At 41.3% G+C, this 60,948-nt stretch overlaps 2 protein-coding genes across 5 annotated transcripts; one reads left to right on the forward strand and one right to left on the reverse strand.

Annotated features, from left to right (window-relative positions):
• Positions 1-6,419: 6,419 nt before the first annotated feature.
• YTHDF1 (YTH N6-methyladenosine RNA binding protein 1) lies at positions 6,420-27,146 on the reverse strand. Its single transcript, XM_001506330.5, has 5 exons — positions 26,677-27,146; positions 26,063-26,087; positions 24,582-24,661; positions 15,122-16,648; positions 6,420-7,895 (listed from the first exon to the last, which is right to left on the reverse strand). Exons 1-5 carry the CDS (start codon positions 26,701-26,703, stop codon positions 7,869-7,871), a joined length of 1,686 nt encoding a protein of 561 aa, XP_001506380.1. The 5' UTR covers positions 26,704-27,146; the 3' UTR covers positions 6,420-7,868.
• Positions 27,147-27,324: 178 nt separating this feature from the next.
• BIRC7 (baculoviral IAP repeat containing 7) lies at positions 27,325-60,310 on the forward strand. 4 transcript variants are annotated; one of them, XM_029071014.2, is made up of 7 exons: positions 27,325-27,465; positions 51,846-52,673; positions 54,199-54,298; positions 55,111-55,192; positions 55,279-55,324; positions 58,981-59,052; positions 59,367-60,310. In XM_029071014.2, exons 2-7 carry the CDS (start codon positions 52,103-52,105, stop codon positions 59,561-59,563), a joined length of 1,068 nt encoding a protein of 355 aa, XP_028926847.1. In that variant the 5' UTR covers positions 27,325-27,465; positions 51,846-52,102; the 3' UTR covers positions 59,564-60,310. The 4 variants fall into 4 exon arrangements, with proteins under 4 accessions (XP_028926847.1, XP_007666923.1, XP_007666922.1 ...); XM_007668733.3 differs by lacking the exon at positions 27,325-27,465 and adding an exon at positions 47,763-47,990; XM_007668732.2 differs by lacking the exon at positions 27,325-27,465 and adding an exon at positions 47,983-48,048.
• Positions 60,311-60,948: the final 638 nt, after the last annotated feature.

Here is a 60,948-nt window from a genome sequence, read left to right on the forward strand (position 1 = left end):
TGGCCCCCAAGGCTAGGACTTTAGCACTGAATTCATAGCAGCCCTTCTCAGGCACAGCCAAGAGTAGGAACAAAACACTTTGTACATTTCAAAAATCCAGATCTTACATTGTTCACAGCAAAAGAAACATTCTTTCTAGAAATCACTTGCTCCTCCATCACATTGACTGATAATTACATTTTTTACTTGCTGCTGTCTCCCCCAACCTAACTGGTGCCATCTTGAAGGGGATTCAAGACAGTGCCCAGAGTCCAATTAGGCTGGTTGTGGGATAAGAAATACAGCAAAAGGCCACTAGCACACCAAGGAATCAATCAACCAATCTGTGGTATGACAGAGCTGTCAAACACAGACTCCCAAGCTAAACAATAGGCATGCATGGACAGTCTCTCTCTCCTTCTCTCTCTCTCTCCCACATACACACACCAGCTAAACCTACAGCTTTTAGTCCTACTGTACGTCAATCATGTCAGAAAGCTCTAGCATCAAAGCCTCTTAACAATGTCTGGCTAACATATAAGGTATCTTTAGTGTCATCAGAGAAAATGAGGATTCTGTGAAGTATTTTTAACCTGTGATAGTCTATCCTGGCAGATTCAGCCACTACTCTCTTTAGCAGGCTTCTGTCCAGGTCTCTCTCGTATCCTCTCCTTCAATCAATCATACTGCCCTTGCACTTCATTCCCATTGTCCTTCGGAAAACGTAGGGGTGGTTAACAATAACTTACAAATAATCTAGTGGGCCACCAAGGGACCTGTCTGTCCCAGCATCACTTTTCAGGCTTGGGTTGGTACTCTCTCAAGCGTTACTAGCCATGTCTTCAGTATCCTAAATCTGTTTCTAGGCAACTTAACTTTACAGCTGGGTGTCTAAGGTGTCCACTCAAAATGCTAGTCTCTTTCTGGTCCCTCCACACTAGGGACTAGCAGTACATTTGAGGGATGGAGCTTGGTGAATGGCCTTGGTTACTGTGGAATCAGCTCTTATTCCTCTTAGGCACGAGCTAATGGTGAGCTAAAGGTGATGCAAGCAGGAAGCAAACGAGTTTGATTGCAAAGCTACCGAGAATAAGAATGTGCACTGGGCAAAGTTAAGCCACCAACTGAACTGCAGACAAGGCAAGAACAGCTTACAATATGTTCCTCTGTGTAATCACCATCATGATTGCTGAACAGTTGACTAAAAGGGAGAGCGGAGATATTTTAGAAGAATATTACACGTGACCTTGACAAAGCTCTTTACCAATCTTTGAGCAAATATTTAATTCTTATCTTAACATATTTACCTTGTTCTTGCTCTGACAGTAGCTTTCAAGAAAAAAAGCATATAACTGAACTCCTTCCAGCTTGCTTTTTGAAATTGATTTTGTAAGACAAGAGCTGATTATACAGCAGTAGAAATAGGTAAAGAAAATATCTGGGGTGACAAATATTTATTTTTCTGTGGGGTTATAGCCAGTGTGTAACTATTAATTCTTCAGTTCTTATTAATTTAACAGGGGTTGCACAGTAATTAGCAATATATTTAGAAAGGGCATAACCAATAGCCTACTGCTATGGTAACTTTCACGTCAGAGGGAGTCTTTCCTCGTGTAAGAAGAAAAAAAATTTAAGACCAAAATAAAATATTACTTCTTAAAAATTAAAAATGTAGAGTAGGAAGAATTCAAACATTTTCCAGCGAGTTCTGAAAGCCACTTACTGAACAAATAATGCAGCCCTACTTCAGGATCAACTTCTAGCATCAAACGAACAGAGGGAAAAAAGCCAGAGAAATAAAGTGGGAATACTGATACTGAAAGAGAATCTGGGGAAGATGTCACTTCTGGGGAAAAACAAATGCACCCACAGTTGGAGCTTTTGAGGAATTTAAAAGAAGAGGCTGGAGATGATAACATGAGGCTAAGTGACTTGGTAAAAAAATGAGTTAATATTCCATTGTTAAAACAGACTGAGGCAAAAATGAATAGTACCAAATGCCATAAAATAGCTACCACATGGACACAAAATGAACAACAGGAGCCAGTTTTGGTGTTCACATCATAGGGACTGTTAGTAACACAACAGCCTTGTTAGCCACACCAACATCCAAAAGTAAATTTCACTATCAATAGTGTAGTGATGGTATCGATTGGGCACCTCATAAGTGTAATGCACTGTGCTAAGTGTTTGGGAAATTTCAACGAAGCACACAGGTAGTTCCTTTACCACAAGAAATGCACTCTAGAGAAATTTTTCACTACAAAAGACAGCAACTGGGCATTTCAAGGCCCATTAATCAACGAAAACAGTTGAGAGTTTACTTAGAAACACAAGGCAAGTGCCTAAGATAAAGGGTTAGAAACTGAAATCTCAGTTTGGTCGTAAAATGGCAAGTTCACCAGTTCACTATTTGCTTGAATGCTCAGAGTTGGAACAGAGTAAGTAGTAGGGTGGGGGTAGAGCTGTCTCAATTGCAGCACAGAATAAGAGAGTGCAGAGAGGTCAGAGACTATATTCTGGCTAGGCAAAGACCCCTGAAATGTGACCCTGAGACAGGACCAGTCCCTCCTAGGGGGATGAACTCAAACACTTGGTAAACCAGAAGCAGGGTTGCCTAGTGAATTAGAGCACGGGCCTGAGAGTCAGAAGGACCTGGGTTCTAGTCCTGGCTCAATGATTTGTCTGCTCTGTGACTTTGGGCAAATCACTTTAACTTCTCTGTGCCTGTTACCTCATCTGTAAAATGTGGATTACGACTGTGAGCTCCAAGTGGGAGAGGGACTTTGTCCAGCTTAGTTAGCTTGTATCTACCCCAGCGCTTAGTACAGCTCCTGGTACAGAGTAAGCACTAACAAATACCATTTTTTAAAAAAAAGGAAAAAAAAATTATCCAGGTGAAGTCTCCAGAATTCCCACATCTTCTGACGGCCCAATGATGCTGGGGAGAAGATGGGGGAGACGAGGCACAAAGCCAGACAATTTGGAGTCAAGGTGGTAATACTTCTGGGAATAAAATAACTAGTGCTTAGATCAAGCAGATGTATTTACTGAATCAAGAAAGAACTGGAAGACTTCACTTTTTCTAACCCCTATTCCCAAATTCCTCAGGGACCAAAACGGAGGCTATTTCAAATTTATATCCTTAGGGTACATTTGGCAAGGAAGAGCCCAATCTATTAGCCCTTTTTTCTAATCAATCAGGTGCTTTCTAATCCATTTATTGAACACACTGTGTGCACTCTATTAGGCATTTGGGAGAGTACAACAGAGTGGATTTACTGCCCAAAGTGCTTGAAGGGCTGAATGAGCATGGGCCTGGGAGTCAGGCGACCTAGGTTCTAATCCCAGCCGTCACTGGTTTGTTGGGTGATGGTCAAGTCGCAAAACTTCTCTGTGCTTCAATGTCCTTATCTGTAAAAATGAGGATGTTCTTCCCACCTCTTAGAATATAAACACTTGTGCAACAGGGACTGCATCCAATTACCTTGTGTCTACCTTGGTGTTTGGCACATATTAAGTGCCTAATAAAGACGATTATTACTAAATTAAAGTTTAACTTTAAATGTGAATTACCCAAACCAGGGAATTAGCTGGGGGAACAAAACAGTTACATTCTGAATGGAGAAAGAACCCACTTCAATTTCTGCAACTTTTCCTTTTCTATAGAAAGAAGGGTGAACTAGATGAAGAGGCTCCAGTAGCAGCTATCAATCAAGCAGACTCTGGCAACAACCAGGAACCAGGCCCAAACACCTAATTTCAAAAAGGAATAAAGACCTGTCTGTAGATTCTCATCCAAAAGAATTTCAGCTCTACTTTTTAGTTTGCAATTAAAATAAAGTACCACAAAATTAGATGCAAGTCATTCTTTTGTTAAGATGAAGACAACTGCTTCTGTGTGCCATTAAGAAAACTGCGTTCTGCAATTTAACAAAAAAGTTTTGCCTTTTGTAGATTCAATCAGTAATATCCAGTATCAAGACCAGAACCCAAATATCCTGCTAAATGGTTATTGCTCTCTCCACTAAACAGGTGCTCCTCCACCAGTATATCCCTTTTTGGAATAAATTCAGTCCTAGTCTGTATGATTTATTTCCAGATACTAACTACTGAAGTCACCTGGCTGATTGACTGGAAGTTAAGAATTCTGCTCAATTAACTACCTCCATGGAATAGAGCTTGCAATTAAACAAACCTTAGTATATACTGCATCTCCACGTATCTATGTGTTTGTATGTATGTGGTATATATGAGGGGCAATATGATGTAAATGTCCATCTGAAACAGTTGAAGGGCACCAGCTAATTTCATTTCACTTCTATGCCGTATTGTAGACTTCTTTCTTTTAATAGCATTTGGATCTATCTTGGACCATTTATTCTGGTTTCTGCTCAGCCCATAGCAACAAGCGATCAGCAGTGCAGATTATGGAAGTAAAGTGCTTATTATGTATGAAGCATTGTGCTGTAGTGTGCTGGACTAGATACAAATCCAAACCCACAAGCTTAATTGCCTAAATCGGTCACGTTTCCTTCTTAAGAGGACTGACAGAATTTTGTTGTAAGACTGTTGGGCATGGCTAGAGGTTGTTTATTTGTTGATGGTGATTGTGTGCTGTGTTTCCTGTTTAGCCAGGGTGTTAACTTGATTTGTCAGCTGCTATCCAGTAGTGTTGGAGACCTGACCCCAGCTTCCTTCATACTGATGCCACTTGGCCAATCCCACTAGACTGTAAACTCTAGAGCAAGAATCAGGCATGCTTAATCTATTGTACTCTCTGAACACGGTAAGCACTAAATACCACTGATTTATTATCAAACCTTTTGGGATCCCATGGAAAGGTTGCAAGATATGGGTTGTAGAAGTCCAAAATCAGGTGACATGTTGAAATCACAGATGAAATGAGCCTAGTGGTATGTGACAGCACAGATCTTAGCCCTGCAACTGCCTGCCTGGTGCTTGCTGCAAAAGTGCTCTGTGCTCAAATATTAGGTTTACTCCATGGAGATAATACAAAAAGAGAAATTTCCATTAGAAAATCTCTTTCAAAAAAAATCATACAGACCAAGAAGAGGGCTAAGATACCTATTTTAGGTTTCTTTAGCCAGTCTAATTTCTAGTGTACTTTTGTACTTTTTCGTACTTTTGTACTTTAAGTACAAAAGTACTTAACCAGTTTCTTTAACCAGTCTAATTTCTAGTGTACTTTTGTACTTTGTGTACTTTTGTGTACTTTAGGGGAAGAATATATATTTACTCGCATTACTTTCAATACTTTAAGACTTCAGGTGACAAATTTAGAATTTACAATTAATCCTGAAAAACTTCTGAGTAAATGGAAAAGAATACTTCAGCATGTTTACTACTCAAATTACAAAATCACTTCATCCTCAGGACAGTAAAGAATTAACAGCACTATGGACAAGATCATATAAATTTCTCTAACAGATACCAACCATCACTAGACCCGTGGCACCAGTTATTCCACTTCTAGGGAACAACTTCTTTTCTCCCTTCTGCAAACAGACTATGACAGCAAATTACAATGTTTATAATGGAACAGGTCTGGGTGGAGAATATCAATCTAGAGCTACAACTTGGATTATGCTTGACAGATCTTATTTTAATAGTCTGAATATACAAAGGCTGCTGATCTTTAAAACACTAAAGAAATAGCAATTTTGTACTTTTAAAGGAAAAAAGTAGGTAAAAAGAAAAAAACTAAGGGCCATCAGTAGACACCCTAGAATTTGGGCCAACGAGCTGCATTCTTTTCAGTTTAATAATGCCTTCCTGCAGGAGAGAGGAACCACTGTAAAACTGGAAGGAGCTAAATGCAGAGTAGGGAACTAACTCATGGGAGGTTGAAAACATGCACACACACACAGTAAAATGTGATCCAGTGGACTGGTTTTCACCACTTCTTATTGAATTTCTCTTGAGCAGCAGCATGATACAGTGGACAGAGCACAGGCCTGGAAGTCAGGTGGTCATGGGTTCTAATCCCGACTCCGCCACTTCTGTTGTGTGATCTTGGGCAAGTCACTTCACTTCTCGGTGCCTCAGTTACCTCATCTGTTAAATGGGGATTGACACTGTGAGCCCCAGGGACAATGCCCAACCCAATTTGCTTAGGGCAGCCCAATGCTTAGTGCAGTGCTTGGCAGATAGTAAGCACTTAAATATCATTGTGATTTATTACCCGAAGAAATGGGAGACCTGAGCTGCAATCCATAAGAGATTCTCGAATTGTCTCAGTCATACCCTTGAGAAGCTTCCCCAGGAAAGATCTGCCAAAACAAGGAGAATGATGAGCAGCTAAGACACTGTCTGAAACACGTATGCACATTTATAATCAGTATGATTTCACTGGTTGCTATTTTCACTTTGATCAAAATACTCCCCCATATAGGGAGGAAAAAAATGAACTGACATCGAACTTGCTAAATAGGTATTGTTTATTAAGGCTTGTATTCTCCTAGAGGAAAAAAGTTAATCTGATGTTGTCCATTACTCCATACAGGCAGTAATAGTTCAGAGACAGTTATACGTTCTAAATACAAGTCTAAATGATACAGTTTAAACTTTAAATCAGAGGTCCTTTTTGAGTAAATAATTTTCAGAAGATATTTGCTTTCTAATATAGTAAAGATCCTCTACAATAAACACGTGCAGATTCAGTGTGCTAGAGCAACAGGCATGAGCACCATTTTCATGCTTAATTGAAACTCCAGTTGGTGGTGAGCTCTTCAACGGTTCCCTCATTCCACAAAAACATGACAGCAAATTCAGTTTCTTAAAAGTTTGTTTGCTTTTTTACTCATCCAACGAAAGAAAAAAATTAGACATACACACTGTCAATTTTAAACATCTGAGGCATAATTCATCATATTGTCCATACTATTAGTTCCTACATTAAAGCTCAGCATTATTGGTATAAAAACTTAAAATGGTAATAGGATTTTAGGGGTAAGGGAAAGGGGGAAAAGATTAAAAATGATCTGCAGTAAAACTAAGAAAACCTGAAGCTGAATCAGGTTTAAAAACACATGGCCTGAAAACCCTGCAGGTTGATAGCATCACATTATTTATTGTTAATCTACTTAATAAAACAGAATTATGATCAAGAGAAAATATCACCCTGCAGGATATGGTAAAACAAATGCACAATGAAGCACTGTTTTAACAGACTGTGAAAAGGAAGTATTACCAGAAGGAAAAAAACACTTTCTTTAAATTGAAAACCTTTAGGTTCAATGATTTGAGACAGAGCAAAATTGAACTTTATATGAGCATTTCAGAATTATAATTGTGTATATAAATCAATAACATAGCAATTGCACAAAGTGATCTGATTTTTCTTTTGATTTCAGAATTTTAACTGTGTGGTGTATTAACATAATTCCTTAAATGACAAAACAATGCATGGCTTCTGTTGTGTGCCATAGAGCAACATGGGAAGTAATAAGATTTATACAGAGAGATATATAAAATTATTGTGAATATACGAATAGGAACATAATTTCCATCAAAATAAAAAAAAAATCTTTGGGAAGCATTAGATTTTTTTAAGGAGACTTACAGTTCTTATTAGGTCAGTTTGACTTATCACTGACGAACAAAACAAAACAGATATTCGTTTATTAATGGATTCTACAGCATAGTACATAGAAAAGATACAAATTAACTCATATCCACCAGGGCAAAAATAATCTACAAAGTACTTAAGGATGCAACAACTTAATTTCCCCTGCACGAGAAGATACATTGGAGCTGAAAGCTTTAGTATGTCCTGATGCCAAAATACAGCACCAGAATATATCTTTAAACGTTTTTTCAGAGTCAAATTTGAGATCAGTTCTAGTATATATAGGAAACTTTATTCTTTATTGTTTGCTTCGATTCTGCCGTTCCTGTAAAAGAAAATATGAGAAAGTTAAATGTAAAGCAAGAAGACTGTACTTTTGATGATTACATCTCCCTGCTCTAATATAAAGAAGAGATATTCAAATTGAAAAACTGGAATGACATACTAAAATCTTTATAAAAACATTAAATGAATAAATGTATGCCCTAAGTCATATGTACTACAAACCAACATAAGTCATTTAAAAGCTTCCTGGAAAGCCCAATACTGCCTGTCAACATGGGTGCATTTTTCGGTTTAACATCTAAATTTGCCTCCTATTTTAGGTTGGATAAATAATTTTTTTCTTCAGAAGAATAATTTTGCCTCCTACTAAGGGCAGTAAGGTCAACTGCTAGCTAGATGAGGGGATTATGTTTTGCCTTAACTTTCTGTTTTTATCTCATTTTGCTTTACAGTTAAAAACATTGATTATTATACACCTAAAGAAGTGCTGACACTGCAATGAAAAATATCACTGATTCTGTCATGTACTCTAATCCCACATTTCTAGGTTTGTTTTTTTAACTCCATTAATAAAAAAAGATGGAATATTTCACTACTCACCTTTTGGGAAAACACTTTATTCAGAAATAAGTGACCAAACCATGACCTTTTTGATGCTTTTTTTATTCAGTATTTTTCTATTCAAGGTTTAGTGCTGACTAAAATTAACTTTTTCTGGCATCACTTGATACACCCACAGGATTAGCACAGAATGAATCAAAAGAGATTCCACTAAATCGTGATCACACTCAAGATATTCCATTATCAAACACATAATAAAAATCATAAACCTGGAGTAACCCTGTTCACAAAATCTAAGGTATATTTTGTTTAGTTAGACATATTTGGTTGCGGGGAGAAAACTTAAAAGAGTCCTAAATACAGAAGCAAACTATTGTAGTTTGGGGTGTGGTACATTATCCCACAATACCACAAAATGGATGTCACCTGCCCTTGGGGCCAGGGATCATGCTTCTTTCTCATCCATGTACTTCTTTCCTAGCTTTTAGTTTAGAACTTTGCAGACAGCAATGCTTAATACTATCACTACTACTTTTCAAAACACATCGACACCACTACAAAGCAAGATTAATGGGGTGGGAATGGGGGCGGGGGAAGGGGGACGGGATGGGTGTATTTATGTCTATCTTCAGTTTTTTTTCATTCCCCTAAACAGGAATTGTATGGTTCATCATATTTGTCATTATTTTCATTTCTTACTCCAATTTCATCACATTCAATAAGGATTGGAGGTGCCCCGGTGGCGCGCCGTGATCGTATAATGGTTACCACTCTGGGTTGTGGTCGTAGCAACCTCGGTTCAAATCTGAGTCATGGCAGGCAGACACTGGAATTGTTTTTTTTAGAGAAGCAGCGTGGCTCAGAGGAAAGAGGCCAGGCTTAGGGGTCATGGGTTCTAATACCGGCTCTGCCACCTGTCATCTGTGTGACTTTGGGCAAGTAACTTCTCGGTGCCTCAGTTACCTCATCTGTAAAATGGGGATTAAGACTGTGAGCCCCACGTGGGACTAACTGATTACCCTGTATCTATGCCAGCGCTTAGAAAGTGCTCGACACATAGTAAGCACTTAACAAATCCCAACATTATCAGTATTCTACTTAACAGCTCTTGTTTAACTAATACAAATAATGAACAGAAATTACTTAACCTTTCCAGTGAAAAACTGCGTGACAAAAATTGGTGGATCAACTTTACTGACTACTCCACAATGAACATTTCCGCATATGCTTAGTACACTCTCTTTTTTCTACCCGGTTTCCCAGAGTCAAAAAGTTGTTATCTTGATATTGCAGCTCTCTTGCTTATGCAAAGATGACTGAGGATGCTCTGGACTGGTTCATGTCAGTAGCACCTATGATCACAGTCAAGAGTAGGAAGCCTACATAAGGAATCATTTTATATTGAGTGGAACACTCATGACTTCATTTCTCTAAACAGTGCTGAAGAAACACAAGTGTCATTCAGTAACTGCAGTTAGTGAACATGTGGGATCTAGGACTCGGTTCTTTATGCCTACCATAATAGTTGCTGCACTAAAGATGATGAGATAAAAGTGCAGTTTCTCACACGGCTGGGTTAGATTTAAATGTTTCACCCCACTTCAGATTTAGAGGAGCAACTTCATGGTCATTTTGATTACCATCTCTCACTTTCTGAAATCTTTCCTTTGCAGTACTAGCTCAAAATTGTTAAAAATACTGATTTCACAAAATGATATAAATTGAAGGTTAAATGCAGCCGATTCTACTTTTATGGTAAAATGGGGAAGAAGGTTCTGAGCCTTATGTAAAACAAGGACTGTGTCCAACCTGATAAGCTTCTATCTACCCCAGCGCTGAGTAAAAGCCTGGCATATAATACCATAAAAAGTCAAGATATTCTTTTCTAAATATAAAATGCCAACTTCAGAGTATTTAAATTCTGTGGGGCAATTGAAACAAATGCTTCATTTCATAAACAGGATTAGACTCCCTATTCTATCTCTCCCAAAATTGTTTTTTTCACTTTAGAATCAACAGCACTGACTCTTCATAATGTAGCCACATGAGCACAACGTTTAAGGAGAATTTTAACTTCTTTTAATTCCAACACAAAAATATCTAACATCAATAATTCTGAATTAAGTTCACATTGGTGACATACTTTGCTGGCTGGAATCCTGAAACATTCAATTATTTGAAAATAAATATATCACGGATTTAAATTTCAAATAATATTTTTACTTGTAGCAAAGGTCCTAAAGGTTCTACCAAAGGACTCCTTTTTTATGGTATTTGCCAAGTACCATATACCTGGTACTGAACTATGTTAATCAGTTTCAGTCAATGTTCCACAGGAGGCTCACTGTCTTTACTCCCATTTAAAAGATGAGGTAACAGACACGGAGAACTTAAGTGACTTGCCCAGGGTCACAGATCACAAATCGGGGAGCCAGAATTAGAATCCAGGTCCTCCTGCCTCTTCAAACTACAAGTTATCCTACAGAAAAGACTGTATCCCTAAAACCACCACTGAGTATCTTGCTCCCTGGACAATAAACCACATTAGCACAAAAGGACTAAATTATATTTCAGATTCATTAGCATACTGTAGATAATGCAGTACATAAACCCCATAACCATGAGACTTGGCAGGAGCCAGACAGTCTTTAGGAAGACTACAGACTAATATATCTAGAGGTATGTAAGTTAGTAGTAGAGCTAAAACAGGACATTTGAGCATTACTTTCTTTGGCTGCTGTATCTATTAGTAAATTCGTTTTGATAACGGCATCATTTTGGAGCAGGCTTTTATCGCATCATTATAAGGAGAGATGGGAATTTTATTGGGGGAAAAAATAATTACTCCCCTTTTTGCACCCTGGTGACCCAGGTCCCCGAGCAGTAAGGGCCCTCAAAAATAGGCCATAGGGTGGGGTTGAAAGGATGTGGGGCCTGGAGTCCCTCAATCCCACAGAAGGTGGGATATCATAAACTTTCCCAAACTTCAAGTCAATCCTGTAGGGCTTGCTCCTAGCTGCAAGGTGCCCCGGGGGAATCCAGACCAGAAGTGTTGCCAGTTTGAAGAATCCTCCAGGAACATGGTTGGCCCACAGTCCAACACAGTTATGGGGACTCCACTCCACAGAGATGTGGTTCTGAGTTAGTTGTGCAGGAACCCAGTAGAGTGCTGAGTGCTCCTGGTTGCCCAGAGAGTCTTTCAACTGAAGCAACCAAATGCCTTTTAAATCAGACTCAATAAGAGCACAAAGGGAAGCTGTGATACTCTTAAGTAACGTCCAGTGGCAGGTTGCAGCATTCCTGGAAAAAGTCATTACAATACTTTGTAACTCCATAACTTATTTCTGGGATGCTACAAGTAGTTAATTTTACTCATAACTTCACAAAAGCCCTTTGACATTAGTAAACATTTCTGGTACAACCAAAAACATTTTCTATGCAGATGAAACACTGGATTGAAAGTTCCTTAGACTTTTAAAAATGCTCATTCCATCCAATAATTACATGGCCATATAAAACAATAACGTCTTTGTTTTCTCCTCTTCTAAGGAGACTCTCACCAGTGACTATACTTGTTACATCAAAGCCTTCTCTGTAAGAGGAATCCAAGTGTGAGAGGTTAAGTGACTTACCCAGAGGCATAAAGTAAGTGGCAAGGCCAGGACTGGGAATCTAGGATTCCTGACTCCTGTTTCACTATAATTTCCAGGAGATTCCACTGCCTTCCTTATACTATCATGCTTATTTAGGAAAAATTAGAGAATAATAATGTTGGTATTTGTTAAGCGCTTACTATGTGCCGAGCACTGTTCTAAGCGCTGGGGTAGACATAGGGGAATCAGGTTGTCCCAGGTGGGGCTCACAGTCTTAATCCCCATTTTACAGATGAGGGAACTGAGGCACAGAGAAGTTAAGTGACTTGCCCACAGTCACACAGCTGACAAGTGGCAGAGCTGGGATTCGAACTCATGAGCCCTGACTCCAAAGCCCGTGCTCTTTCCACTGAGCCACGCTGCTTCTCTAAGAGAATGATTAATCTCTTCTAAAAATCAATGTACAGATCCACATGGTAAAAGTCCGTGCTAACTTTTGAAGGGTCCCTAAAGTGCACTTTGCTTTTGAAGCAAGGGAAAAAAGACACCTTTTCCCATCTTTCTGTCTATAGTAAGTTCATTCTGGCCCTTTGTGTACACCAATATGGAAGATGGAGAGTCTAAGGTTAACAACACTGTTTTGGTTCCTAAAGCAGTTTCTTTTCTCCACAACGCCCCTGCCCCAAGTAGGCAGACTTCAGTTCCCTGTAATGACGTGTGGTACAGCATCAACAGTAGTTTCAATGCATTACACCTACACTGGATGCTGGATGGTCATGCTTAGTCTGTTTGATAATGCAAAAAAAAAAAAAACCCTATTTGCTTCATACTCCTTTGATAATCAGTCAACTAAATTCTTCAGAAATCAAGAAAACCTCAAACAATCCTAAGTACATAATATCTCAACACCATTAAATTTGAGAACATCAGGAAGCTTGTTCCTTATTGCTCAATTCTAGTGCAATAGAAACTTTATTTGAAGCTTAAGAATAAGCAGCAAGAACCATCATCTAAAGAACAATGCATTTTGTATTTTTACAAAAGGCTACTTGCTGCTCTTTCTCCACTTGGGGAATCCAGATTGTATAAACCAAACTGTTTAATGAAGCAAGAGTTTGTTTTTTACAACTGGGCAGAAAATTCATTGTTTGCTCTTGTTTACTCATTAAGACAGAGCAGGCAATCAAGGCTGAATGTGACAGGGCATACCTGCAAATTTTATTTACATTAGAATTTACAAAGAATCAACAGAATGCTCATTTGACATGCAAGAGTAAGATTCCTTCAGTTTCATGAATACCTTCATTTAGGAAAGGAATGTCTAACAGGAAATAATTCCAAAAGACTACTCTTCTGGTCATCCATGAAAAATTAAATTTTAATATCTGAGATATATAAAGCACTGAAAAAGAACCACACCATTAAAAACACAGCATTTTGCTTGCTTATACGGATTAAAAACCAGTGAGGCCTACTGTACCAAACAAAATGACAATGGGAGTGTTGTGGTCGGGAGTGTTGTGCTCACAACAGAAACGAAAGGAAGCAATTGAGACAAAACATATCCTACTTGGAAGTGGAGAAGTGATGGGGAGTCTTACTCTTCTTGCATAAGCCTACCACTGACCTTAAATGGTATAACGGCATGTGTGAATAAAGGAGAAAAGGGCACGGGTGTGGTATTTCAAGTGTAGGGTGCACAAAAGAGGCCAAGGTCTTTTAGAAGAGTAGTGGGGACTGGGAGCCAACAGCTAACAGGACAGAAAAGTCACAATTTTGAGTCTTTTCAGGTCTGACAAAACCCTCAGGTCTTCTAAGAGTTGTCATCTCTGGGGTAAAGAAAGCATATAAACCTAATCATCATTTAATATGGCAAAGTGAAGGAAAGTGCCTTGTAGAGTTCTGCAAAGGTCCAAAATATTTGGCCCTGTCTGGCTTCTGCTAAGTCTCATGGTTCTGGGGTCTGTTCTGATGCTGCCTTTGCAAACATAGGGAAAAAAAAACAGTTGTAAGAAACCTGAAACGTTAGTTCCCCTGCTTTGAAGTTGACAGGTAAGTGACCCAGGAGGAATAGTTCTTTTGTCCTTTCTGTTTCTGGGGTAGGACAGCTCTGGTTGGGAATGGCCAGCCTGGCCTACAGACCTTATCCCAATCAGGGTGGGTTCGTAGGCCACGTGACTGAAGAACTCCCTGTACAGGCCCTTTAATCTTCTCTCCCAACCCACTTCAAAAACCTGAACTTCATAAACGAGGTCTTGGAAAAGTCTTTTGAACATTTAAAAAATAACTTTCAAAAGAATCAAACACCTCATGGCAAAATCCAAGACTCCTAAGTCAGTCAGGGAGTCACCTGTATTTATTGAGGGCCTACTGTGTGCGAAGCACTGTACTAAGCACTAAGTCAGTTGACAGTTCACCATTTTAAAGATTCAAAAGCCAAGGAGTGTAATCAAAAAAGTACACTTATGGAGCTAACAATCTGTTTAATGCTGAAAAGTGGAAATCAAACATCGGTGACCTTTCAGTGCCATTTTTCCCCCTCCTAACTCAGATTCCTCTTCTGTAAACCTGTTCCTAAATTGATACCTTCTTTGGATTTTCCAATCACTTATTGAGTCCCCCAAATTGTTAAGTATTTAAAACCCCTTCTCCAAAATGGTTCATTAAATTGCCATTGTATTTCTACACAGGAAAAGTGTACACTCACTTTAAAAGATAAAAACTGCTTGGAAATAAGCCAGTGTTTATACGGCAAAAGGGCACCAAGAATAATAAGGGGTATAGACGATCATTTTGAATATACATAATTAGCACGGAGGTAATACTATGCTTAATATTTCAAGTCTTGGGATCCTCTCAAATAAAATTCAAAGACCCAAGTGGAATGAGAGAAATTAATGCAAAGGAAAAGAAGAAACTTTTTATGATTTTGCATTTGAACACTAACCCTTATTAAGCAAACATAAGAACCATTAGAATTTGAAATACCTGACATTTTAAACGGACTTTTTTGTTCTCATGGCATTCAAGATCAGACTCGCAGAGAGTCACGTACATGTACGTACACATTTGCTCCTTGCTTTTTATGGACATTTAGGAATTTAAAATTTACCTTGCGAACCACTTCTTCTTCTTCTTGGCGTTTTTCATAATGAGAAAAGTCATCAAAGATGGAGGTTGTGTGCTTGTAAGTGGCAATAATTTTAAGCACTTGTTTTGCTTTTTCTAAGGGCACCTCCTGCGTGTCACGGGAGTTTGTAACTGGCTTGTTGTCATTGTTCTCCAGCCTGATGTGTCGAAGTTGGTTGTTGGGTACGTCCTTGACAAAGATCCACTTGACATCGAATTTCCCCTTCCATTTGTCCTGAGACCAGACACCAGCACTGGTGCCATAGTCCACAGGTGACTTCATTTCTGCTACTCCACAGAAATGTCCACTACCGTTGACACTGAAGAGTAAGTAGACAGGACCTTTACTGTTCATAGAGCGGAAAGCACTGTCCAAGCGTTTGTTGCCGTGTTCTGTGCTACACCAAATGGAATATTTAATGGAACGATGAATATCATCCTCTGAATAGCTTTTTATTATGAACACACGTCCATTTTTAAGGTTCCAATCAAACTCTTTAGGATTATAGCTGTGGGCAGCTTTCAGTTTTTCAAGAACAGGGTGGGATTCTCCCCCAGGGACCGAATTAGGCTGGGAGCTTCCAGTAGAATTATTCTCATTGCCAGTTCCTCCACTCTGGCCGAAGGCTGCATTGCGGTTGCGAGGTGCCACCCAGCGGTTTTGGGGGGGCTGCTGAGAGCTCTGATATTGTGGCTGGGTTAGAGGAGGAGGCTGAGCAGGAATAGGCTGGACAATCTGCTGCTGTTGCTGTGGGACAGACTGAGGAGATGGGATCTGCTGAGGAGCTGGAGCCTTGGTGACAGGCCCCTTATTGTCCCACGTGCCTATGTCCATATTGTGTTTTATAGGTGGTGGAGGCAAAGCCCCTCCAATTAAAGGTCCACTTTTTGTTTTCATTTTGGGTTGCGGTTTTGCAGGTTTACTAGCAATGGCTGCCCAGGATGTCGGCTTTGAAACCGGTAAGTTCACACTTGATCCACCGTTTCCGGAAAGAGCACCAGTCATTGCAGCACTGTTAACCACAGATCCCACCGTCTTGACTGCAGATGTTGTAACATCCCCACCAATCTTAAGTCCCACCATGCCCTGCTCAATGCTATTCATCCCAGGAGCCTTATTTAACGTGTCATTATGAAATCCTGTCTGTCCATCCACAATAGTACCACCCAAGGAACTAGGTGGGTAGCTGTAACTGCTTCCGTAAGCTGAACTTTGTGTCTGTTGTCCTTGGGATCCACTTGTTCCCCAAGCTGAGAAGGCAGGATTTTCGGGGAAAAAATTAAACCGGTGTTGATAGATATTATTTCCCAGGCCACCAGGCTGTCCAAAAACAGCATCGTGCATAAAATGATGATCTCCATTACTAAGCTGTCCATAAGTGGTGAGGTACGGGATAGGAGGATCACCTCCAGTAGACCATGGTGCTTCACTGAGAGAATAAGGAAATCCAATGGATGGTGGATAATAACTGGGAAGGTAGGGATCAGTCATTGAGGGATAGCTATTGTTCTGTTAAGGAAACACAATTTCGGAGTTAGTTCTACAAATGTTAAAAAAAAAAAAAAAAGGAATGAAAATCATTATTACTACCCAAACTGACACATGTGCTAACTCCTGAAGTAATTTCTCTCTGGGCGCCTTAACAATAGCTAAACAGGACAACTAGGGACTGAAACAAACCATTTACTGCTGCATTTCAACATTATCTGACACCTGAATTGATTTTTAAATCCAAAATATTGAGTGAATAAGTATGCCAGCAAACATGCTCTTTATTAAACACCCACCATTAGTCGCTGTTTATGAGCCCTATGTGGGACGGGGATGGTGATCAAAATAACTTCGTATCTATGTCTCCCAGTGCTTAATATATAAAATGAGTTAGGACAGTCATTTGAAGTAATAGACCGTATATTTTCCTATATATTTAAGTAATTAATGATACTGTGTGCCTTTGTGCAACTCACTGCTACTAAGCACTCGGGAGAGAATAAGAGACACCATTCCTGCCCTCCAGGAACTTACTATCTAGTGAAATGCTTTAAATCTAATTTTAAAATAATTTAACAATAACCTGACATTTGTTGCAATCTGATTTAGTAATCAAATGTGAAAGATAAATCTATGAGGAAAGTTTTAAAACCAACATAAGCAAAGCATTTATCTAGATAACTTCTTGTAAGGGCCAATTATTAGATTTACCAATTGATCATAATTATTGAGCACTGTGTGAAGAGCACTGTACTAAGCACTTGGGACAGTACAACATAACAACATAACATACATTTTGCGATTTCTCAAGGCTGCCAGGTCTGTTCTTACAAGTAGCAATATAAGGATATCTTCTGTAAATCCAATAGCTAAATTTCACCTACTGATTCTTTGGGCTTTAGGGTTCCTCAAACTATAATTTAATAGCCTTCAGACAAAAGGTATACAAACACAACCTCTTGGTTATATTGGGATTTCATTGGGAATTCTGAAATTTATCTAGACAGTCCACTTCCCTTTTAAAGTAGAAAGCCATACTGCACCTCAAACATCTGGATAATTCTAGGCTCTTTCAACAGTTAGAAATTGACCAAATTATTTTATAACCTGAACAGGTTCTTTGGGAAATCATCAGTTTAATTAGTTTGATATTTCTTTTGAAAACACTCATCTTCATAAGTTACACATTATTGGTGTAGGATGCTAAGCACATATAGATGTTGAAAAAAGGCAGTCTATCTTTTTGATAAACTTTCACTAAAAGGATTACTAATGAGATGAAAACCCTTACTACAAAAGATCAGCACTGAAACATTAGGTCTTTTTTTCTGGAAAACGAGACATTCTGTGAATACCAAATGCCGAGGCTTCATTAAATGAAGTAAATAAAGTGAGAGGTGGGCAGGATGCAAGACAGAATAGAAAAGGCTGTTTTTAATGGCCTAAATCAGAGTCATCAAATGCTTCTAAGTATACCCCTAAAGGCTACAAAAATGAAAGCAGTTCAATGAAAATATATATATTACATATATATAAAATATAATTTGACTTAACCCTAGCAAAATGATGAGAACAGGGCTCTGAAGTGCAGTCATAGATGATTAGGAAGCATGGCCTTGTGGAGAAAGAACATGGGCGTAGGAGTCTGAGGACCTGGATTCTAATCCCACTCTGTCACTTGTCTGTTGTGTGAGCCTGGGCAAAGCACTTCACTTTTCTGTGCCTCAGTTACCTCATCTATAAAATGGGGATTAAGACTGTGAGCCCCATGTGGGACACGGACTGTGTCCAACTTAATTATCTTGTATCCACCCAGAGCTTAATTCAGTACCTGGCATACAATAAGTGCTTAAATACCATAAAAAAAATAGTGAGTGCTTAGCATACCATAAAAAAGATAGAGGAAATAAAAAAACCCAGAATCTGAATTTCCATATTCCATACTTTAAGAGTCAATGTGTCAGTCAGCCTTCCAATGATATTAAATGCAAAGTTGGAATTAACATGTCACTATTAATATTAAGGGAGCTTTGGTGCTACACTCAACATTAGGAAAGGATCACAAAAAATGAAGTTTTAGAACTGTCAGTGAGTTTTCTGGCTCTGAAACTTTGCTCACTGTAAACACCCTTGGTAGAACATGTGAAGAGATGATAGCAGGATACTCAAACAGCTGTTGGGATATTGAAAGGGAGGAGAACAGAGCACTAATTTAAGGACTCACTAAAACAAAGGCTCAGATAACACTAAATCCTAGATGAAAACTGGGAGTCATTTGGCAAAGATAGACCAACATTGTATACTGCAATGAAGAAAGCGGTGGCTCTTACTGAACAGAAGTTTGCAAGGATCATGAAACAAGGAGGCAAAAGTGAAAACTGCATCAGGCACTGTGAATAACCAACATGTTAGCATGGCAAGGGATAGTTTGTGTGTGCACAATGCAGACGGGACTGGCTCCCACAGTACCCTTTTCAGTCACACACATACCCACAGAAAAATTTCACTATCAGTTTCTTCTTCACTTATGAAAGACGATCACATGGTTTAAAGGGGGGGAACTCCTTGACAGCCTGAGAGGCCACTTCTATGCATCTTTTCCTCACTAGGTCTCTCTCTGTCCCTGTGCTCCTCCTGGGAGTGAGGGGCATGCTGGATGCTGACACGCGGTAGATTTTCCAACAGCAACTAGCAGCCTTGGATCACTAATATTAGATTAAAAAAAAAATCTGTTGGCTGCTCATTTCTGCCATCATCTACAAATCTGGGTTAGGACTTTCTGAATTCTTGGCTTTAAAATCCTCATGGGTCAGGAAGATCAATACTTGGCATGTGAAGATGGCAGTTTCTGACTGACATCATTACTCCTTGTGTTTTATGCCACAATATGCTTCAACAACTTACCTACTAACAAAAAGGTAATACTGAAACTGAATTTTTCCTTCCATCAGCAAAGTCTGTTCCATGTAATTATGGTAGCTTTTAAAGGTTTGCCAATGTGCAGCCTTACTGTGTACTTTAGTACATTTTAGATGAGTTATAATAACAATAATATGGTGGTATTTGTTAAGCGCTTAGTCTGTGCCAAGCACTGTCCTAAGCGTTGGGATAGAGACAAGGTAATCAGGGTGTCCCACGGGGGACTCACAGTCATAATCCCCATTTTACAGTTGAGGTAACTGAGGCACAGAGATAAGTGGCAGGATTGGAATTAGAACTCACAACCTCCGATTCCCAAGCCCGGGCACTTTCCACTAAGCCATGCTGCTTCAATCTCACTACACAAAAGCTGTATTATAAAAATGATTGAGATTAGAAGTTGTTCTTATCCAGAAATACTGCTGCTCTTCCAGCTATCCTATCCAACTATAGGAAAGCAGCATGGCATAATGGCTACAGCACGGGCTTGGGAATCAGATGGTCATGGGTTCTAATCCCGGCTCCACCCGTCTGCTGTGTGATTTGGGCAAGTCACTTTGCTGCTCTGTGCCTCATCCGTAAAATGGGGACTGAAACTGAGCTACACGTGGGACAGACTGTACCGAATGCAATTTGCTTGTACCCACCCCAGCGTTTAGCAGCAGTTAACAAATACCACAATTATTATTAACAACAGTATTTGCTGCGCTTACCGATGAAAGAACCTATGCTGAAAGAGTTTATACCTGTCATGGAGAACTTCCAAACCCACTGATGTAGCACTGGATCTATTTAGCTTGGCTTTATACCACAAGGTTAAAAAAAATTCAGACATAAATCATTTGGGGCAAAATGTGAATCACTTGGGGCAGCTCAATTTTCAGCACTAAAATGTTTTTGAAACTGAGCGTCTCTCAAGGTCATAAGTCCCTTGCACAAATACCTCTAAAAGTGAGGGCAGCAGAGATATGCATGACTTTTCTCAAATTACCCCTTTAATCAAACAATATACAAGTGCCCCAGTGCACAGGGCAATCTGAAAAGCAAAATACATTCAAATTCAAAAATTCAAAAGTTGCAGTACCAGTCCACTTAGAAGCTTCGACTCTAAAATCTATTAACACTAGTCTGTCATATAGACAGGTAGATAGAAAAGCAGTTAAAAAATGTGAGGGGATACTGCCTGCTGCTTAATGGCTGTTGCAGTTTCTACCTAACAAAAGGGGGACTGATATTTATTACTTTTCACCAGAAGCAATTTTCCCTAATAGTAGCTTTTGGGATTATGGAGGTAAGGCTGAAGATACATAACGGTTACTTCCTGACTATATGGATGAGAATTATTGCCTAGTTTTACTGGCAGTCCTTCTTGCTTTGCCCCACCTCACCCCTTCCCTAGGACCTCTCTTGTTTGGACCCTGGAGATTGTCTCAAGGCCCCAGGGAGGGAACAGGGATAGAGAACCAGAAAAACCTAAAATACTCTATCTAAATCAGGGAGATATGGTGATGTCAGCAAGGCTCCTGGGACAAACACAAAAGTTGGGCTAGATGAATGATTCGCTCTAAGACAGTAAAAGCATAAGCACCAGGCCAGCCCTATAATGGAATCATGACTAAAATGGAAATTTCGACTGGAAAATTCAGTAATACCTCTGTGATTTAAATACAACCGCAATTATTCCAGTTCAGGAATTAAGAACACTGATAAGTCGCCAAATCACATTATGGCGTTATGAAATGAGAGCCTGGAAAAGGCCATATTTTTTAAATTACAGGTTCTGAACTTAAAACCTTCAAAAGGAAAAGATAGTAGAGTGTGATAGCTCAACCCTCTAATTCAGGCAAGTTTAACAGGTGGCCCTTGGGCTGTATTTAAGCTACCCAGAAATTTTCATTAAAATTTTCTTAGAATATATATTAAAAAAACCATACCATTTCCTCTGATAAACAGTAATTCTATTTAAGCACCTATGTGCAAAACACTGGGAAAAATAAACAGGGGAGCGAAGAATTGGTCCCAAAAGATGACACACTGACCATCAACAATTTTATCTCACAAAAGGAAGAATGATAATTTAGTGGTTTACATTTTAAGTCACTCAGTTTTAAAAAGAGAACAATTAAATTTTAGCTCAATTCTTTCCCAGTCACTGTACATTCTTGCGACCAAGAAACTGAAGAATTGTTTATAGCAGGCTTCAGCCAGTAAGCTACATAGTTGGTTGACCTATACTACCTGAGCAAACAATTTATTCCAAATCATTTTACCACTGAAGTTTACATTTGGTCATTATAGCATCCTGAAAGCAGAAAAAAATTACTTTTTACAGCATCCGGAAAAACGCTTAATGGGGCTTATCTAATGTTAGTTGGGGCTGAGGTATGTCCACATTAAATTGTGTCTAAAACCTTTATTGTTGCTTGTAAGCTTGTTATATATCTAAAATTTAAGGATACTAGGATACTTTTAAAATAAAGCTAAACACCTAGATGTGTCCTGGGGCGCTCTAGACAATGAGAATGAGAATAATAATAATGATAGTATTTGTTGAAGTGCTTGCTATGTGTAAGCATTGTACTAAGCGTAGAGGCAAAAATAAGATCATCAGGGAAGAGAGAGTCCCTGTCCCACAGAGGGTTTACAATCTAAGTAGAAGGGAAAACAGGAATGAATCTCCTGTTTTTACAGATGAGGGAACGAAGGGACAGAGAATTTAAGTGATCCATTCAAAGTCACTCAGCAGGCAAGTGAAGAGCTGGGATTAGGATCCAGGTCCTCCGATTCCCAGGCCCATGCTCTTTAAGAAGGACCAGTAGCGTAAAATAATAAATTTAAAACTCAAGAACCCAGATTAATTTTTAAATGGAGATCACCTTATTTCTCTGTCTTGTTTCCATTCAGATCTTTCTTGAAGCCAAGAGTTTACAAGATGAGAGGAAACACTCTTGCCTGAAAATATATGCTATAGAGTAAAAGATACCACACAAGGCATCCTTTTCTAGATCGATTTTGTTTAAATCTAGAACTTCTACTCTACTGTCTAGAACATATGAGCATATATCGAGCCTTGGTATTATTTGGATTCCCAAATCATACCTGTTGTTCAGGATTCTCTATGCACCTGGAATAGCAATGTTATTGTTAATTGGTCCTTCTTTACCAAGATGACCTCTTCTCAGCCGACGGGAACAATAAATGGACACTTTACCACTTCCTGGAAGCTAAGAGTTTGGAGGTTTTCTGAACTAGGAATAGAGTTTGAGACAATTTTTTTTATGGGACAAGTCCCAAGCAACTTAAGGAAAATGAAATAAAACCTCGATAATAGCAATAACATCTTAAATAATCAACTTAACAACTTAAGGAACTCTTAGAAAAACAACTACTGGCTTCATAAATAAAACTGGTAACAGAACGCAAAGGTCAAAAAGCCATATCCCAAGTTCCCCCCAGTCAGGGTAAATCATGGATCATCTTAAAACACCACCAATATCTTAAGAAATTGGCCTTCATCAGTTGGGGTTTCTGAAAAGTCTTCTACTCTCATCCATTAACTTCATTTTTAAGCACTGTTGAATGATGGTGAACCACCTTTTACCTGGAGTTCAAAACGACGTGATATTTCCAACTTTTAATTCTTATTTGCTCAATCCACTTCCATAAATAAATTCAACATTTAATACAAAGTTAGCGGTCTCTTTTTACATGGCCTTTCAGAGACAGGAGAAGATTATGGCCACTACAACAATCATAAACATTTGGAAAATAGGTTATTTGAAACCGCTGTTCACCGAATCTCACAACGCTAGGATAGAAAGACCTCTCTGAAGTTCGAAGGTGGTAAGCTTTAAAAACAAAAAACAACAACAACAAAAAAAGAAACACTTCTGTTTTTGTCCTTATGTTGTCAGTGTTTTGTTTCATCTCTTCTTACATATGTCGCCAGCCTTTTATTTTTAGATTGTGAGCACCCTGAGGGACAGGGATCATGTGTAATACCCACCTATGTATTCTTTCCCAGAGTTTAGTTCAATGTGTAGAGTACAATTAACTCTGAGTAGTACTACTACTAATCCCACAATGGGCAATAGCCAGAATTTACTACCACCCAAATTTGTGCAGACAAAAAATAATATCAAGTTTCAAGAAGGGTTTGGGACAATTAATAGATGGTTGTTTGGGATTGTCCTAAGCATTAGGACTGTTTTGAAGGAAGGCATTACTACTCACATCAGAATATTGGACTGGTGGATCCAGTAATGGCATTAGTAACGTTACAAGTTTTTACCACACAACAAACAATTACTTCTTTTAAAGAATCCATCTCACCATTGTGAAAACCTTCGATAATTTATTTACTGCTGTTGTATGTATCAGCTGTTCCTGCCATTCAGTATGCTTACAAGAAAATTGTGGTGAGGCAAACAATTTTTATAAAATGATTAAGAAAAACATCCCATTGCACTTTTCCTGATTCAGTGATTCCTGAATTTAGCACTTGTCAATGAGTATGATCCATGAAACTTCAGCTCTTCTCAACAGCTGGACAGGCAGTGACAAAAGAGGGAATAACTAGGCTAATTATAACTTCAAAAATGGGATCGGGCCAGACTGGAGGCAGCAAAGCAGGGCCTGCAGATTGCAGAGCTTCTGAATCCCCCGCGGCTAACCAATATACTTGAGCACTTGCCTAAGGCTTGGCAACCAACTGAGAAACTCTGGTGAAAGTAAACTGTAAAATAGTATGTTGCTGGAAGGAATAACCGGTGGGAAAGTAGGTGCTCCAGTGTACACTTCAAGTTGAACTTGGCATTCATAATTTTAAATTTTCACAGTTTATGAACATAGATGAGATCACTAAGAGCTATAGAATTCACTTAAAAATTCTCTACAGCACTCAATCTCAAACTTTTTGTTTACTTTGACAAGAAAAACCTGCCTACTTGTTGCCCAGAAAAAGTGTTTAAGTGGCATAAATGAGAAGCACAAGTTCTGCAATTCAAATATAAATTAATTAAAGCATACTAACCTGATTTGACTGTCCAGAAAGGTAAGGTTCAAAATCATTGTCATGGACTGTATCCTTCTGATGCAATGAACCATTTTGCACTAAAACAACAAGTGTTATGTCATCAATCAGTGATATTTACTGAGCGCTTACCATGAGCAGAGCACTGCTCTAAGCGCTTGGGAGAGTACAGTGAAACAGAATTAGCCCATACGTTCCTTGCCCTTAAAGAGCTAAGCGCCAACAAATGCACAGCTAAACTTTTTTTAAGTTTCACCTATATTAATTGCTCTTAGGCTGAGTTTTCAAAATATTTTTAATATTTCATTTCATCAGCATAATACTGATGTCCATCATCCCAATTAGAATGGCAGTTACACAATGTTGCAACATTTTTGACAAAGTTCTAATCATAAAAGGTATCCTAATTTGGGAGGGGAATATATCCACAAACCAGAAAAGGGGGCAGCTGTAACTGAGAAATTCATTTTCTGAAGACCATTTAGCACAACTGAATTTCAAAAATTACAAGACAGCTATGCAAAGAGTTGGAGGAGGGGATGAAGGGCTATATATTCCTACGGGCCTTCTTAAATCTTCAGGCATGATGGACTGAATTTAATTAAATTAGAAAAATATAGCAAAAAGATTAAAAAACAGCCAGTTTAAAATAGGTGTGGAGGCTTGTGAGTGGGTTATTTTCATGGATTATGATGCCATGTTGACATACCACAAGGCACTTTAAAAAAAAAAAAGCAGGCTAACATAATGAGGCAATAAAGTCTCTTTATAGATATTTTTGCTTTAAAACTAGTTTAAGAAACAGGGATGTGGTGATATGCCAGGTGATAATTTTCCTACAGCACTTATCTGCAAGTCTGGTGCAATGAAAGACAAGCAGACCAATCCGTCCAAGAGCACATAACTAGAGAAATCTTGAACCCGGTAATCCTTTTACACCTTATGCCCCCAAAAGATAACAGTGTAGGAAAAAAAAAAAAAACCGGGGAAAGTAGACTGTCGTTTACCCATCTCTGCAAAAAATATTTTCTTCAGCCAAATACCTATATTTCTCCTGTTTACAAGTCACATCTTATGCCCCCAAAAGTTAACGGTGTAGAAAAAAAAACCCGGGGAAAGTAGAGGCTCGTTTACCCATCTCTGCCAAAAATATGTTCTTCAGCCAAATACCTATATTTCTCCTGTTTACCAGTCACACCTTATGCCCAAAAAAGTTAACGGTGTAGGAAAAAAAAACCCGGGGAAAGTAGAGTCTGGTTTACCCATCTCTGCAAAAAATACATTCTTCAGCCAAATACCCATATTTCTCCTGTTTATCAGTCACCCTTGCTAAAATCAAGAGACATTAGTCACACAAAGGCCCTTTATTTCCCCAACTCCCCTCGAGAATGCTGATTATTCATCAAATTTTAACTAATGAGCTCCACCCTCCACCTCTTTACCGTTACTCAGTCAGAGGCTGTTCCCCGAACTTTCCTTACCTTTATTATCTTGTCCTTTTGTTCTCTGTAAAGGCAGGTCCAAGCGACGACAAAAGAAATAAGAAAAAGGGGGGGGGGGAGGGATTCGGTTAAAAGGAGAAATCCACCATTACACCTTCCGAAAACACTACAACGAGGGTTTTGTTTTTTTCCAAAAAAAAAAAAATCGCCCAACACAGTAACACGTGTCTCGCGTTATCCGTGCTGGTTTTTTCGTCCTTTGGGTGCCGCTGGGGATGGGCTTTCCACCATTTCGTTGATTTAATCCCCATCCGCGGGGGGCCGACGGGCCCGGTGGGCAACTCCACGGTCGGCCGGGCGGGTCGGGCTTTGAATGGCTTTTGGCTGGCGATGGCCGGGGGTGGGGGTGTGAGGGAGCAGGGAGGAGGAGGGAGGAAAAGAGAGAAGGAGCAAGACATGGCTCGGAAAGGGGACGGGGGAGGAGGGGGGGGGGATGAAAGGAGGAAGAGGAAGGCAGCGAGGGGGAGGGGAGAAGCGGGGATGGGGCCCGAGGAGCGGTGGGAGGGAAGAACCGAGCCCTCCTCCCAGCCGAGAGATGGACGAGGCCCTCAATCCCCTCCCTTTCGTCCCCCGGCCCGGTCGCCACCACCTACCTGAGGGTCAACGCTTGTGGCAGACATAATTCATGAACAGGGCCCCGGGGGAGAGACGAGGCGGCGGGGAAGGGGGAGGGAAGGGAAGGGAGGGAGAGAGAGGACGGCGCCCGGGAGGGTCGCTCCGGGGCCGGAGGAGGGAGGGAAGGAGCCGGGGACGGGTGAGGGGCCGAGGCTCCGTCTCCCGGTGGGGGCCCTGTCACTTCCCGCTCCTCAGGACCGGCCCCACCACGACGACGAAGGCGGCGGCGGCGCCGACGGCCCGGGACGCCCCTCTCCTCGACGGCGGGCGGGCTACGGCCTCGGAGGAAGACCCCGGTGGAGGAGGGAGGGGAAGGGGCGGCGGGGAGAGGGCGGCCGGGGCGGCGGAGGCCACAGGCTTAAGATGGGGATGAACCGAAGCTCCGACTCCAATGGCGGCGGCGGGGCCGAGGCTGCGGAGACGTCAACGCCGGCGCGGGGCAGGCCGGGAAACCACCCCGTTGGCCGGCCGGGCGAGCACTGGGGAGGCCGAGGCGCCACCACCACTGCGCCTGCGCACTGGGGGCCTCCTCGGGACTTATTTTACGGCGCCGGGGACTTTTCTCACGCGCTCTCTTTCCTTCCCCCCTCCCCCCCTCCATGGTGGGGTGGAGGCGAAGGCGGGGAGGAAAACCAGGAAGTCACATGGTGGACATTACAGCGGCTGCTCCCGCCCGAAGGGTCGGGCCCAGGGGGTCAAGGAGGCGTGCGAGGTGTCAAAGGACGGGCCATGAAGGAGGTGGACAGTGAGAGCGTCTGCAGGCCAGGGTGCGGGTTGCTGGGGGGAGGCCGCTTTCCCCCCCCCTTTTTGCCCTAAAAATACGTTCGTTTAGGGCCGTAGGCACTGGGCCATTACTCCTCAGAGACAGGAGTTGTATGTTTGGTTGGCTGTGAAAGGGTCAGGAGGAGTGATGTATTAGGTTGCCATCAGTGCGGCTTTCTCTTTGTATAGGGTAATGCGGGCCTCCCCCCTTCCTCCAGATGTGGAAGCTGTATCCTGCGTCATCAGAGGCCCTCCCAGCCCAGAGACTTACATAATTGATCATTATGTTACCCTGTGCGTGTGTTTGTGTGTTCATGCACAAACACACATATACAGTAATGTAAATGACACCGTAGGTAAGGCCCTTCTCTTCGAAGCATGGTCAGACCTTGGTTTGGCTGCCCTGTTAATCATCTGCTCCTCCTCTCCTGGATGTTCCTGCTCAGTCTCATTCCCTGGCTCCCACCTTTCTTCTCATGCTCTAACTGTGGCTGATTCCTGAACATCTCCGCCAAAATGTGCAACTGGCACCTCAAACTCGACATAATAATAAGAATGTTGGTATTTGTTAAACGCTTACTATGTGCGGAGCACTGTTCTAAGTGCTGGGGGAGATACAGGGTCATCAGGTTGTCCCACGTGAGGCTCACAGTCTGAATCCCCATTTTACAGGTGAGGTAACTGAGGCATAGGGAAGTTAAGTGACTTGCCCAAAGTCACACAGCCGATAAGTGGCGGAGCTGGGATTAGAACGCATGACCTCCGACTCCCAAACCCGTGCTCTTTCCACTGAGCCACGTTGCTTTCAATCAGTGGTATTTTTAAGCACATACTCTGTGCAGGGTAGTGTATTAAACTCTTGAGAGAGTACAATAGAGTTGGTAGACACATCCCCCGCCCACAAGGATCTTATGGTCTAGAGGGGGTCACAGACATTAAAATAAATATATGTACATAAATGCTGTGAGGGTGGGGTGAATATCAAGTGCTTAAAGGTTAGAAATCCAACCTCAGGAGTGACAGAATCTTCCCTCTTAAACTACTTCTCCTACTAGCTTTCTCCTCTCTGTCAATAACATCAATAACCTGTCAGTAATTTCCCTGACCCCAATGCCCTCCATCTTGATGGCATCCTCACCTCCTCATTGTCTTTTAGCTCTCCTTCAGTCTACAACACCCAGTAAGCGCTCAATAAATACGATTGAATGAATGAATACTGCTAATTCCTGCTTGTTCTTCCATCACAACATTTCCTGGATCATCCCCACCCAAACAAGCTACGACCCTGGGCCAAAAATAGTAAAAATCATCATCATCATGATAATTATGGTACCTGTTAAGCTCTTAGTCTGTGCCGATCACTGTGCTAAGCAGTGGGATAGATACAAAATAAATAAGGTTGGACACAATCCTTGTCCCACATGGAGTTCACAGTCAAAGTAGGAAGGAGTAAGATGTAATCTCTGTTTTACAGATAAGGAAACTGAGGCACAGAAAAGTTAAGGGACCTGCTCAAGGTCGCACAGCAAGCAAATGGTGGAGTAGAACCCAGGTCCTCTGATTCCCAGGCCTGTGGCTCTTTCCAGTAGGCCACACTGCTTTTCCTGTTATACCGATGGCTTTTCATTTCCTTTCCCAGCAAGCAAAAATTCCTCACAATTGGCTTTGAGTCTTTCCATCAACTCTCCCTATTCTACTTATTGACTCTCTTTACATGCTCTTCCCCAACTTTCACTCTTTGTTCCCCACAAGCTCTCCTACTATCTCATTCTTAACTCTCCCACCTCCACCCCTTCACTGACACCATTGTCCCAGCCTGGAACACCATCACTTAGTCAGACTACAGTTCTTCCCATCTTCAGAGCCTCCTAAAATCCCACCTCCTTCAGGAAGCCCTCCCCAAATAATTCACAACACCCTAGTCACAGCAACCTAAAGGATACCCTGAGCATTTTGTTTTATTCCTATTCTCAGAACTTTTATTTGAATTCTCATTTAATAACATTCTGTTCTTTCAATCAATAATTTTAATTGGGTGCCTACTACATGCACTACTTACACTATTAATATTAACTGGCCACCTATTAAGTACTTGGTAGTATATTATATTTGGAAAATTTGATCCCCGTATGGGAGACAGGCACAGAATAATTTAGAGATATTTCATTATGATATTCTTAACTCATTTCCTGTTATGTCCCCCTATTCACACTATTTCTAAATATTTTTTTGTCTGACTGCTCATCTTTCATCCACTTAGACTGGGTGTTCCTCAAGGCCAGGGAGCTTGTATCTTGTTTTTTGTTGTCCCCACCGGAGAGCTTAAGCACAGTGCTTCGTATTCAATAGGTACCCAGTAAATACCACCTATTGATTGGGAGCATTGCTCTGATTGATAGTCCTGCCTCCAGGCAAGACTATACCAAAATCATCACAATCCTGGGCAGCGTCTTTGAAAGGAAGAGGTGGGAGGGCCCTGCTAGCAGTCAGTCGTATTTATTAAGTAATTTTTGTGGTCAGTGCACCATATAGTGCTTGCGAGAGTACAATATTACAGAGGTGGTAGATGTTTTCCTTGCCTACAATGAGTTTACAGTCTAGTAAAATGGTGCTAATTCTCATGAACTGTTAGTTTAAACTCCAGGGAGTCCAGTTCTTTCCTTTCTTCTGAGATTGCAAATGCCTGCAGAGATCATGTCTTTTATTGCTGTTGTATGTTTCCAAGGATTTAAGAAAGTGTTCTGAATGCAATAAATGCTCAGTAAATATCGATGATGATGTTAATCTGTGTTCCCCATTTTAGAATGATGCTTGAAAAGGAGAAATCCTTCTAGCTGTCTGTGAACAATGAGGCACTTGAAACTGGAGAAGATGCCTGGTTCATTGTTTTGGTTTCTCACCCCTATTTATTGAAGCAGCATGACCTGATGGGTAGAGCATGGGCCTGGGAGTCAGAAGGACCTGGGTTCTAATCTCAACTCTGCCACTTGTCTCCTCTGTGACCTTGAGCAAGTCACTTCACTTCTCTGTGCCTCAGTTACCTCATCTGGAAAATGGGGATTAAGCCAGTGTCCCCTCTGAGGGACAGGGACTGTGTCCAACCCAATTTGCTTGTATCCTCTCCACTGCTTGGCACAGTGCCTGGCACATAGTAAGCCTCTAACAGATACCCCAGTAATAATATTGTTAATATTATTATTTTTATTATCATCAAGGACAAAGTATGGAAGTGCAAGAAATTCTTTCCCAAGGTAACTGATACTTTTGGAAGCACTCTCATGGTCATCATGGTATCATCTTCAAAAGGGAAGATATCTCTCCTAATTATCTTACCTTCTGTTGAGCAGCCTGTGCCTTGCCCCATGGTATTCTGTGAAGTAAAATTTGCTAAAATAATCAATCATATGGTCAATTGTATTTATTGAGCACTTGCTAAGTGCAGAGAACTGTACTAAGCACTTGGGAGCGTGCAGAATAACAGAGTTGGTACATTCCCAGACTGACCACAAGGAGCATGCCATTTATAATTATTTTAATATAATAATAATCTGTCATCTGTCTTGGTTCCCACTGTCCTGGAGTGCCCTCCCTCCTCACCTCTGCCAAACTAACTCTCTTCCCCTCTTCAAAGCCCTACTGAGAGCTCACCTCCTCCAAGAGGCCTTCCCAGACTGAGCTTCCCCTTTTCCCTCTGCTCCCTCTGCTGCCTCTCTGCCCCCCCTCACTTCCCCTCAGCTAAGCCCCCTTTCCCCCTTTCCCTCTGCTCCTCTCCCTCTCCCTTCCCCTCAGCACTGTGCTCATTTGTATATATCTTTATTACCCTATTTATTTTGTTAATGAGGTATACATCCCCTTGATTCTATTTATTGCTGTTGTTTTTGTATGACTTCCCCAATTAGACTGTAAGCCCGTCAATTGGCAGGGATTATCTCTATCTGTTGTAGAATTGTACATTCCAAGCGCTTAGTACAGTGCTCTGCACATAGTAAGCGCTCAATAAATACTATTGAATGAATGAATGAATGAATGAATGAATGAATGAAAGTAGAGAGCCTTCCCTTTTATTCATCAGTAAGGTACCATATGTGTGAGAATCAAGGGTCAGTAAAAGTCCAAACAACAGTTGGAAAAGAGCTGAATTTGTGCTAGAGAAGAGGAAAGCATTTAGGAGTTTGTCATAGTCCTCCCAGTCACCATTCCCAGTCCAGCCCAGAAAAGTCCTAGTCATACCACTGCAAGCCGTACTGGCCACGATCCACGGCCTAGCGGGATGCAACAAATTAACAAACACTACCACTGCCTCTTGCAGATGCACCTCCATAAAAAATCGTCCTCTGCTTCTTCCCCACCAAACTGGCTCCGGATCCCCAGATAGCTTTCAAATTATTCAGAGTATACAGCTTTTCAACTGGAAAACTAGGGTTTTGGAAAATCAGGCATGATGAAATCCTGGTGGGTTGAGTTAGGAATTCAAATCCAGAACAGTGAATTTGAGGTGAAGAATGATTTGGTTACTAGCTGTGCAAAGAAGGGAAAGAAGATTGCACTGCCTTTTGGCGGGGATAAGCCAGTATTTCTTGATTTATCCAGGGTGACGCTGGTTAACTTTTCCTAGAGGTTGCAAGGCCAAGGGGAGATTGTGGGCTCACTGGAGGCAGGGAATGTATCTATCAACTCTGTTATATTGTACTTTTCCAAGCCCTTAGTAGAGTGAGCACACAGTAAGTGCTCAATAATTCGTTCGATTGATGGAAAAGGTGTGAGTCTGGAAGTCAGGTGACCTGGGCTCTAGTCCTGAATCCACAACTGATTTGGGTCAGGTCGGTTCACCTCTCTGAGCCTCAATTTCTCTATCTGTGAAATGGGGATAGTAACATCTGCTTCCTCCTCACAAAATCAAAAGAAGTGATTGATGTGAAGGAATTTGGAATAATAAAAGTGCTGTAGTCTTTCAAGCTATTATTACAAGTAGCCTTCCACCTCCCACCTCTAAAGCATGGCTCAGTGGAAAGAGCATGGGCTGGGGAGTCAAAGATCACAGGTTCAAATCCCGGCTCCACTGCTTGTCAGCTGTGTGACTTTGGGCAAGTCTCTTAACTTCTCTGTGCCTCAGTTACCTCATCTGTAAAATGGGCATTAAGACTGTGAGCTCCACGTGGGACAACCTGATCACCTGTATCCTCCCCAGCGCTTAGAACAGTGCCTTGCACATAGTAAATGCTTAACAAATGCCATCATTATTATTATTATTAAAGTCTGACCCTTGCCTCATCACAAAAGGAGGGAAGGGGGGAAATTGCCAGAAATAGGGGAATGCCAGCTCGGGCTTTGCCACCAATGGTGAAGAAACACACTAGGATATTTCACCTGGTGGACAGGCTCATCAGGAATCCGGAAAAATAGCTGGCTAACATGAGTGATGGAGACTGCAACAACTTCTCAGACCACTACATGTTGGTCTGTAGCTCTCCTGACACCACACCAGCATTACGCTGTGGTCCTTTTGCCATAAATGGATCTTCACTCAAGCACTTAGAACAGAACTCTGCACAGAGCAAGTGTTCAGTAAATACCCTGAATTGATTACAGTGAAATCTTCACAATACGCTGCACCCCCGTCCTTCTACTTGCTTGTGCTACTCAATGCACCAGGGGGAACATGGCTGGCTGGGATGGAGAGTGCGAGTGTCACTCTGTTGACAGGAAACCCCATCAACATAATAATGAGAGGCCCTCTAGACTGTAAAAATACCCACCCCCCCCCCCCACCAAGACTCTAAGCTCGTGTGGGCAGGAAATGTGTCTATTTATTATATTGTGCTCTCCCTAGCACTTAGTACAGTGCTCTGTACACAATAAGCACTCAGTAAATACAATTGAATGAATGAATGACCTAGAAGAATGAAAACATTAAAAGCTGTGATGTATGTTTATTTCCTCTTAATACTCTGATAATAGGACCATGGAAATGCAGTCAATTCGACCAGATCACGTGTTTACTTTATGCAGTTTGGAAACACGTTAGTCAAACACGTTCCTGACCACATACTGAATGCAATCCAGGCTCAAAAGGAACGATTGTGCCCTTGCGAATGGCATCCATCAAGTCATGAGTACTCTATTGTGATTTTGCTTTAACGTGAGCTTTATGAAAAATGCCACACCCGTATTTAGGCAAACTGACAAATCACAGATCTTTATTTACACCCAACTATGTAGACAGCATTAACATTCATCAGTTAATTGCTGCTGATTAAAATATCTCATTTTCTTGTTCAGTCGTGTCCAAATAACCACTTTGGAGTAGCTATTTTTCTGACAGTCCTGCCTTCCTACTTTGTTCCTGGGCCCTTGCATCCAAAGGAGAGGGCTTGGTATCTCTGGATGCTGGCACCGTGCCACGAGGGCTTACCGGCAGTTCATAAATGAGCCTTTTGCTTCTTAGGAGGAGACCACAAAAATGAGGGTTTCTCCTTCTGGGCACAAAGGATTAGTCTAAAAGCCTCACTCCCGATTTTAAATCTATCTGCTACTCCTCTTTAGACAAAGATCTGTGTAAATAACCATTAATGGGAACGGCGATGGGCGGGGAAAGTGAGTGGTGGGTGGAAATAGGACTGATCAGAAATACACTCAGTTCTTCCACAGTGTGTGTTTTCACCTTGTGTTTTGGATAGAACACTGTGAGGTAATTAGGGAATATTCTTCCAAGGCAGGTCCCAGTAAAATGTGATGTGACATCGGAAGATATGATTATAAGCATGCTCAAGGAGTCCATCGAAGAGATTAGAACATGAGCTTTCCATTATCAACCCATCAACAAGTGGCATTTGTGTACTTACTGTATGCAGAACACTGTCTAAATGCTTGGGAGAGTACAATATAACAGAGTTGGTAGACATGGTTCCTAACCACCAGGAGCTTACAGTCTAGAGAAGGAGACAGGCATCAATATAGATAAAGCAATTTTGGATAGGTATATAAGTGTCGTGGGGATGAGGATGGGGTGAATATCAAGTGGGGTTCACAAGGAACATAATCTCTGCTTTTAGAAGAACTGAGTGAATGACAAGGTGAACCTCTCTCCGCAGAGGGATCTCTAAATGCTACAACAAATGGCATCATTATTCAGTGGAATCTCTAAATGGCAGAATGCTGTCACTGGGCTCTAACTGCAGTCCAAATTCAGTATGACTATTACTAGACATTGTGTAATTGTAAATTTCTTAGATGCATAATTTAAAATTCTACACGGTCATTTTCTTTTTCTTCTTATAACAATTAACAGGTGGGAAGCTTCATCAGTCTGTAATTTCACTCTCAGATAATGGCTGAAGATGGTTAAAGGAGGAGGGGTTGTTGAGTTTGATATGGTTCAAATGTTAAAAATGTTTCTGGGTTAGTGGAATATTAGTTATCTTAGTTAAGATGAAAATGGTGCTTATGCCAGTATTTTTGCCCTGACCGTCACTCTCTAATATGACGCCTATGGGATTTTATATTGGGGCTTAAAAAATAAATAAATAACCATACTTCTCTGCCCACCAAAGGGGACTCTGAACCTCCATTATCTTAAAATGGGGCATCCATTACAATAAAGGCTATTTCTCTTAGGCTACATAATTAATTGAGAAGCAGCATTGCCTAGTGGATAGAGCATGGACCTAAACGTCAGAGGGATCTGGGTTCGAATTCCAGCTCTGCCACTTGCTTACTGTGTGCCCTTGGATAAGTCATGTAACTTCTCTGTACCTCAGTTCCCTCACCTGCAAAATGGGGATTAAAACTGTGAACCCCATATGGGACATGGATTGTTTCCAATCTGGTTAGTTTATATCTGTCCCAGTGTTTAATACAATGCCTGGCATATAGTAAATGCTTAACAAATACTAGAGAAGCAACAATGCCTAATGGATACAGCATGGACCTGGGAGTCAGAAGGACCTGGGTTCTAATCCCAGCTCCTCGGTTTGTCAACTGTGGGACTTTGGGCAAGTCACTTAACATCTCAGTTAACTTCTTAGTGTGCCTCACTTACCTCATCTGTAAAATGAAAAACAGAGTGGCTCAGTAGAAGGAGCCCAGGTTCAGGAGTCAGAGGTCATGGGTTTGAATCCCAGCTCTGCCACTTGTCAGCTGTGTGACTTTGGGCAAGTCACAACTTCTCTGTGCCTCAGTTACCTCATCTGTAAAATGGGGATTAAGACTGTGAGCCTCACGTGGGACAACCTGATTACCCTGTATCTTCCCCAACATTTAGAACAGTGCTCTGCACATAGAAAGTGCTTAACAAATACCAACATTATTATTATTATTATTAAAATGGGGATTAAGACTATGATCCCCATGCGGGACAGGGACTGTGTCCAACCTGATTAGCTTTTATCTATCCCAGTGCTTAGTACAGTGCCTGGCACATATTAAGCACTTAAAATAAATTCCATTAAAAAACAAATCTTATATCTTATACTGTGCTTTTTCTTTCAAGTTAATAAAAGTTTTCCGTCTCATTTTCCAATCCTTTTTCAACTGTTCCAGCTGACTTCTGGTGGGGGATTAACGTTTTAAGGATGGCCTTCAGCAAAGGCCAGTTGTTAAATATACAGGGAACTAAAAGTTGCAAAGTAGTGAAGCCTGTTACTCTGTAAGGATAAGCAAACAAAATAAGGCCAGAGCCTGAGGCAATGTGAGGAGTTTAAATATCTTAAAAATGTACTGATCTAAAACCAAATATTAGAGAAAAGTTCTTATTCTGGCACAAAAATACAGGCTTATGATTTCAACCTAAAACCGTCATTTTTTCTAGGCAAGGCAGTCCAGACCGTCTTAGACCATTTATATATGTGCTAATATCAAAAGTACTCATTCACTGTGTGCTTGCAGACTCTTCGCTTATGAACGTCAAATTCCATGAGATGACAGAAAAAGAAGATTTCCTCATTTTAGTACTTGGGAGCCCTTTTCTCATATTTGACATGATCATTTCTTCTTATTTAAAGCAATTTTATTCCCCTTATTGAGTAAAAGTTCGACTTGACACGAAAACAAAACTTGAAAAAAAGAACGATTTCAGACAGCATGACCACCCACAGTTCAGCTAACCACTAGCAAGATCCAGAATGAATCTGATTAAAGGAGAGAAGTGTAATTGTCTTCACCTAGCTGAGCCAGCACAGCAGGATGTAACACAGTTTCTTGAAGCAAACATCACAAAGCAACAAGAGAATACGGGTATCCAGTGCAGAGAAGTGTTTCTTCATGGAAATGATTTAAGTTTTCCTTATCGAGGATTTATGTGTAAATTACACCCACCAAAAATCCCCCAAAAACCCAAGGGACAAAATTGGCTTCTCAGTCACCGCAGGGATTTTCTGCAGATTGTTCAACTTCAATACCAGAGAAGGTCATTGGAAGTCAAACACATTTGAATGAAAAAAACCTGATGCTCTAATGGGCCGTGATAAAGGCATCTTGTATCCCATTGTGTGACTGGCCGGGAATTTTCAGAGCTGGATGTTATAATGAAGACTCTTCCCTTCTTATCTTTCAGATGTTTTGTTCCTTGATTCCTCTATTTTTGGTTTCTGTCACATTGTTTTCCGAAGGGAGAGAGAGGGGTTGGTTATGGATCACGTGAGGCACCAACAAAGATAATGGCAAGCAGCAGAGGGCTAGAGTCTCCAGTGGTCCTTTTGGGTGATAGTAACAGTAATGAGCTTTATGCTGTCCTCTGTTTTGGAGAAATAGCTTCGGACACTGGGAACAAATGAGAAGCCTACGTGGAAAAGGAACAGAGAAGAGGTGAAGTGGTTTGAGGAGTCATTGCCTTCCCAGTTCAACACTGTGCCACCTACAGTTAGGGGAATTAGGATTATTTACTTTGGAGAAAAAAGCTCTGACTAGTGAAGCCTAGTGGAAAGGGAGTCAGAGGATCTGGGTTTTAATACAGGCTTTGCTACTTGCCTGTTGTGTGACCTTGGACAAGTCCCTTAACATCTCTGGATCTCAGTTTCCTCATCTGTAAAACAGGGATTCAATACCTGTTCTCTCTCCATCTTAGACTGTGAGTCCCATGTGGGACAGGGACTGTGTCTGACCTGATTGTCTTGTATCTACCCTAGCCCTTAGTACAGTGTTTGGAATGAACATAGTAAGCATTTAACAAATACCATTATTATTATTATTTAATAAATGTTTTCAAATATATGAACACCTACTCCGAGGAGGAAACTGACCATTTGTTCTCTGAACTCAAAGAAAGGAAATGGGTTTAAAATTACAGTAAAAGAGAGTTTAGTTAGTCATAAGGAAGAGCTCTTCAATGATAAGGGTGATTAAACAATGGAGCAGGTTACTAAGAGATGTTGTAGAATCTCCCTCAGGAGAATTTTAAGGAAAAAAAAGTCAACTAATTGTTTTGAGCTGTGCAGAACTGTCTGAACAGAATTCTCATTCTGCCTGGTTAAGGCTATCTCCGGTCTGAAAGCACAGGATGGACAGGTTGACCTCATAATCCCATGTCAATCAATCAAACAATCAGTGGTATTTATTGAACCATATACTGTGTTCAGTGCAGTGCCCTAAGGGATTAATATAGTACTCTGGCAACTCACAGATTCTTTGATTTTATCCCTCTTTGTCCAGACTCCTGATTCATTTTAGGTGACTTGGCCCATCTCCATGACCAATAATTGTGATATTTAAGTGCTTACTATATGCTAAGCATTGTACTAAGTGCTGGGGGAGATAATCAGGTCCCTCACAGTCTAAGTAGGAGCGAGATCGGGTATTGAATCCCCATTTTGCAGATGAAGGAACTGAAGCACAGAGAAGTCAAGTGTCTTGCCCAAGATCAGCACAGCAGACAAGTGACAGAGCCAGGATTAGAACCCTGGTCCGCTGACTCCCAGGCCTGGGCTCTTTCCACTAGGCCATGCTGCTTCTCAGCTCGATTCAATTGGAAGACTAGTTGTCCCTTGGTCGCTCTCCACCAAAGTTAATGAGAGCCACAAGGATAGTTGACAAGTTGCCCATGAACATAAATTAATGAGTGGGTTGTAGCACTCAAATTATTTGACCACCTTTCTATGGTGTGTCATCAGATGATTTTGTTTATACCAGTGTTGTTTAGAAGAGTAGAATTTCAGTGAATTTTTGCATGAAAGGAGAAGATGGCAGATTGGGAAGCACAAGTCAATTCTTCCCTACGCACAGAACTCTCAGAAAACTTGGGGAAAATGAACAACATAGAAGCAGTTGGGTTGCTCTATCCCATGTTTCACAACTCATTCTTTCCTGATGGACATTAGAAAAGTGTCTTTTTAAATTTAGCTGCCAGAGGTTTTCAACTCTGAAGATGGTGGTGGCACTATCCTCCAAAATGTCAGACCAAAAGAACTGTGCTCAAGCTGAGTACCAAGAAAAGAGTGCTGCCAGGACTTCTTTATCTCCATCTGATTCTGGAGGAAACTATATTATTAGAATCCAGATTGAGAATTTTCTAAGCTTAAGGAACTCGAAGGTCCCCTATGCTTCCTCCATATGCAACCAGATTCTTAGTCGTTGAAGTAATTATTTTTTGCCATTGAAGTAATTTGATGATATTTCTTAGATAACCTAAGTACCATGCCCATATGGGTTCAGTTTTAGCCTAGGGGCACCATCCCCACCTTGGCACTGAAGGTCGTGTTCCATTTTTCTGTCTACTGACAGCTTTATGCCATATTTCTCAAGTTTTATCCCCATCTGCATGGCATTTCACCACTTGTTAGAGCTTAGTGCCATCTGTAGACTAGAAAAATTCGTTATACATTCTCTCTTCTCAATCATTTGCGATGTATATGATTTTTGAAATGTTAAATAAAACCAATCCTAATGCTGATTTCTGTCAGATGGACTATTTAGATTTCTCCTTTCAAAGAAGTGACCACTCATCCTTACTTTTAGTTTCATATCTTTTAGCCAGTTTTATCCGTGACAGAACATTCCCTCCCATCTGATGGTTCCTCAGTTTTCTTTTTAAACCCTTTGGTGTGGAGTTCAGGGGCCTTTTGAAAATCCAAATATATTCTGCCCCACCCAGTCATTTGCTTACTGATCCCATCAGAGAACCCCAAAAGGGATTCCCCACCCTCTCTGAAGGGGATTGCAATGACTCTGGAGCTAGAAGGGGGTGGCGTGGATCAAGAAATGCTCTAGGTTCAGGGCTTCAAACAGGCTTCTGTATGATTGTCATTCATTACTCTCCAGGGACCCACAGCATAACCCAGTGACACATAACATAGTGTACACATGTAGTATATCATGAAGACGTCCTACAGAATGTTGTGTGAACATTCAGTGTAACATAAGTAGATAGAGCATGGGCCTTGGAGTCAGGGCATAGGTTCTAATCCCAGTTCTGCCACTTATCTGCTCTGTGACCTTGGGTGAGTCACTTCACCTCTCTGGGTCTCAGTTACCCATCTGTAAAATGGGGCTTGAGACAGAGAGCCCCACACAGGATAGGGACTGTGTCCAACCCTACTTCCTTGTATCCACCCCAGGACAGTACCTGGCACATAATAAGTGCTTAACAAATATCACAATTACTAATTATTATTATTATTAATTGGAAGGGGTGGAAAATGGTTCCCTACCTCAGGGCAGCCAAATATCTGAAGCCAGTACTACCTTCACATCCCATAAACCTCCTACTGCCTACCCAATGTCCAGGTAAATAACAGGGGGGAAGAGAAAAAGGTATGAAATACGTACTCAAATTTGTGTTTTCAACTTTATCTCCGCTCTACCCTGTCCTCTCAGCACTATTCCTGTCATTTCTAAAGCAGCCATGTGGCTGTGAATTCAGCCAAAGCCCCAGAGCAGCACTCAAAAGAGTTGTAGCTTATTTACCAGTCGAGCCTAATGGAGGAACATCTTTTTAAAGTGAGGTTCAGATAGGTTCACCTTGACATTTCCATACTTGTTGGGCTTGGGTGAGCTCAGGCTAGGTAGGGATCAGGTTCAGTCCAAAGATTACTGCCCGTGCAGAACTCTACTAGAGCTAAAAATGTTGTGAAGTGGAGCCTTGGAGGGGTGGGATTGACTAGAAAAGTAGCCTGAAGGGTCAGGAAGGATTATGGTTAATGGGAAACCAGCTGGACCACAGCAGACAAAAGAGAGAAGTACAGGAAGCTGAGTAGAGAGAAAGGGAGGAAACCAAAACCTTAAATCCCTTGTAACTTCCTTTTCGGGGTTAAAGGTAGTTATAGAAGGAACAGTTGCAGCCTGCCTTCAACATAAATCACTGCGAATGTTATTGTGATAGGAAAAGGCTGTGTTAAAAAAAAATAATTTCAGTTCTAAGTCTTGTCTTTTGAAGTTTGAGCCAAACTCCAAGCATTCTTGTAATTAGGTTAAAATGTTTTCAACAGTTTCAACAGCCACATGCTCGGCCCACCTTCTAACCCCCACCTTCTCCTCCTGAAGTCTCCTATGACACTAGGTGGACAGCCCAAGTGTCTGTCTTCTGTCTTCAGTTTACAGAAGACAAGACCTGCTAATACTGGATCGGACCAAGGGCTATTCAGCCCAGCACCCCAATCCTTAAGAAACTCCAGTGGTTGTCCATCCATCTCTGCATCAAACAAAAACTCCTCACTATTGGCTTTAAAGCACTCAATCTGGCACTCATAGCTGGCACTCAGTCACCTTGCCCTCTCCTACCTCACCTCACTACTCTCCTACTACAATCCAGCCCATACACTTGGCTCCTCTAATGCTAACCTTCTCACTCTACCTCAAACTCGTCTATCTCCCCGCTGACCCCTCACCCACATCCTGCCTGGAACACCTCCCTCCTCAGATCTGACAGACAATGACTCTCCCCCTCTTCAAAGTCTTATTGAAGGCACATCTTCTTCAAGAGGCCTTCCCTACTATGCCCTCCTTTCCTCTTTTCCCACTCCCTTCTGCATCACCCTGACTTGCTCCCTTTTTCATCCTCACTTTCAGCCCCACAGCACTTATGTACACATTTGTAATTTATTTATTAAAATTAATGTCTGTCTCCTCCTCTAGACTGTAAGCTCACTGTGGGCAGAGAATGTGTCTATTTTTTGTTATATTGTAGTCTCCCAAGCACTTAGTATAGTGCTCTGCACACAGTAAGTGCTCAGTAAGTACCACTGAATGAACGAATTAATGAATGAAAAGGTAACTGACAGTGGTTACAGGATGTCTGAAGAAATTGTGTGGTGGTTACCCATCTTGACATCCATCTTAATTTTAGGTATCTACCACCTGTCGTCTTTAACTTTCTCTCGCTACAGATTTAACATTCTCTCTAATAGCCCATTACGGACTGCTCGACGATGAATTTATCCCAACCCCCCTGTACCTTGAGCTGATATTTTCAACCTGAATAACTTACTATGGTAACAAATTCTATGTGTTTATGGCTCGGTGTGTAAAGTGTTTCCTTTTGTTTGTTATGAAGCTCCCAACTTCACACTTCCATGAGTGGCCTCTCATCTTCGTGTTGTGACATTTGTTGAACAGTTTACTGTTTTTCCTGTCCACACAATTCATTTATTAGACTCCAATCATCTCCTCATAGAACTTTTTCCTTTCAAGACTAAAGAGTCTTATTTATTTATCCTTGTCTATCAGTCTTTAGAAGCTTCTCCAGCCTCTGATCATCTTTGCTGCCCTTCTCTAACTCCATTAAGTCCTTCCTAATCTGCAGCAATCAGAACTGCTACACATATGGCTGTGTACAGTATTACAGGTGCTAGAACACAATGGTTTTATTTAGTGGCAAACCCATGTCGTTTGTTTCATTTTCTATCCACTTCCTCAGGATGCCTATCATTCAATTGGCCTTTTTGACTGTTGTAACACATAGGAACAATGATGGAAATGAGCAGCATGGCCTAGTGGATAGAGCATGGTCGTGGGAGACAGAAAGACCTGGGTTCCCATCTTGGTTCTGCCACCTGTTTGCTGTGTGACCCTGGGTAAATCACTTAACTTCTTTGTGCCTCAGTTTCCTCATCTGTAAAATAGGGAATAAGACTGTGAGCCCCATGTGGGACAGGGACTGTGTCCAACCTGATTAGCTTGTATCTACCCCAGAACTTAGTACAGTGCATATAATATAAGCACTTAAGAAATACCATTAAAAAAAGAGGAACCAACAGTATCTCTGAAATCTCTTTCCAGTGTCATGACTGATAGCTCAAAGCTCATAATTTGGATTAGTTTTCACTATATGCTTTTGCTCATTTTTTTTGAGTTTTGCAAAATCTTCCTGTAGTTTATCTCCCTTTGAAGAACATTTCGCCACTCAGAAGAGCTCAGTGCTATCTACAAACTGTTTTTTTTTATGTACTTGTTAGGTGCTAACTATGTGCCAGGGACTGTCTGTACTCATGCTTGGGTAGAATCAAGATAATCAGGTTGGATACAGTCCCTGTCCTATATGTGGCTAATAGTCTAAGTTAGAGGGAGGAGGATTGAATCCCCATTTTACAGATAAGGTAAGAGACACAGAGAAGTTGTGCCTTGCCCAAGGTCACAGACAGGTGTTGGAGCCAATATTAGAAACCAGATTCTCTGACTCTCAGGCCTATGCTCTTTCCACTAGACCATGCTGCTTCTTTCACTTTTTCCCCAGTGAAATTTCACTGTGCAGTCCCTCTTTCATATTATTTATGGAGATGCTAAACAAAACTGAGGCTAGTTCTAATCCCTGGGAAACTCCCCATTTAGTCTTATTGATTCAGAGTAATTTAGAGTTCCTTAAGACCCTAAATTCCCATGAAAACCTATTGAAAAGGTAATGGGAAGGAGAGAGAACTTAATCCATTTCTTAGAGGCTCATTGCCTGAATTCATCCGGAACCACTAGCTGATTTCTTTTAAACCCTGGGCATGTGAGCCTATGGTCATTTTCATGGTGGCTCTAAAATAAGTTGGTTGAATAAAATTAAGATAAATTGAAGGTAATCATGTTAAAGAAGGTTAGTGAGGACTAGATAATGTTATGTCTGTTATCTCTTTAGCATCATATATGAGAGATCTTAATGAGTTAGAAATAGGGAGAATCAGGCAGAGAATCATTATCATTAAACTGTGTAGAGATGCCTTCAGAAAGCAGAGGAACAGAGAACTGGATGATGATCAAATTCACCACTGCAAAAGGATACCCCTAAATAGCACCCCAGCTCGAGTGGCAAAAACCCCAAGACTATGGGGAAACATCCTTGCCCTTGACATGTGGGGGATACATTCTCCCTCTTCCAGTTCTGTCTTTTTACCTTGGAATCCCATTTTCTCCTTATACCAGGGGCTTCTTTTCCTTTTGTTAGCAGGCATGTCTAGTAGTAGTAATAGTATTTATTAAGCATCTACTATGTGCAAAGCACCCTACAAAGCACTGGGAAAAATACCATTGAAAGTTAGACACTGTATCTGACAAAAATATAGTAATGTAGATGCAAATGTATATGCTAAAGACATAGAACATCAAAAAAAGATAAGAATTTAAGCAGCAGATTGAGTAACTTGAGAATCTTATAGGCTGTTATCTTGTAATGGAACACATTCATTTTGATTAAAGGTCATTTTAGTTATCATGTATCATTCAACAATCACAAACACCAACGTTTATAAAGGGCAAGGACAGAGAAAATATGGGTAAAAGTAGTTTTGTTGAACAAGAAGAAGATATGGTTCTTGACCTCCAGAAGTTATAATCCAAAAGGCACAGTTTAAAACCACTTTCTGCCCTTCCTGCTGCATTTTGATGAAGTTATTACTGAAATCTCTACATGATTCACATGCTTGCTCTTGGCTCAGGTATCATATTGATGGTGTTGAGAAACTTCCAAACAAAGGGCATACAGTGTCTCACTGTCACAATAAAAAGGACATTAGGAGACCCAGAAAATGGCTGTGACATTTTGGATCTTGGAATCCTTAACATTTTTTTACTTGGAAATATACTCATGTTAACAGGTACCATACTACATACTACAGGAAGACTTCCTCCCATGCTATTATCAATAATTTTCCAGAGGGTACATCCACAATAATTTGCAGATCTGCTTTTTACATAAAAAATTTCTAATTGTTGCAGTAATTATTTACTGGGCACTCTATGCAAAGTACTCTAGTAAATGCTGGAAAAGAAGTACCTAGAAAAAACTGTAGATGTGGTCCCTAGCCCTCTCATGGCTCAATTCAATTCAGTTCAATCGTATTTATTGAGCAAGTACTGTGGGCAGAGCACTGTACTCAGTGCTTGGAAAGTACAATTCAGCAGCAAATAGAGGCAATCCCTGTCCACAATGGATTCACAGTCTAGAAGGGGGAGGAGTCTCACAATCTAAGACTAAGATGAAGAGGAGGAAGGAGGTTGGCCATAAAAATATAACTGAAGATTAAACAAAAATATAAAAGACAAGGATGATGATAAATATAAAAGGAGCAACAGAGTTTCAGATTCCTCTCAGTTCATACCGACAGCCACAGTAGCCACAAAAGCAGCCATTGTGGTGGCCTTCGCAAGATTCTAAAAATTCTGTGCAATACTTGACATATTCCTTTCTCGAGACTTTTTATTCTCGAAATTAATCAGTCTTTGGAGAATTTGATTTTTAAAATTTCTACAACAACCACCAAAGAAACCCAGAAAATCCCCCTTTGAAGATCTACCTATGGATCTCACAACAGGATTGTTCTCACAGAATTGTCAGCACTGCCCTCTACCGTGTAGAGAGGAAGTGGTAGACTTTAAAGAAAAAAACGCCAAATTTTGAAATACTAAATTTCAAAATGAACCCCCACATTTGGGTTTTAAATTCCCAAACCATTTTTATATCTTATTAAAAACGTGTCTAGACAGATAAGACTTGAAGTCATTATTTCTTCAGTGGAATGTAAGAATTTGATTCCTTTGAATGAGGAACGCAGAATGCTTTTGTGCAGGCAACTGGAAAGGGCTAGCATTTCAAACACCTTCCTATAGAATTATGTGAGCGTTCCAGTTTCAACATTAACCATGGTTTTTCTCTTCTCATACTAAATAGGATGTGACTGAAAATCAGGAATTTGATTTTCCTCTCATGTTTTAGGAAGGGCCATAGGAATTTTCCCTATTGACCCATAGCCACAAAATTAGGAAGGAAAACTATGTCTGTATTGAAGAAAGAGTGTAGGAGTTCAACAGATCAATCTTGTAGTGAGGCTTACTGTGATATTCAGGGAAGGTAAGAGCTGAAAAGGTCTATGAGAGCTTATTTTATAATAATAATAATGATGATATTTGTTAAGCGCTTACTATGTGCCAAGCACTGTTTTAAGCACTGGGGGAGATACAAGTTTATCAGGTTGTTCCAGGTAGGGCTCATAATCTTAATCCCCTTTTTGCAGATGAGGTAATTAAAGCACAGAGAAGTTAAGTGACTTGTCCAAAGTCACACAGAAGACAAGTGGCAGAGCAGGGATTAGAACCCAAGACCCCTGTCTCCCAAGCCCATGCTCTTTCCACCACGCCACACTGCTATTTTCCTGCTTTCAGATAGGACTGAAGGGAAAGTGATTCTGTACTCTCTCTTTACAATTTATTCCAGGGTGGGACAACTCCTTCTGGCAGGAAGTTCTTCCTCATATCAAACCTAACTCCATGTGGAGATGGGGGTTCAGATATCTGAGCAAAGTGTCAGGACTATACTCTGTTAATAAAGACTGAGTGGAGGGTCTTACTGGAGTGGAGGGTCAAACCTCAGAGAGAAGATAAGATGACCAGAAGGCAACCACAGTCAAGAGGATTAGTGTTCTGAGGTTTACTTTAAGGCTGAGGAGAGAGAGGTTGCAACCCTTTGGAGCAGCAATGCCCAGAAGGAAAAGGAAATAAAAAGATGGAGACATGCGCATTTAAGTTTCTTGGAGTTGGGGCTTTAATTTGCATTTCCCTATCAATAACATCATTTTCCTATCTTAAGGACAGGTCTCTCTTTATGTGAGGGAGAATTATCATTGATTTGGTACATGTAGTGAATGAAGCAGGCTGTAACTTAATAAAGTAAGACGTTCTGGCCCTCTGCCTGATAGCAATCTGTTCATTATTATTGTTATTGCAATAATTTATCATATATAATTATATATACATAACCACATAGAACCTGTATAGTTTTCTCATTTTTCCAAAGCACTTTCCCATTTCTGATCTTATTATATCCTAACCGATCAATTAATCAATGATATCTATTGAACTCTTACTCTGTGCTAAACACTATACTAGGCACTTGGGAGAGAACAATTCAGTAGAACTAATAGATACAGTCTCCTTCTCACAAGGACCTCACAGTCCAGAGGGGGAGACAGACATTAAAATAAATTACTGTTAGGTAAATGGCAGAATATAAAGATATGTACATAAATGTTGTGGGGGTGGAGGTGACTATCAAGTGTATAAGGAATACAGATCCAAATGCATAGGTGACACACAGTGAAATGGAGAAATGAGGACCTAGTTTGGGAAGGCCTCTTGGAGGAGGTATAATTTTAGTAGGGCCGTTAGGTGGGAAAAGAGGTGGTATGTCAGATATTAGGAAGGAGTAAAGTCCAGGATAAAGGGAGAACATGGGCAAGTGGTTGGTGGCAAGACAAATGAGACTGAAGTACTGTGAGTAAGTTGGCATTAGAGGGACTAAGTGTGTGCGTTGGTTTGTAGAATATTGGTGAGGTAAGGTAGGAGGTGGAGAGCTGATTGAGTGCCTTAAAGTTGATAAGGAATGGAGACTAGAACCCAGGACTCCTGTTTTCCACTTTTCTATTAAACCACGCTATCTGCCTTTCAGTGGAAACCAAGATGCTTACTAGTTGGATAATTTCCTAAGCTTGACTGTGTTGTGGCACTTTCTCCTGCTCCAAATCTTTTTCCTTAGTTCTACCTTTAGTAAAAGACCAGAGAACAACAGCTGCCCATTATCTTCTATTTAACTGCTCTTCAAGGATTTAGAGACAGTCCCTGAGCACTCCTTTATTAGCTCTCTCTTCTGACTAAACAAAGACAATTGCCAGGGTTCTTAGGATCAGAACAAGATGAAGTAAGTGTTATGGTCACAAATTTATCATTTCCCCCTGTTAGGCAGTGGCCTGCAACTGAAAGTGCCCCAAAGGGAAGAGAATCAGGAAAGGAAAGGCAATTATGCCATTTCCAGTGAGGAAGAAAAAGGTGAGCCTTGAAGTTATTTCAAGAACTTAACTCTTTCTTGGGTGTGCACATACAAACTGCCCTTTCCCTTTACTCTGCAGAGAGAAAAAATACACAAACCTTAGGAATACTACAAAGTGAAAGTTTGAATGGGAGAAATTACTAGGTCTCGAGGGAAGTGAGACTTTTTGCCTCCAGGTGAATCTTTTAAACAGAAGGAAGCCATCTTCTTGGGTGATTATGCCTTCAGTATTCAGCCAATGAAAAAGTGGAAACAGCTGGACCAACAGCTTTAAAGAAGATTGGTCGAGGCAAGGAGCCTAAGGAGGTTGGTGATAGTCTTCTTTTAGGAAGCAGATAATGGCTATATTTCAGCTTGGAAAGAGGTGAATAAGGTGCTCATGGTTTTTTTTTTTCTGACTTACCTTTCTTCTACATTCATCTCTGAACTTAGGTCATCATTTTTGCTGAGCGGTAATGGGGAGATGCCTTCAGGTTGGAAATGCTACAGATCATGCAAGGCTGTAATGAAGGAATGTTGAGTTATTTGGTTGGGGGTGGATGGTAGGGAGTGAAGCAGGAAAGCAAAGGAGAGGGGTAATGGAATTTATAACTCCCTTAAAATACTCAGGCACTACTTCAATTCTTAGGGATTAGATCAACATTTGGCATTTCATAAAAGCCTTTTGCTTTGTGGGGATGAAATTGAATGAGAGGCTATGTGGGAGGACTGCTGTGTGGGATGGAGATGATGTATGACTAGGTAGTAGAATTTCTTTGGTCACAGTTGAAGAAGTAAAAGTTAAGGTTTAATTCTTAAGTTTAGAATTAGTTTGGAATGCTTGGCACATTTTCCTAACAGCCTTCAGTCCTAGGTACTTGTTTGGCTAATCAGCGGTGCTTAAGGATGTCCTTGTTCTCTTAATGGCAGATCTAAGCGAGGGTGCAGTTTTGGGGATGAAGCCAAGATATAGAAAGGGATGTGACATGCATTCTTGTGGGAGGTTATTGAAGGGATGGAAATGGAAACTGCTTTTCCAATGCTCGTTCAACAGCCTATCCTTTCAGTGTTACTTGTGACAAGCTTATAAATAAATAATCCATCCACTGGCTTAATTTACTTCTGGACACAAATGGCTGAGGCATTAACCTGTAATCTTTCTCTTTATCCTATCTAGATCTAATTTGTCTCTTTCTCCATTTGGTTTTAAGAGGAGCAGCCTGGCCCAGTGGATAGAGCATGGTTCTGAGTCAGAAGGTCATGGGTTCTAATCCAGACTCTGCCACTTATCTGCTTTGTGACCTTGAGTCAGTCACTTCACTTCTCTGGGCCTCAGTAACTTCATCTGTAAAATGGGGACTGAGACTGTGAGCCCCACTTGGGAAGGGACTGTATTTCAACCTGATTTTGCTTATATCCACCCCAGCACTAGTATAGTACCTGGCAATAGTAAATGCTTAACAAATACCACAATTATTATTGAGCTAACTGACAGAATGGGGCTGGAGGCTGTGCAGGCTACCTCTGCTGTGGAGAACGGTTTCTGATTTCTGATTTGGCAGAACTGCTTTAAAACAGAGGACTAGTCACCACACTAGCTTTCCCTAAAGGCAGAGACAACCTTGAACTCTCTCAAATAGATTCAATCCCACTCTCTTTTTGTCACACAATGCCAGATGCCCTTCCTGCAAAGGAGAGGCTGGATTTAAGAGCCGGGTAAAACCAAAGCACTTTGGGGATGTCTTAAAAAGGGAGTTGCTGCAGACTCCAACTTTCTGAGGGTCAGAAATTTCTGATTCAGGTATTCCCTAGGCATGAAGAAAGCAATTGGAGTGGCTATCTACCTTAGGATTTTTCGCTTAGTTTGAGGGATGTATTTACTAGAGCTACAAGTGGAAACAGTTTTTGTTGTTTGTTGTTACAATATTTAAGGCCTTACTATGTACCAGGCACTGTTCTAAGTGCTGGGATAGATACACGCTGATCAGGTTGGGCATAGTCTCTGTCCCTTGAGGGGCTCAAAGTCTTAATCCCCATTTTACAGATGAGAGAATTTAGGCACAGAGACATTAAGTGACTCGCTTAAGGTCACATAACAGACAAATGGCAGAGCTGGGATTAGAACCCAGGCCCTTCTAACTCCCAGCCCTGTGCTTGACTTAGGCCTCCCTGCTTTTTCTGCTCCTCCTTCTTCTATTCCTCTCCTGTTGGGTATTTCATAATCTTATCTCAGACTGTTAATTCTGAATTATTTTTGTATTTCACTTTGTTTATCCCTATCTAGTTTGTGGGCCTCTGGTGGGACTGGCTTAATCTGTTTACTTTGGTGCTTAGCACCGATACAATTAACTACTAATAATGTTTGTATTAAGCACTTACTATGTGCAGAGCACTGTTCTAAGCGCTGGGGTAGATACAGGTAATCAGGTTGTCCCACGTGGGGCTCACAGTCTTCATCCCCATTCATTTTACAGATGAGGTAACTGAGGCACAGAGAAGTGAAGTGACTTGCCCACAGTCACACAGCAGACAAGTGGCAGAGCTTGGATTCGAACCCATGACCTCTGACTCCCAAGCCCATGCTCTTTCCACCAAGCCACGCTGCTTCTCACTACCACTTCACCATTTATCTTACCTTGGTGTCTTACGCTGGGCAACTTTGTCTCTAGTCATACGTTTAGGTATTTAAAAATCTAACCACTTGCATTTGTGGAAGGGGGTGAGAAAGGCATGCTTCTACAGGTCAGGCTGCATCCACAGCCCTGGTGAAAACAGGCCAGACAGGAAACTCTGCCTCAGTGCAGTGAATACTTAGGTGGGATGTGTGATTGACACTAATTCACTTAAAATCATAGAATAAACATGAAAGGCTTTTCTAGTGCTCCTCACTTAGATTACTTTCACCAATCTTTCATTTGCGGCTCTTTGTTTCTCCCCCTCAACAGCATCTGTTCTTTTAGCTATCCATTTCATTGAGGAAGGGTTTCCAGGAACAAAGTATTACCAGACATGAAACCACAGTGAAAGAAGAGCTTGAGGTGCCTTCAGACTGAGAAACTTTGTCGAAGAAGTTGGAGCTCCTAATTGAGTTTGCTGGGCTTATGATTTCCTCTTGCCCAAGAGGCTTTTGTGGCCACTTCTTGAAAATATAACAGGAGGAGACTCCTGCAAGCCCTGTCCTCTAGTCACTCATCCTTCTGAACAGAGCTAAAGTAGATGAGTATGTTAAAGTCAATCTTATTTAAAATCTGAGTAAAACCCTACTAACCTGCAAGCTGTTATCCAAGGTGTTTTCACATGGCTTAGGGTCATAGTGACATCTCATGACAGTGAGCTTGTGCAATGAACTGATCAATAGCTACTCCTCATTTGCAAAGGGAGGAAATGAATTTCCATAGATTGGGGAGGGGAACAAGGAGTCTCACTAGACTGTAAATGCCTTGTGGACAGGAATCATGTCTATTAACTCTGGAGTATTGTTCTTTCCCAGTACAATACAGTGTAGTGCTCTATATACAGTAAGTGCTCAGTAAATACCTTTGAGTGGAAAAGGAGGCACTCTCCTTTTCCTCTGCATAGCTTGGGCTAGGTCCAGTTTTGTGTTGGCCGTGATGCCTAAGAGACAGGATGAAATGTGCCGTGACTTTCCCAAGTAAGCAGACTGGGTGCCGAGAGATGATTCCTGCACTTTCTTCAAGTCTGGTATTGCAGGTTGTCAGCAAACAGCCATGGATGATCCCCAAGTGTCTAATTTAATGTTGAACTCTGGCTACCTGGAACTTCTAATTTAATTAAAAATAAAATAGCAAGCACATGAACAGGCAGACTCCCAGCTTGAGCATCTCTCATGTACCAGGGGGCATGATTCAGGCTGTTGAGTCTTATTCTGTAGAAAACTAATTAGAAACAAGTAACTGATGAGCTGTTTTGACATTGCGCTACAGCTAGGATCCCCACAGGATACATGGCTTCAAAGGGTAGTCAAGGGCCCTTGTTCTTAAGAAGGCTAACTCATTCTTTAGGTTGTAAATAGCACTCCCTTTCAGTTGAATCTGAATCTCTCTAATCTCCTTTTCCCAACCTATCTTGAAGTTAAGTGTATCCTTTTTTGAGGACCCTGTAGCAAACCTGAATTTGCCAGAAGGGTGGCTTTGTTTTGAGCTTTCTCTCTCCTTTCCTCAGAGAACTTCCTGGATTTTTGGAGCCGTGAAAGCAACCACAGCTGCTGCTGAAGTCCTGTGTGACAGGCAGGATTGAAACTCTGGTATTTGATTGGCTACTGCTCCAGCAAAAGAGACTGAATCCAGTCTGTGCACTTTCCAGAAACTTCAGTTGGCTGACCCGTGTGTGTGTGTCGGTAGGGATTTGGACCAGGACTAAGCAGGTTTTTATCCCACTAATCTACCTTATTCAGGAGCCTGGACTAGCAGTCTAGAGACATGTCTTTCTTTATCTCTCAGCATAGAAACCTAGAGGATAACTTAATTTGGGATGAATCAGGCATTCAGGATGATGGAAATCTGGATGTGGCCAAGCCCAGCATGAGAAGTGAAAAGAGAAGGCAGAGAACGTTTCTGCAGTGGCCATCCACTGCCCCTGTTTCAGGCCTGGACCTCGCCAAGGCTGGTTTCTTCTTTGTTGGACCAGGAGACAGTGTAAAGTGTTTTTGTTGTGGTGGGATTCTGAAGAGCTGGGTGCCTGGGGATTCACCAATCTTGGAGCATCAGCGTTTTTTCCCCAACTGTGACTTTGTCCTTGGCAAGAATGTTGGCAACCTTCCCACCTTCCCACCCAGGCAAGCCTCAGACTGTGTGGATGGGCAGATCCTGAGCCAGCTGCAGAGAATTTCTGAGGAGGAAGAGGAGGAAGAGGAGGAGCGTGGGCTGGCCAGGCAGCCCACATACCCGGATATGGAGCCAGAAGAGATGAGAAGGGCAACGTTCCACAACTGGCCACTGAATGCCATGGCGCAGCCAGAACAACTGGCCAGAGCAGGCTTCTTCTATTCAGGTATGAAGCTCTCTTCTTGCCTAGAGTAGCTTTGGCCTCCCAACTCTGGGACCTAGCATGCCTCCTTTTTGGGATTCTCCTTATGAAATTATTTTTTCATTGTTGCTGTGGGTTTAGCCATTTTAGGCATATCGTAGATTAGGGTCAAGATTGATCAATGATATTTATTGAGCACTTTTTTTGCAAAGACCAGCTTTAAGCATTTGTACATTCCAAGCGCTTAAAGTGTTCTGCACATAAGAGCTCAATAAATACGATTGAATGGATTTGGGAAAGATATTAGTATAGGTGGGTTGCACAAACTACTCCATAATATGTTCTAGCTTTTATGAATGAATTCTTACTCTCCCTAGAACAGTTTTGTGCTTGCTTAACTAGTGAGTTTGTACAATTTTAAAAATCAGTGTGATCTTTTGGAAAGAACATGGGCCTGGGAGATCCATATGCCTGTTAGGTAACCTCGGGAAAATCATTTAACTTCTTTCTGCTTTCCTCATCTCAAAAATGAGGATTATTTAACCGTTATCACTCCCCTTTAGACTGCAAGCCCCAGGTAGAACAAGGACTGTGTCTGATCTGATTATCTTGTATTTACTCCAGAGTTAGTAGAGTATTCAGCACTTAACAAATGCTATTACTATTGAAAACATACCCAAACATCAGTGGAAAGAAACAGAGAAATGTTAACATTAAATCTCATTTTTTCCTTGTTATCCATGGGAAATGTGCCTTTTGGCCTTTTTATTTCTCATTCAGTTTTAAATAATCAAACAAAAGACCAAAGCAGGAGTGTGGAAGAGTCCAGAAGAGGGAGAAGCAGTGATTAGAAATCCTTTGCCTTTTCTAATTAATCTAGAAAAATCTCTCAATTGCCTTGCTGTGTCTTCAGATAGATCCCTTCTGAATATAACTATGAAGGTACGGGTTGAAAATCTGCATTTTAGTCAACTCTTTAAGGTTGATCATTGGCAAAGGGCCAAATGTACAGTTCCATGGTCAAATCAAGGTTTTTTTTTGTTTTTTTGCTTTTACCTCTTTGTTTTTTGAGGTTGAATATCACCATGTTGCCAATGCCTCACTGAGGATGAGGGAAGAGGAGCTGATTGAATTGGCATGGCTAAAGGGCTAGCAGACTAGATATTTAACAGGCATAGTTTAGAAGTTAGTGAGCCGACCCCTAAGAGAGCCTTGCAAAGTTTGACTCTGGCTATTTCTCAGATTCTACAAGGAGCAGGTGGGCTAAGCATATTTCCCGGCCTGCTTCACACTGAGGATGCACTGACCTCAAGATGATTGGAGTCAGGGATCCAACCCTTGGTGGGACTCAAGGATCAAATCCCTCACCTTAAATCTGTCTAGAGAAAAGACTTTAATCTGCATGGCCTTTCAGAATAATCTTTTTGACCTTCTGAAGCCTTACTCCACCAGTCTGAGGCTTGTTGCAGATAGGAGCTGGTTATATCCTGGAAATAATCTACCTGTATTTTTGTGCTGGAAACTGATGGGCTTTTGATGTCTCTTTCAGGCCACCGTGATAAGGTGACTTGCTACTACTGTGATGGTGGCTTGAGGAACTGGGAACAAGGGGATGATCCCTGGAGAGAACATGCTAAATGGTTTCCAAGGTAATCTAGGATTTTTCTCACTTTAGGGAAATGACCATCCCAATCTCTGATTTAATTTGCCTCCTTTCCCACCAGGAAAGTTTTCTGGGAAAGGGTCAAATCTCCTCTCTCATCTGCCCATAGCATCCCCCTTTCCAGGCCAATTTGACCTCCTGATATTACATTCTGACAGCCAGATTTAGCCTGGCTGCTGGGAAAGGCACCTACAGTCCCGGGCTTGGAAGAAAGATGGAAAGGAAGGGAGCTAAAAAAAAAAAAAAAAAAAAAAAAAAAGGCAGGTTCTTGGCTATGAATGTCAAAGGACACTTGACTTGGAGGGAGGGATTCCCCAGCCAATTGACAGACTTTTAGTCCAGGAGATAAACTTCTCTCTTCTTTAAGAGCAGCTATAAACCCTCACATGATATAGACTTTGCTCCTGTTGGTCCTTTGCCTCAAGGATGGAGCATCTCCATTAATGGAGGTGTTATTCTAGGTAATTTACAACATAATAATAATGTTGGTATTTGTTAAGTGCTTTCTGTGTGCAAAGCACTGTTCTAAGCATGCCACAAAGCAGCGTGGCTCAGTGGAAAAAGCCGGGGCTTGGGAGTCAGAGGTCATCGGTTCGAATCCCGGCTCTGCTGCTTGTCAGCTGTGTGACTGTGGGCAAGTCACTTCACTTTTCTGTGCCTCAGTTACCTCATCTGGAAAATGGGGATTAACTGTGAGCCCCACATGGGACAACCCCATGACCCTGTATCTCCCCCAGCATTTAGAACAGTGCTCTGCACATAAGTGCTTAACAAATACCATTTTTTTTCACATTTTAGATGTGAGTTCTTGCTTCAAGCCAGAGGAAGGGACTACGTCAACAGCATTTGTGACTTGTATTTCACTCCCATGGAATCCTTGGTAAGCTCAGTTGTCCCTATCCTTTTGGGCCTTGCTGTTTCAATTAATGACATTTTAATGACTTTCTTTTACTATGTCACTTGCAGGGCAGTTCAGGAGAGCTGAATGAACAAGAGTCCACGGTGGCCCAAGGTCAGTTGCTGAACTTCTTCCCTTTGTCCCATCAAACAGGGAAATGGTAGAGGAACCTTATACCTTGAAATAGGTATATTTCCTGAAAACACAAAATGGGCCAAACTGGGATTTTTGGACTCACCAATGGTCCCACACTGGACTGGCCCCTCTGTATGTTAAAGTGACTCCATGTTAGTGTTCATTCAACTGTATTTATTGAGCTCTTACTGTGTGCAGAGTACTATACTAAGCACTTGGGAGAGAATAAACAGACACATTCCCTGCCCACAGTGAGTTTACAGTCTGCACCCTGGTGAAGATGATGGGAGCCCCACAGGTCCTTGGGTCAGGGGTAGCATGCTGCCGGCAGAAGGCGAGGAGGTCATGGTTTGTGGAGCCCACATGCGGTTGTTCACCAGCAGCGGGCATGGTTGCTGTGGCCCAAAGTCAGAAGGAAAGGCAACCCTCCACTCCTGCTGTTCCAGCCCCAATGGCCGGCAGGAGAGCAGTTTCTCTGCTCCCATCAAGTCAGAGAGGAACTGCATTCCCAATCCCCAGCTAGCCTCATGCTTACCAGCAGCCTTAGCCTCCCCTCTCACATTTTAACTTTTTCAAGGGAGTCTGAGGCCCAGACCTCAAGCTTCTGTGAAAACTCCAGTCCAGAGCTCTCAATCTCTCAACTCCCGAATCATATGTACTAGTCTTCTATCCTGAGTGAAGTGGGGAGGGGAAAACATTATTTTGAAATGAATCATATTGGAACAACCATTCTTGTACTTATTGTATTGCAATCATGTTCTGGACTGTTCCACTTGCAACTCAGCAAAGTGACCGAATACTCCGAAGATGGTAAGGTTTTGATGCAAAAAGCTTTCCTTTGGTATAAAGATGCACATGAATAAGGAGTATTCATAACTGAAATATAAGGCTTTTGATGGGAAGGGAGAGTTTTAATGCCTTTTTTTTTTTTTTTATTAAGGTACTTGTTAAGCACTAATTGTGTACCCAGTACTGTACTAAATGCTGAGGTAGAGACAAGTTAACCAGGTTGGATTCAATCCCTGTCCCACACGGGGCTGATGGTCTAAGTAGAAAGGAGTAGAATTAAATCCCCATTTTACAGATGAGGAAATAGAGGCACAGAGAAGTGTGGTGACTTGCCCCAGGTTGCACAGCCGATAAGTGGTAGAGCTGGGATTAGAACCAAGGTCCTCTGACTCCCAGGACCATGTTCTTTTCACTAGGTTACACTGCTTCCTAGGCCTCAAGTCTGTTGAAATTTTTAGACCAAAAAACTGCTTTGTCTTTGGATTTTAGTCCTCTGCTGTGTAGAAACCCATGACTTCCATGTGTTAAAATGGAAGTTTAGGGGAAAAAAAGGGAGAAAATTTCTGGTTTCTAGGAAAAAATGGGCTTCTTCTATAGGGAATGCCGTCTGGTTTAGAAATTTATGATTATGGACTACTAGGGGTGTGAGCTTTTGCTACTTCAGAATTTTAGAAATGATTATTCAGTACTTACAACATTTTAAAAGACAAATTTACCCCATTCTCTCTTCTCCTACTTCAAACTACTGGGTAAGGCCCCACTGAAGTCCTTTTGAGGTCTTTGGTCCTGTGAGCCCCAGTAGGTTTTAATGGCTTCCCTTCTTGGTAAAGTGTCTCTTTACTCTGCTTTGCAGATCAAATGGGCAATCAGGACTGGCCTTATCTGCAGCAGTTCTCCACAGTACAGAATGTCCTGCAGATGGGTTTTGCCCAGAGCTTGGGGGAGAGTTTGGTTCAGAGTAAATATGTGCTGACTGGAGTCCGTTTCACGTCTGTCTCTGACTTGGTTTCTGATCTTTTCCAAGAAGAAGAGAAAAATGCAGAATAGAGTAGAAGTATGTCACTTCCCTTCTCAGTCTTCCTCTTCTCTTCTGCCATCTCCTCCTCCCACCACCATATCTAGGTCCTCCCATTCTGACAAACTGCTCTCCTGAGGAGGAGGATATTTGGATAGGGGCAAGGAGTCTTGGAAATAAAGGCTCCTTTTATATCCCCAATAGCTCAGTAGTGAATTATGGATCTTTGAAATTGTAAAAGGAACAAGCATAGAACCCAAGGCTATGAAATTCCTGCTGTTCCATCCATCCTTCAGACTATGGTGGGGACTGGACTCAACCATGCCAATATACCTTCAGGCTTCAGAGATAAGAGATTCCAGCCTCTTGAAAATACATACATACATTCTGCCTTTGGGGAAAGTTTTTTTCCTCTGTTCAACCTTAGCTTCTCATGACAACTTAAGCTATTCCTCCTTGTTTGGTCCTCAGTAAAAAATGGGGGGAAATGTTGACATTAATATATGGTATCCTCTCTTGTCCAGACTAAAATAACCTAGTTTTAGTCTGTTTCTCCAAAGGGTGCAGAGCCCAAGCATCTATACTGTTGTTGTTCTCTGGACCCTGAAGAGTTGCTTATAAAAATTAGGTCAGTTAGACTCCTGAGTGATAACAGCCAAACCAGCCTGGCATGTAGATTAGAACAGTGCTTGGCACATAGTAAGTACTTAACAAATACCATTATTATGTAGATGATCAGGAGAAGGGTTGCTCTGAGCCAGTGGCTTTGGGAAGTTTAAGAGATGCAGAAGCAGGGCCCAAAACAGCAAGTAGCAAGCACAACCGTCTGGCAAAGAACTACCTCTGTGAACAGTGTCAGTTGCTCATATATTTCTTCAGCTGTACTTGCATATAGGTCAGGACTTCCTAGCCAATAACATCCTCTTCAAATATACTAGCAGCTCCACAGACCATGAGTTGCATAGGACTTTGTAGCCAGGAGGGAGAATTCTGAGTTAGAGGACTCCAGATCAAGAATTCTGAATTAATGAAACCATTCATTAGACAACACCTTGAGGAAATATTAATAGGACAGATGAGAGAAGGAGTTTTGGCCTAGTGGAAAGAGTATAGGCCTTGGAGTCAGGGGACCTTAGTTCTTCTCTTGGCTCTGCCCCTTGCTTGCTGTGGGACCTTGTGCAAGTCACTTCTCTATGCCTCAGTTACCTCATCTGTAAAATGGGGATTAAGAATGTGAGCCCTTTGTGGGGCAGGGTCTATGTCCAAACTGATTATCTTGTATTTGCCTCAGATTAGTACAGTGCTTGGCACATAGTAAGCATTTAATAAATACCATAAGAAAAATAAATTGACCTCCACTTAGTGTTGTTTCTCCAAGGCAAGGAGCTTATGAACAAATAACAGCTGTGGATTCCTAATAAGATACTTGGCATAGAGACCTGTTTGATGTTGAGAGTTCAGTTCATTCAGGGATCACCCACTGTACCAAAGAGGAGTGGAATGAGGGAGTGGGAGTTTGTTGGAGGGCAACAAAGACCAGTGCAAAAGCTTGGGCAAGGATAGCTATCTACCTACTGCTTCTGGTATCTCCAAGGGCCAGGAAGACACTGGCAACAGAGGGAAAGTTATTTCACCTTGCATGGTGTTCTTTTTCAGCAGACCATTACTGGACAGAATGAAGCTGAATATTTTACTTTCTATCAGAACTGTCTCATTCAGAGCCATATGAAATTACTGCTACTTTTTCAAAAGCGTTTGACAATTGCATGTCCTCCATAGCTGTAGAACTGGGTTGTTTAGTTAGGAAAAACAAATTCCTTTCTCTCCACAGGACCTGTTAAGAGTGCCCCTGAGACTCCTGCAGTCAGAATGGAGTCCCAACCTGAGTGCTCAGAAGAAGCAGGTGAGCTGTGACTTACAATCAGGGCAGGGTGCAGTTTTGCAATAGAAAATCACTCTTTCCTATCTCTCTAATGATCCAAATGACCCTGAAGACATTCACTGGTCAGCATGCTAGGAGTTGAGTGAGATCTTGAAAGAAGGAATAAGACTCTTTCCCTTGAAACACACTGGAATAGCAGTAAAAAGGTAAATATGAGTATAGAGTTGACAGGCACCTGGATTTGAGAATTCCCTATTTCCCAGAACTTAACTCTTGTCTAGAGATTGTTCTCTGCCCAGGCATTTCATCTGGCCTTTCCTCTCTCCATTTCCTAGGAAATCTGAGCACAGAAGAGCAGCTGCAGCGCTTGCAAGAAGAGCGAACGTGCAAAGTGTGCATGGACCGCATGGTTTCCATTGTTTTTGTCCCCTGTGGCCACTTGGTAGTCTGCACAGAGTGTGCCCCCAACCTGCAGCACTGCCCTATATGCAGAGCCCTCATACGGGGGAGTGTGAGAACTTTCATGTCTTAATCTTGTAGAGACCAGCAAAGAGCACCTGAGATCTGTTGGTGATGAGTAGGATTCGAGGCCAGGTTTGTTGAACTGCCTTGCCTCCTTCATGCTCCATTAGAAGGGGAATATGGAGCCTTTTTTTATTAATAATAGTATCATCCCCACCTTCTATGAACTTAGTGCCTAGCTAGAAGCATTTTATGGTGTTTTTACTATATTTCTTCAGATCTTCCACTCTCTGCTGAAATTGTGAGGGTGTTCAGGAAAATTCTTTTGGATTCAGTGTTTTAGAACCTGATTTGGTCTCTGAATCTGTACTTCTCTGCTGCTCTTGGGGAGGCTGGGATGAAGTGACAGTCTCTTTCCCATTCTCTTCCAGCCCCGCCCCCTGCAAACCTTCAGAAAGGCAGTGCTAGCTTTACTGCAAACTCCTGGTTTCTGATTCTGTAGAAAGGAGAAACTTTTCCATAGCAACTCCTCCAACTTCCTTTAGCAATTGCAAATTTCAAGATATCACAGTGATTGGAGCAGTATGCCTGAATAAGGCCTCCTACTAAACTAGCTTAATTCCATAAATTAAAAATCTTCAGACTCATCCTGGAGAAGAGAAAATCTCATAAATCTTAAACGACCCAATGGGGAAACTTTTTATTTTATATTTTTTTAGAAGATCATTTAAGGGGAAATGTATGCTTTTGTTTTGCTATGAATAAACTTAAATTTTCTCAATTTTGTAATAAATAATTGTAGTGACATAAACAAATACTTAGTCTCAGACTGACCCTTATGCTGAATGTACTTGTTTTTGAAGTGTGTGTGTGTGTGTGTGTTTAATTTTGCCCTTTAACTCAATGCTGTAGGGACAGTTTAACAAACAAGGAGACTCCCAGACTACAATGTACTGCATCGCATATACGGCAATGCAGAAAAATAAAATCATTTGCCAAAGTAATAATACAATCAGACTTTAAGACCTTGATTTGAGATTCAGTTGAGGGTTGTGATGAATATTAAAAAGAATCTCACTGGAAGGGGATGAGTTTGTCCCAGCTTATATTTTAGAATGAAGTCTTAAGTAAGGAGACGAAGTAACGAGTCCCCAACTCCAATTCACTAAAGTGAGATCAGCAAAAAATTGGGTCGTAATGGCTTTTAGAAGCTAATGCTGAATACAGTCTTTCATCTCACTTCATATCTCTGTCTACCACAGTTCCAAACTAGAAAACTTTTTTCCTAGGTAGCAGGACGCGAAAGTAAAATTAATTGAGCTTATGCCTCTGGCCCTCAATCTAAATCCCCTGACTCTTGAAATTCCTTTGCTGCCTATTATCATTCTTCCTCTTCACCCATCTCCCAAGCTATGGTTGAGTTGCCCCAGCTGTAACAGGGCGTTGAAATGTGTG

The sequence above is a fragment of the Ornithorhynchus anatinus genome, chromosome 8 (genome assembly GCF_004115215.2).
Source record: "Ornithorhynchus anatinus isolate Pmale09 chromosome 8, mOrnAna1.pri.v4, whole genome shotgun sequence".
Classification (NCBI taxonomy): domain Eukaryota; kingdom Metazoa; phylum Chordata; class Mammalia; order Monotremata; family Ornithorhynchidae; genus Ornithorhynchus; species Ornithorhynchus anatinus.

Excerpts from the sequence above, each read along its gene's own strand:
- YTHDF1 (XM_001506330.5), bottom strand. The coding sequence starts at position 26,703 with ATGTCTGCCACAAGCGTTGACCCTCAG. Across the intron at positions 24,662-26,062 it reads AAAAGGACAAGATAATAAAG|TGCAAAATGGTTCATTGCAT; the intron begins GTAAGGAAAGTT and ends TTGTTGTTTTAG. Across the intron at positions 7,896-15,121 it reads AAGAAGAAGTGGTTCGCAAG|GAACGGCAGAATCGAAGCAA; the intron begins GTAAATTTTAAA and ends TTTCTTTTACAG.
- BIRC7 (XM_029071014.2), top strand. The coding sequence starts at position 52,103 with ATGTCTTTCTTTATCTCTCAGCATAGAAACCTAGAGGATAACTTAATT. Across the intron at positions 54,299-55,110 it reads CATGCTAAATGGTTTCCAAG|ATGTGAGTTCTTGCTTCAAG; the intron begins GTAATCTAGGAT and ends TTCACATTTTAG. Across the intron at positions 59,053-59,366 it reads TGAGTGCTCAGAAGAAGCAG|GAAATCTGAGCACAGAAGAG; the intron begins GTGAGCTGTGAC and ends TCCATTTCCTAG.